The sequence below is a fragment of the Xyrauchen texanus genome, chromosome 19 (genome assembly GCF_025860055.1).
Source record: "Xyrauchen texanus isolate HMW12.3.18 chromosome 19, RBS_HiC_50CHRs, whole genome shotgun sequence".
Classification (NCBI taxonomy): Eukaryota; Metazoa; Chordata; class Actinopteri; order Cypriniformes; family Catostomidae; genus Xyrauchen; species Xyrauchen texanus.
The window spans coordinates 5,549,457-5,621,545 of NC_068294.1; the positions used below are offsets into that span (position 1 = coordinate 5,549,457).

Below are 72,089 nucleotides of genomic sequence, written 5' to 3' on the forward strand. Positions count from 1 at the left end.
TGGGTGGGTAGAGTCATGTGGGTTACCTTCCTCGTGGTCGCAATAAGGTGGTTGTCTCTCTTGGTGGAGAGCGTGGTGAGTTGTGCATGGATGCTGCTTTGAATAGTGTGAGTTTCCACATGCGCCAGGTCTCCGTGGCAATGCTCTCAGCAAGCCATGTGATATGATGCGCAGGCTTACTCTTTCTGAAGCGGAGGCAACTGAGATTCGTCCTTCCACCACCTGGATCGAGACGAGTTTCTGCACCACCATAAGGAATTAGAGTGCATTGGGAAATGGGCATGCCAAATTGGAGAGAAAAGTGGATAAAAGAAAAATCCACCCAATAACACCCAATTCCTATTTGAAGAATAAGTTTCAAATAACTTACAAAAAGGGTTTTGTGGTTGTTTTGGGGTTCTTACATCTCCTCCATTGCTTCACAAACAAACAGTCATTCAGTCACACACTCAGTTGTGAATATGTTTGTCTGTGTAGCCTGTTGTTATCATTCTATTGCATCTGTGTATCACAGAGTTGCTCTTTGAAATGCTGAACACATACTTCAAAGAGCAACAGTGCCTTTGCATTAAGGACTTTTTAGCAGTGCCATTAACCAGATAATCAGTCTAATATGAGTTCACAGTGCAGACGATGAGCCTTTGGAAATTTTGCCATTTAAATTTAAATAGAATTTTTAATATATTCCATTTCAGACATCTCACATTTTCTTGAACATATTCCCATAATGTCTTTCCCGTCTTTATTTACGGTGTACTCAGGTTTATAAATGTAATCGTTGTAGTTATGACATATGCTGTTCACCAATATGGAACTGAAGTACAGGAAACAGAAAACAGGCTGTTACATGCCAAACAAAGACCATAATTTCCCAAAGCAGAACTGGATTGCTCAGAGCTTGCTCTTAAATGGCTGAGATTTCATTTATGTGTTACAGACAAAAATGAGACATTTTTTGGCACACAGCAAGAATAAGAGTTATAAAATTAATGCGTATACCTCAACGTTGTTGAGAAATGTTTGCAATGTTCTGTTAATTTTGAAATGTGTTTAACATTTTACGTTAATATTCCATTTGTTAAGGGATTATAAAGGGGTTCATTAATGACTGATTTACTAAACCGTAATAAATTATTAACATATCATTATATCAACATTAATAAAAAGGTTGACTTTCATGCAATACCTTCCATGTAGTTAGCCATTATAACTTACATGTTATAACCTATAAAAGTGTACTTAAATGTAAAGTGGACACATGTGAAGCATTCATTAAGGAGTTTCCAACACTGTAAACCTATGTCCATAAAGGTTCAGTATGGTTTATTAGTCATCAGGCTTTATATGGCATATGCTGTGAATGATCATAAAGACCTGAACCGGATTTTTAGGACTTTATGTATCTAGGACTAGGTTAGGTAGGACACCACTCGGAGTAGCACTATTCATTTAACATCAATATGACAAGGAAAGTAATACATAAACATTGCATCAAATAATCACAAAGCAGACTTTAGTAAAATTACATAATCCCTCCATTTAATCTAACTATAATAGCCTATTTTTGCTGCTTTTCTTTGCCATGGGATGTTTTATACTGATATTCTTGTGAACAAGTTTCTTTCTATAACAAAAGACTTGTTTAAGGGTAATTAAAGTTGAAGTTTTGAGTCTTAAATCAAAAAGACTCAACCGCTAACAGATGTTGTATTTAACTGGGGAGTGTAAAATCTGTATATTTGTCAACAAAACCATCCTAGGTGGTTCCAGTGTAATAAGTCTTCCCATTGAACTAGAAAGGTTTCTCTTGCCACATTTCTTGTTGTGGTACACACAGATTTAAGAGTCAGTATTAGAGAAGAGACTTCTTTTGAAAAACAGTCAGTCCTGCTACAGTAGCTTTGCTCCAGTTTGTCAGTTTGCTGTAAAAGTGAGGATTTACCTCTTCTCATTTGAACTTTAGTTCTTTTGTTTTCAATGGTCTGCTGTCTCGTTACATTTCACAAAATAAAATTGACCAAAAGGGTTTTCTCTGGTTTAGAATGCCTCGGTAAGTTAATACTGTATTGTGTTCTAAGCTGGGCAGCATCAAATTATAAGGATATTTTGCAGCATGAAGGACTTCAAAGCTCTCTGCCATTTGCACGGAAAACAGTGACGTTCCTCATGTTACAGTAAACCTTTAGAGCTTAGATTGATTCCACTAAATCTATGCCGTAAAATTTCTGAATGAAGATCGGGTTAAATTCTAGGAACAATTCCGAACATCAGAAAGCTTTGATAATGAGATTCAACATTTGTGATATGTTTAGGAATTAGGCAATGGACAGCAATAAAGCAAAAAAGGAACCGTTTGTGGAAAGAAAACAACAAAAAAGAAACAGCAGGATGATTGCAATGTAAACTGATCACAATGTTAATTAAGCAACAGCAGGTCAAAAGTTCTGCTTCTGAAATCGGTCTGTGCTTCCTGAAATTTGAATCCCTACTACTCACTTGGCAAACCTGGAATTGTTGTTGAACGTATGGGCACGTGTCAGTTGCAGTTTCCAGGTGAAATATCCACAGTGTGGCACTAAAATTGGGTTGTATTTTTAATTGTAAATTGTGTAGTACAGTGAAGAGTAATACATATTTTATTAACACTTCAGAGTGCATGACTAGCATGTTGATTTCCTATGTGATAATGTTGGGTAACGTCAGTCTGCAGTGATGAGGAGTATCTTCACTACAAATAGTGAAGCTATTAGCTTAACTATATTTTTGTAGCCTTGCGCCCTGTCTGCCGGTGGGTCATCCCTGCCTTTTTTTCCGTATTTTATTTTAAATTACGTAAAATAAAGACAATGCTGGTTACAGTGGATCTACAATCAATGGAAACGAAACCTGCAAATGTGTCCTATCATTTGCCAGTGATGAAGAAGATCTTTATCAAGTTTACATCTTGTGACCAGCACTGCAGGTAAAGACACCACCAAAAGAGTATCAAAACATTTAGTAGCCTACACAAAAACACATAAAAAGTACCATGGCATTACCATGTTTTTTGGACATGTACCATTACCTGGGGGAACCATGTTAAGACAATGGTATATGAAGAAGTTAATCAAATGGGCTAGTAATGTACCATAGTAGTACCATGGTATTATTTGAATTATCTTGAAGCACCATTTAAATTCAGTTTTATAGTATATGAATACGATAATCATATATCAAATTACAATTGTAGTACAATGGTATTCTTTGAAGCACCATGTAAATACAGAATAGTACATAGATATGGTAATTGTATTTCAAAGTACCAAGGTATAACAATCTGATACCTTATTCATATTGCCCAGATGCATGCATGCACACACACACACACACGCACACACAATTTGGCCTCTGTTTAGAAGCATCTAGTACATACAGACATACAACAGCTAGACACAGAATTACAGGATAAGATGAATTGTATATGTATGTATATGTATGTTTTGAACACATGGGTTTATATAGGTAGCATGTATAAATATAAATTTACATGTTGCTTTTTACATACATTTCATATTGTTGCACATACATGTTGCACATACATTTCACTTTTTACGACTAAAAATTCTACGGCATTCCACATGGGCTAACCATCGTCTATATTTTCCCTTTTTTTTGTGATCAAATTTGTATTGAGTTACAGAATGTTAATATACAAAGATCAAAAGTAAAAAATAAAATAAAAGGCAAGCATTTTCTTAGCAGCAGTAAGTCCACAGAAAAACAACTGAGAGAGTGTAAGAGGAATCATCACTTAGAAGCAAAAGTATCGGACAGCATGGTACCTCAAACTCCAAAATGTCCTTCAACGTCGTGGAAACCTGTCTCCAAAACTCGTTGAATTCAGGGCAGTCCCAAAACATGTGCATGAATGTGCCTAACTTGAGCAAAAGTTATATGCAGGAGAAGTGGAAAGCTTCATTAAATGACGCTTCCTGAGAGTGAGATACATCCTATGAATCATCTTGAAATGGATCAATTGATGATTAGGGTTTTTAGAGACATGTTTGAGGTTAGCCCATATTGAGTCCCAACATATATCATTACTGTTATCTGAGTCAATACCATTAATGTCTCTGCTACAAATATCTACAACTGGTAACTTTTTGTAAGAAGCCTCCAGAAACAACAGGTACAGGGATGAAACCATACCCCTTGTATTTCCACATGAAGTAAGCAGCGTATGCAAAGACAGGGAATACTAGAGCCCCAAGGAACCCCATATGCATGCATGGCAGATCTCAGGCACAGATAAAAGAAAAATTAAGTGCTTGGTAAATTATATTCGGCATGTAGATCATTAAACATTCGTAAACCATTGTCCCCCCAAACATCAGCCAAAACATGAATCCCTCTATCACTCCAGTCTGAGAAAACAAAAGGCTTATTATCTGAAAGAAGACCATGATTACGGAATAATGGAGAATGAGAATGAGAATGCCATTTATAGTCATCATGGGAATACTTTAAAGCCGCCCGCCAGATAGAAAGGAGATATGCTATTATTGGGCCAAAACGCTGTTTTACACTCTTCAACGGAGTTTTACAATAAATCAAATCCTGTAATCTATCAGGTAAAACCAGATTAAATTAAACTGGCCTTTTGGAGCTATAGACATGGGGACTTGCCATTCCATATGAACTTGGAAACCAATCTTTGCAATTTAGACCAGAAATCTAAAGGTGGAGACAGAGGTATCATAGCAGAGAAAACATTTACGCTGTTATGAATTGGGAAGCAGGACAAGACAGGCAGAGGTGCGGATCCAAACGCGGTATTTATTAAGGCAACTAAAAATCACATAAAAACACAGGAACAAAAGAAAACATCCACAATGGGAAAACAGAGACTGAACCTTTGAAAGGACACGGGAACATCTACAAAGGGCACAGGAAACTCGAACGAGTGAGTAATCACGGGAAACACGGGCAGGAAACAAGGAGCTAACACATACAACGATCGACAAGGAGTGGAAAACACACAGGGTTTATATACACAGACACAGGAGGATCACAAACGACAAACAGGTGCAAACAATGACACAGTGATGGCAGTGAGAAGATCTGGGAATTGTGGGAAGTGTAGTTTTTCACAAGGACAGTGAGACTCAGGGCAGACAACAGGGAAAACGTGACATGGAACAGGATCGGTGACGGGTGAAACAGAAAACACGGAGCGGACAACAAGGAAACGTGAAATCAACGTGATAGTGAAACAGAGAACAGAGGGCAGACAACACAGGAACGTAACATACGCCATTTAAATCCATTTTGATGACAGAAATCCGAGATAGTAAAGATAAAGTTAGTGTTGACCAACGAGTTAAGTCCATCTCTACATGATTATATATACCCTGGAAATTGTTCAAAGCTATTGTGTGTAGAGATGGAAATATATCCACACCCAAATATCTAAAGCTGGTTACTATCGGTATAAAAGATGGCAAAACCGACTTAGAGGATGAATTATTTAAGTGCATTAATGAGGATTTGTTCCAATTAAACTTATACCCAGAGAATTGGCTAAAAGAAATAAATGTCATCTGCATATAATGAGATTCTATGAGAAGTGTTACTAAAAGTGATAGGACTAACCAAAGAACGTTGACACATTTTCTGTGCAAGAGACTCAAGAGAGTTGCGAGAGAGGGCATCCCTGACGAGTCCCACGTAATATAGAAAATTTTGAAGAGGTGATGCCCCCTGTCATGACCACAGCAGAGGGATTAGTGTATAATACCTTTACCATATTAATATAATATCTGCCTAAACCAAGGTGCTCCAATACTGACCAAAGGTAATGCCATTCAAGCCGGTCAAAGGCTTTCTCAGCATTTAAAGACAGAGTTGCACATGGTATGTTCATTCCACTGGTCATGTGTATGATAGGCAATAACCGGCGAACATTATCGGCCGCAAGACGAGATTTAATTAAACCAGTCTGATCGTTATGCACCAAGTGAGTCATGAATGCATCTAAACGGTAGTCCAAAACTTTGGCCAACAGTTTCACATCACTGTTTAACAGAGATAATGCTCTATAATTCCCACACTGGGTCAAGTCTTTATTAGGCTTATGTAAAAGAGTAATAATGGCCATATTAGCACTATTATTTAAAACACCCACCCGAATAGAATAATGAATCATATTCAACAGAGGCTGTCCCAGCTCATCCCAGAAAGAAAGGTATAGTTCAGGTGGAATTCCATCCCATCCCGGAGACTTACCCCTCTTCATACGTACAAGAGCATCCCTTAACTCATCTAATGAAATAGGAACATTTAAAGATGTACCCTCTGCTTCCAAGAGACATGTAAGAGTCAAATCTTCAAAAGATTTGTCGCATAAAGTTTTACTGAAAACTAAATCCGGCCTATATAAATTCTGATAAAAATCTTGAAACTCTCTATTTATAGCTTTAGAATCACATATCAAGCTATTAGGAGATTGAATTGCCATACTATTTGAATTCTTTTCAGCATTCCTTAATCTAAGAGATAAAAGGTGATTTGGTTTAGCACCATTGAAGTAATAAGTTCTTGTAACTTTGTGCATTAAAATCTCAGCTCTATGCCGTAATAATTATTTAAGTTCTGTACGCATCACCTTTATTTCTTTCTGAACATCTTCAGAGTGACAAATTTGCTGACAATTCTCCAGCCTGTTTAATTTTGTCTCGAGAGTGCCTATTTCCTTCAATCTAGACTTACTTAATTGGGATGCAAAAGAAATAGAAGACCGTATGCAACCCTTAATAGCATCCCAGAGAAAGCGGGGATCGTCCACCAAACCAGCATTTATCTCTATAAACTCTTTTTTGAGCATTGCACATAAATCTTTATTTTTTAACAGTGTGGTATTAAAACGCCAACGTGACGCTCTAGAAGGTTCAGACACAAGAGAGATTTTAGCTGAGACCACACTATGATCAGATAAAGGACAAGACTTTATATCAACACTGTGTAATTCTGAGTATGCAGCATGAGATATAAGTATATAATCCAACCTAGAATATATTTTATGTCTGGCAGAGTAGAATGTGTAATGTCTCTTTGTAGGATGAAAAATGCAATATACATCAATTAGACTAAGATCAGACATAAACTTACGTAATTCAGTAGATGGTAAAGATTGCGTTGGATAATTTTGCATGCAAAAACGATCAAAAGAAACATCAACTACCGCATTCATATCTGCACCGATGACAAGAAAACAATCTTGTATGCACAATAAAGTTGTAGTGAGAGTAGGAAGAAATTTGGATCAAAATGAGAAGGGGCATAAATTGAAATAAATGCTAAATTCTTACCCGCAATAACTGTTTTAATGTATGACACTCTGCCTTCCACACAACTATATCTTTCTAAAATGTTAAATGAAAGGTTACGTTTTAACACGACCAAAGTACCCCTTGATTTACTATATATTTAGGATGAGGTGGCTACTTAATAAAACTTGTTAGAAAACCTTTGAACATCAGACTCTTAAATGTGATTCTTGGATAAATGCCAAATCAACCTGTTGCCTATGTAAGTAATCCAGACAGGCGGTACGTTTAATGGGACCATTCAGCTCATTTGTATTCCAGCTAACTATATGAAGCATTTCTGTAGCCATGAATTAGCTATAGAATAGCATAAAAATATCAAGAAATCAAGTAACTGGGCATAAAACAATAAACAGAATGCACCAAAGAAATATACAGTCTACAATGGGAGAAATACCCAACCACCCTGGTCGCCATAACCCAAAAGAACACCCAATTACGCACAAAAAAGAAAAATCTCTAACAAGACATCCGCTAATAAAGAAAAAAAATAAAAATAAAAAATGAAATATAACAAAAGAAAAAAAAAAGCAATCGGGTGAACCATTCACCATCTTATGGAAAACGTGACCCAGAGAAGAACGGCAGACACAAAGTTACTGCTCCTCACTTATTATTAATATGTTAATGACCAGACCTATGAATGAACAAAATTAACAGAGAAGCTTACACTCAAATGTAAATTGTGACATTTCGTTTGCGCTAGACAATCAATATATAAGAATTAACAAATGAAGAAAAGGACAAAAACCTCTAGGACATAAAATTAATGTCAGTTTATCCTTCTTCTTTCTCCTGTGTGACCAAACCATTGAGAAAGTCTTCAACCTCCAAAAGAGACTTGAAAATGTGCTGAGTCGAACATTGCGTTAACTTCAGCTGTGCGAGGTACATTAAAAAGGTCTGAAAGCCCATTTTCTGAGATTTGTTAGTAGCCTCCAAAAAGGAACGCCACCGGTTAATAGTGAAAGCGCTATAGTACGCAAATCGGATATCTTTCCCATCCACCTTGTTGGAGATTTTCTGTAAGATCGGAGAATTAAATCACGAACCGTATAGCGTAGCATCTTCATAATGACCGTACTAGGCCTGCCAGAGTTGTTGGGAGGGTCGATGTGATGAACTCTCATTATCTCCGGTTTAGCATCGGTTTCCCAACGAAGGGAACCATACAGGTAAAGATCCAGAGATGTATGCCGTGAGATTTGTGGCTTCCACTCCTTCCGGGAGATTCATAATATGAACATTATCCCTACGGCTCCGGTCTTCCAAATCAGCTATCTTTTCCTGAAAGCTTGTCAATCTGGCGTCAGATTTGTCGTGATTTCTCTCCACTTTGCCGACCCGGCTGTTCAGACTGGAATATCAATCACGCAGTTCTCTCACCCCATTAGAGCAGCTGGAAAGCTCTGACTGACTCGTATCTAGTCTATCTTGCAAAGTTTTAAACTGTGCTTCAATAAACTCCTGCTGTTTCTCCATAGCAGAAGCAATCGTGGCGGCGAGAGAGTCAAGTCAAGTCAAGTCAATTTTATTTGTATAGTGCCTTTCACAACACACATTCCAAAGCAGCTTTACAGAAGATCAGGCATTAACAGATGATAAAACTGTAATGTCTATAATGTCGATGAATCATCATTGATAAAAATACAATTGTTAATCGTGTTTAAAAATAAGTAATTAAATAATAATTGTATTAAAAACCCCAGTGAGCAAGCTGAAGGCGACTGTGGCAAGGAACACAAAACTCCATAAGATGTTGATTAATGGAGAAAAATAACATTGGGAGAAACCAGACTCACTGTGGGGGCCAGTTCCCCTCTGACTAACATCATGAATATAATGTAAATATTACTTATGTATAGTTAAAGTCATGGTTTAAAATTATTAAACTAAGTGTTAAGGGTCAGTGTTTAAACATCGATTTTGTATGAACTGTAAGATTAATGACCAATGTCTTTGAAGTCCATCCTGGATTAATTGCAGAAGTTCACATAGATGCAATTGTCCTTGTTAATTGGCTGATGAAGGCTTTTGTTGGCAATTGATAGTATATGTATTCCATTTCAAGATCGTAGTCAATCAATAGACCGAGGTGATGAAGGCAGAGTTCAGGGATGTGAAACGCAGTTCAACCTGGCTGGTAATTTCGGCGCTGAGCTGAACCGCTGTAGTGGCCAGAACCATTTCCGGCTCCTCAGAAAAATCCTGAATGAACTCTAGTATTTGCCTCGCCTTTATACACGTATGTCCGGGGGCGGGGTATGCAAATACTGACTGCCAACTTCTCATTGTCCATCAGGGAACGGAGGTTATATTCGTAACCTAGATGTTCCCCGTCTGTAGCTCTCGGTGCAGTAGGGCTCGCAGTTTTGGAGCGGGTGTGTTTATTAGCAATAACTAACAATTATCATAGACAACCATCAATTATTAATTAATAGAACATTGATTAGAATCAATGTTACACGGGCACCAATTTATGTAGGCTCACAGGTTGGTTTGATCAGTTTTACTATCAGATATAAATTAATAATTAATGTTTATTAATTATTAATTAATAATTAAATTAAATAATAGAATTTAGTTCGTTAAATTCTATCCTCGGGGCACCACTCTTTGACAAGAGAAAAATGATAGTAAGTGACTGATCAAGTCTCATAAAATTCTACCCTGCAGATTGAGTATTTTGATCGAGAATCAAAATAATCAAAAGGGGAAGAAGTTAGTCAGATTGTTGCCATATGAACCCAACAGTAATCTGGTTACACTTGGCTTGTAACAAAAACAATTTAACAATACTGAATTAATGCAGGAGTTCTTGATGTGGCAGAGGCTGGCTTCAACACAATATTCAAACAAACAAACCAGGAATACTTATTATAATATAACAAGATTTATTATAATCAATCAGTAATGAACACTGCCAATACTAAATGAATATAACACAAAAACATAAGATGGAAATCCTAAATAAATGGTGGAGCTATATGCTAGTGTATGTGTGTGTGTCTTGAGTCGGTAACCAAGACACACAATGGCGGACTAAACTCCTCGTGAGGAACTAGTCAAAATGGAGGGCTAGGCCGGAAAGGGCGGAGCCAACGATTATGTGAAGGTATAGGGAAAGCAAGACGGCTGGATCAGATCCCACGTGCGGGTGGTAATGAGCAGACACACAAAGAAACTGAACGAAACAGGCGGGAGAATTTGAAAAACACCAGCTTTGATTCGCACATAAACCGCGGTGCTGCTCGCTCCGTGAATTTCCGTGTGTGGGTGTGAGAGAGGGAGAGAGAGAGAGAGAGAGAGCGAACAAACAGGGGTTCATGCAATTTAACAGCGGAGACACGCTGGTAACAGTGCGATTGAATCATTGATTCAGATCACTCAATAAATTAACATTTCCCCAAAAATGACGATCTCATAACTCCAAACAGCAATCAGCGATCGTAGTTAAATGTACAGTTGTAAACAAAACATTAAACGTTCAACGATCGTAGTTAACATACAAATGAAAACAAAAAATCAAACATTTAGCAATCAAATATATATGATTTAGGTTTATAAGAAAAGTCAGTTTCTAAACTAAATCTGCCCAGATATCAAGCCTTACTTGTGAAATCCTGTGTGATTTAAGCAGGGTTTTCTGTTGGATTCCTGTTGCATTGAGCGGTCAGGAGAAAACAATCTGGATTCCGTCCTTGGTCTCAAAGCTCGTCGGCGAAAAGACGCGTCTCTGCGTTGTTTTTCGGGTCCGGTGATCGCGAGAAACGCGAGAGGTAGTCAACGTTGAGGGAAAACGATTGAGAAGGGAAGCTGGTCGCCTTTTCCGTTTTCCATATAATTTTCTGTTGTTTCACAGTGAAATGAACTGGTTGTACACTACACGACTGGAACAAAGCTAATTTAATCTTACTCTACCGTAGCCAAATGGTGAGGTTTAGAAAAACGTGGTCTTTCTTTGTCGAGATGGATGGATTCCTTGGTGTAGATGTCTCTTTAGAGCACAGCGAAGCTGTAGGTGTAACAGTCAGACTGGATGCAGAGAGAGAGAGATCTCAAATGAGTGCGCTAGTTTTGTTAAGAAGATGACGTCATCTGTCATAGGCCGCTTTTGACCAATGACGTCTGAGATTGAGTCCATGGGCGGGACTTCCGTCTGGCTGCGATGCATTCTGGGAAATAGAGTTCAATGTCTCACCTTTGATCATAGAACAAAGGGCCATGCTGTCTCTGCTGCCATTTTCAGTGGGGCAAGGCCCTACAGTGCCCTCCTCAGCGACGTCAGCTCATCATGCACCTCCGGGAAAAATGGGACTGGGAGTGGGCGTGGCCGTAAGCGCCGCCCGGACCCCAGGAACCAGTAATCCAACCGCGATGACTGTGGGGAGGACGGGGGGTTCCAGTCCAAGCCCACTCTGGCGGCGGCTCAGGAAAGCATGTCGGACATCTGAGCGTCAGTCTCAGCTTGGGCCTGCTGGCCCGAAGGCGGCAGCCCAAGGGAGTCATCCGCGTCAGACGCCGCGCTCTCCGATGCAGCGGCGAGCTCATCCACTTCGGGCTGTAGAGGATAGGCGAGCTGGCTGTGAAGCAAGCCGCTGTTGCCTCGAGCAACATTTAATTTTGTTAAATAACTAGGGTTTTTGATATTCTTAAACGATAAGGTAATTTTTTATTAGAATAAATGATGAGACATTCAATGTCTCTTCACAAATTTGGACAGTTTTAAAATATTTCTTGTTGCATAGTACTCTCAAAGACATTATTGGTGAAGCAAAAACGTGTGTGAAAAACACTTTGGTTTAAAGTCACTTCATAGACTTCAATGCATTCTGCAGAGCTGATGCGAGTCACGAGAAAGAACCTTAATGCCTATAAATATCACTCACTTTTCACATTAATCATTGCTCTTCACAATCAGAAAAGAGACCGATTATGGTTTCAAAATGACGAATTTCTCCGAAAGGCGAGGAGTTTCGATCCCTGATATAAATTTTTTTTTTTCCATACACTTATTTATTTTGTGGAATTTTAAAATTTCTCACGGCACACCTGACAATCTTTCACGGCACACTAGTGTAACCACAGTGGTTGGGAAACACTGGTCTAAGTGATGTTAACAGAAATGTTAATGTCTGAATAGAAAGTTTGTTTTTTATGGTAATTGCAGGATTTGGACCATAAACAATCACATAATTGTCTAAATGACCAGCCCTTTTAAACAGCACATAATTCTTGCTTTAAGCTTTACAAACAGCTTGCTTTACATTCCTGTAGCTCAACTAGTAGAGCGTGGTGCTAAAAATGCCAAGGCTGTGGGTTTGATTCCCAGATGAACACTACACTGTATACTTTGAATCCAAAGTATGCTCTGGAAACAAGTGTGCCAACTGACAGAAGGAACAAATCACTATGAACATCTAATAACGACAAAGCAGAGTGAAAAGTAATTATAGTTGCATAATATGAAATTTTTGAAATATAGACTAAAAATCTGAGCTATAGATTCCAAGATATTTTTTTTACTGGGTCATTCTAAATTTCTGTTGCACTTCCATCATTTTCAAAAATGAAACTCATCAATCCTACAGTCTTATGTATATAAATTATGTATATTTTATTTTGTATCTACGTTGCAGTGAATTGCTACTACTAGAACATGCACAGACATACAGAGTTAAGCGTGTGGACATGCTGCTGCACAAATAGACATTACAAACAATCCCCCAACAAAGCAGAGAAGCTGCACAAAATAACACAAAACACAACCCAACTGTCATGGATCCACCGGGCTCTCTCTCCCTCACTGCCGCACTGTGATCACTCTCCCGAGTTTTAATTACCCTCACCTGCACGTCAACAGAACGGCAATCGTGGACTGCATATATATCCCGCTCATACTCTCAGTCAGTCTGTTCTCATCATTGTTCTCACAAAGACTATGCCCTAGCATACAACCCTAGCCCTTCTATACTTACCTGCTGAAATACTTGTCTTTTGTTTCCCGTGCCCGAGATTACTGCTTGTTTCATCCTCTGTCCATTCCTCTGTCTCTGAGATTTCTCTCCATGACAGCAACAAAGCAGATCTATTGCCAACACTTTTGTACTGCTGCTGCTCTGAAAAGCCATGTGCACAGAGTGTACGCTAGCTAGTTTTAAATCTATGCGTGCCTGGGCCTGTTTGAGTGAATGGCTTAAACAGCTAGTGATCAAACTCATAATGTGTACCTGGACCTTGAAAGGCCAGAGCTAATTTAAATAGTGACTTAGTGTCTAGCTATGGGTGGATTTATTTAATCTAATGACTTAAAATAGCGATATGTGCCACTGCCCAGGGGAGTAGATTAAGGGGATGAGGGGGAGGTAACCCCCCCAACAATCAAAACAAGCAAGTACAGTACACCCCCCCCCCCCCAATATGTACTGTATACCATGATCATTGGAAACATGCTGCAACCCCAATGTCCAGTCCAAATCTATGCCCTTGCCACTGCCTGATTTGACTATGACTTACCTTGTTAAAGACGTGCTTCTATGTGTCATGACCAAAAGCAGACATTACCATGCAAGTTGATAGAAGAAAATCCCCAGCAAATAGTAAATAGCATTTTCAGAGAACAAACTCTCACAGCGAGCTGCATTGAAACCTGCTTATCTGTAAAAATGAGCAATTTAAATGGTAGACAAAGAGAACCTATCATAGAGTTGCATGGGAGAAGTTATGCACTGAAGTTTAGAATTTAAGATTAGGGGTTTGTTTCAATCCCTAACCATAACCACTTATACATATAATGTGGATAGCATAGCTCAGATCATTTGATGTTGGATGAATGTTTGAATTCATATTGAAAGCTCTGACTTTTTAATGTAGAGTTTGTACCTTGGAAAATATGAGGACATTTGAAACATAGTTGAGATCTCTTCTGAAACTCTAGAGACGACACTTTTGCTCAGGAGAAATCCAGTGATCAAATAATCCACCTTATTAGTATCAATAGTTTATGAGATGATCTGGAGTCAATGTTTGTGTTTATTGTGTCACACAATAAAAACCGCACATGCATGTTTGATTTCTAATTAATCACTTTTGCCAACAAGCTGCAGCTTCCTGATTACTTACCAGCTTTATTTATCAAGAAAGATAACTGATCAATGAAAAACACCCTTACATTTTGTATTTGCATGCAGCATTAAGTTTCTGTCAAATTTATATGTAAATTAATATTTGCACATTTACAAGCAATTCATCATAATATTTTTTTTCTGTCAGGGCTATAATTTCAATGAGCGTTTCACAGAAGCGAAAGAGCATGGCGGACAAGTCAACTGAGACAACTGCTAAGTGCTGAGCAGGAGCGGAGGAGAAAAAAGCTTAAAAGATTGCATAAAAAAAGCTACATTTAAACAGTGAGAGTGGTACTCAGATTGTGGTTATGAATCTATCATAGAGATTCTATTATAGCATTGTGTTTAAGCTAGGGCTGAAACAATTAGTGAACGTTATCGGCAACATTGGCAATAAAAAAATTGACAATTTTTGTTGTTGAATAGTCGTTTGATCACATTAAACATGATGACGCATGAGAGCAGCACTGCAGCTCGCACCTGACTGAAGAGAGGAAGAATCACACAGTTCACAGTCCTGATGCACTTTAAACTTTCACTGCTTCAGGTGATGTAGATCGCAAAGTATGAGGGAATTATAATGCAATTATTATAACGCAAAAATACAAAATAAGTAAATACAGAAGCACTCTCGTTGTGGAATAAGTGGAGCTGGTGATGGCGCTAAATGCAGTTATATTTATTAAATAGCTTTATTAAAGTTCTAAAAATATGGAAGCAGATCATGTAAATATCTACACAATCCAAAACTCTGTCCTGATCTAAGGGCAAGAGATTGAAACTGCACATGGCTGATGCACACTCTGGGGTGGGGACGCTCGTCCCTCGAGTACGCACTTGCGCAGCTAGATTATAACATGATGGCTTGCGACTTATTGAATCATAATATATATGTCACTGTGCATTTCTTATTGTGAAGAAAATTGTCAATATGCAGCTTTATAAGAGTTGTTTTTTGTGAGTTAAAATGGATTGACGTGAAGAGAAAGGTGAGAGAGGAAGTCTTACCTCTTATCCCCATTATACACTGAAACAAAATATGTTTTTGATTTGTTTTTGTTTTGGCTTGTTTTCCAATATAAATATCTAAAACTTCTTTAAAACAATCTACCCCTTACAGAAAAAACACATGGACTTCACATGTGCAAAATCTCATGTGGTCACATGTGACCACATGCTCATGTGATTTTGCACATATGAAATTTAACATGTAAAACATGGTAAAAGCACATGTGAAAAATGTGTTTCACATGTGTTTTGAACATGGGAAATGTGTGCTTTTGGAACATTTACACATGTGAAACACATGAGCTTACATGTGAAACCCATGAAATCACATGTGAAACGTAAAATTTCCATATGAAACCTTTAATCACATGTGAAACCCATGAGATCACATGTGAACCCCATGAGATCACATGTGAACCGTAAAATTCCTATGTGAAACCTTTAATCACATGTGAAACCCATGAGATCACATGTGAAATGTAAAATTCCCATGTGAAACCTTTAATCACATGTGAAACCCATGAGATCACATGTGAACCGTAAAATTCCCATGTGAAACCTTTAATCACATGTGAAACCCATGAGATCACATGTGAAATGTAAAATTCCCATGTGAAACCTTTAATCACATGTGAAACCCATGAGATCACATGTGAAACGTAAAATTCCCATGTGAAACCCATGAGATCACATGTGAAACCCATGGAATAACATTTGAAACCCATCAACAATCTACCGGTATGTTAAATCTACACCCCATGTAAACCTGTAACTTCATGTGAATCCATGTAAAAATCATTAAGCAATATACCACAGAAAGGCCTATAGCCATGTTTCCCAACATTAAAACAAATAATTCAAATTGAGCTTTTATTTCATTTCAAAATATGCAATACAAATTGAATGTTCAAAACAAACAAAGCAAAACCAAATTAAAATTAAACATAAATACATAAAAAGCCTCTAAAACGCAGGTGTATACGTGTGTGTGTGTGTGTGGGGGGTGTGCGTTTGTGAAAGTGTGTTGTCTCAGTCCTCTGTGTCTCCTGCAGCAGGCATCCTGTTTTGGGATAGAAAAAGATCAAAGATTAGGGCAGTGCAAACCATAGACTGTAAAAAATATGGACTTAGTGTCCGTGACGTCACCCGTAGGTTTCTGAAGAGTGTTTTTGAAGCCTAAAGTGGGTGGGGCTTAAAGGAGAACGCATTTGAGGGAACAGCTCCGTGTTGCAAGCACCGATCCGGTTCGTTTTTCTTTCTTTCTATAGACAGTACTCACAAAGGTGTAACGATCAAGATTAACTTAAAAATTGCCCGGAGTTCTCCTTTAATAATTAATTATTATTAATAGGGCTGCACGATTTGGGGAAAATGTCATATTGCAATTATTGAGGTCAATATTGCGATTGCGATATAATTAACAAATAGGCCTATTTAAACAAATATTATATCCAACATTACAGTGATTCAGTCATTACAAGTGAAAGCTATCAATTTTTAAAAAAAAATGTATTAGGCTTTAAAAAATAACAGCTTTTAATTTAAGTGAACTTTAAACAATCTTCACATAAACCCATAATAAATGTCATATTTGCCTGTGCCCTTCCTGTCTTACAGGTATACAGAAATTGAATAAAGTTATCAAACGGTCTGCATAAATTATATATAGACTAGGCCCTAATCCTTATTAAAGCTACAAAGGTTCTTTAGTCAAGAGCAGTGAGTAATTGTCTCTATTCAATTTGTTCTTTGATTAACTTTACTGACAGAAAGCATTATTGTATGCTCCCTTTAAGAGCAGCCGCTGTTGACAGAGACGCGGCTCTTACACACGCCTCATTCTCTCACAACTCTTTACGTCCATCATAAGACTGCTCTTATGTTATGAAGATACTCGACAAAACGATATTTTGGAATAATTGTGTGTGTTATTGTTCGTTCAAGCGCGAAAGAGAACTGTATTCTGGCACGCGGTCTGTGCATGCGTACGATACTGCCGCACATCTTTCTGTGAGTCACAGTCAGGACATTCACAGGCAGCGGTCTCTTTTGACTTGAATGGTTTAAAGGCATTCGCAAGAATAAGAACGGGATTATGTAACACTAGCCAAAGGATGACAAAAAAAATAACAGATGCTGCGTTAATTGCGTTACCAGGCCTAATTTGTTTATTTCATATAAAATCGCGGCATTTTGCGTCATATGCATGGGCTTGACATTGCGATTACGATTGCGATATGATTAATCGCGCAGCACTAATTATTCATTTGTAATGTTATTATGTCATTAAACGTTTTACGTGAATATGCTATGGAAACAAAAAATGCTGGCGAACAGCAATGCCGTTTTCATCTTGCTTAAACAACTGTATAAGAGTGGTGCGTCTCTTTTATAAAAAGCACTATTGACAATTTGTGAATAGATCACAATATAGACTGAGGAATAAACTGAGTCCTCAGTCCTCGCGCATGTCGGATTCGCAAATGTGAACAGACCACACTTGGATGTTGGATCGTCTGAATATTACCTTTCTGCTCGTCTCCTCAGATCTTTTAACTTTTGTGCCATGCAGACCTTGATCTCAGTGCCTCCGATGCCTGGGTGCCTCTTTTTGACATGGTCTATAAGAAATGAGATTGATTACATTCAAATTTGACAACCAGTTTGACATGACGTGACATAACTGCCAAATTCAAACTGTGCTTTCACTCTATGGCTGGCGCTGATGGACGCGCTCAGCGCTTGTCATATATAAAAACTATTGATAAAAGATATTCAGACATGCGTACACTGTAAAAAATTTAACGTAAAATCAACAGTAACTTACTGGCAACAAATATCCAGCAAGCTTCAGTATTTTATTCCACGGTAAAATTACTGTAAATCTGACTACAGTAGTTCACAGCATACTGTATAATAACTTACAGTATATTTATACTGTAAAATTAATTACAGTTCTTGTTTTTGCACTGTATTTTAAAACACTGTAAAGTTACTATGCAGTATAATTGATTACGGTAGTTTTTATATTCACATATTATAGTTTTTATATTCACATATATACATATTATGACTAAATACAATCTGTTACACGCTTAAAAAGAATGAAATATAAAGACTTGTATGCACAAATATTTCACAGTTATATTACTAATTATAAGATGTCACATCAATTATGACAACACTCAGAAGTCCATTTAAAAACTTTTATTAAAATTTAATTCATTAAACTGTAAAAACATTCTCCAGTCCAGACTTCGAAGGGCCAATGCAGATCCCAGATTTTTGCTGCCTATAGAGAACAAAACAAAAATTTAGTTGCACTACAGCTTGGCAGACATCAATGTGATAAACAGCTTTCATTTAATTTACAGTATATGGAACCACAATACATTGAACCAGGAGATAAGCCAAAACTTAATACCTTTAAATGAGAATGAAACTATGTGAGTGTGAGTACATTTTTGGGTGTACTATCCCTTTAAACTAAATTCTAAGATCCTGATCTCCTCGATCCATGTTAAAAGCTAAAACCGCTCTAATTTGATGTATTTGAATGTGTTCTTCAATAGCTGAAAATTACTTACCTCTGTATTAACCATAAGAGCGATACTCATCAGCCGCTGCAATGTCGAACAACTACATACACGCTGAAAGAGATGAAAAACATATTCAACACTGCATAAACCTACGGAGATCTTCGTTTCACAATGAATCCTCTTTCTTAATGACCCTGATCTTTTTAACACATAATTGCATTAAAGATGACTGAATACATGTACAGTAGGTGTAAATGCGTGTATGCTATCAGGCCAATCGGTATCTGTGCTAGTAGGCCTATGCTAAATAATAAGTTACAGATATTAATGGTCATTTTAAAGTGGTTCAAAAGGATTTATCATAACATGATTTTGTAGGAATTGTAATTAGACACTAAAGAGAGTAGGCCTACCAATTAAAACTAATTTGAGATCGCTTGGGGTCCTGACAGAGACCCGATTTCGAGGAGAACCTGATTTGTCACAAATAAGAAATGAGAAGCACCCAAGGTGACAAAAACGGAGATTATAATGACCATTGTCGTGAATATCAAACGAATATCAAATATACAACTAAATTAACCTCAGTCCGTTGGCAGTGGCTGTTTCCAGACATTAATAAACTAATATACAGTAGTGTACTTGAAGTGAATGAAAACGAGTGAGCAAAATCGAACCCTGTGAACGTCTGGTCTGAAGGATGCCGAGACGCGGAATTCATTCGGCGCGACTTTCACCGACTGTGTAATTCACTTTAAGTGTACATCGGTTGTACTCACGTTATAAATGTATAATATGATTGAAAACACTGTGGTTGTCCCTTCAAGTCGTGGATAACATAGGTCGATTTCGAACATAGCCTTGTAGGGGTAACGTAACGTTAACGGGCGATATGAGGCCTTGATTGTGACAGGCCACACGCACGCACACGGTGTAAGTTAACGTTACACACAAATGTTCAGAAAAAATAACATTTCGATTTACTTTGTTCTAAACTTGAAATTATTAACTAACATTAACAGCAAACCTTGTGATAACTAGTATTTGGCTAACTGGCAAGAATGTTTGCGTTACAAAGCAAACGTTATCTTTATATCAAAATCACCACCGATTATTTAATGGTAAAACGAATATCTTCACATTTGGGGTGAAACGTTTAGAAATACACATCTTTAAAATATTGAATACAAATAGAATTTTACATCTCACCTGGCTGACGGTTTAGATGATTGGTTGCCAGGTATACCCATTGCGATTTCGCTCTTTGTGTAATTAAGTGTGCAATTAGAAAGCAAAATACTAATAATAAAAAAAATCATGGGAAATGATTTTATCTATTTTGCATTACCTATGTTATTGATCATTGGATGGGAATCACATCTCCCACCCAAAAAAGTGTAGGCTAAACCTATTAGATTAGTTGGGTCTGTGACAAAATCTGGCAACCATAAAGACACGCAATTAAAAAACACCCACATAAATGTTTAACTTTTTTTTTAACTATATACTAAATGCCTTCATATATGGGTTCCCTTATGAAACAATGTATTGTAAAATTCCTAAGCTGAAATTACCTCAATAAACCAAAAAAACGTCCTCTGTCGGGGCTTGTCTGAAACAATACTGTCATCAATTTAACAGTAATATAAGGATTACTGTTATTATTGTCCAACTCTGTTTTTTTTTTTCAAAGAATAGCATAAATTGACAGCAACTTTCCTGTAAATAGTTTCTACAGTAGACAAAGCTGGAAATACAGCAATAATACTGTAAAATCTATGAAATTGACAGCAACATACTGTAAACTGTTTCTACAGTAAACTTTCACTGAAAATACAGCAATATTACTGTGAAAACAACAGAAATCATTTACAGTGTACCAATTATTAGCTGCACTATTTCTAGGTCAAGGCTCTTTCTTTTTTCACCAACAACCCCTTTTTTTCCAGTGACGGAGCATGTTGCCATCTCTTCGAAAGAGAAGATGGAGTCCATAAGAGTTCTGGTTAACTTTTTGTAACCCTCACATCTTTGAGCATGATCCAAAGCAACTGGGTTCATTAAGTCAGTCACAGACTTGTTCTGCAAAGCAAAAGATAAAAGAAAAAATAGAATACATTCACAGAATTGTCAACATTGTGTTTGTTGTTTTCTAATGATAAAATCACAATTAACTTTCTGTTTACATCTTTCACTGGGCAGCAAAAATCTACCTTTAAACTTGAAAGAAAATGAAGATTTGCCATTTATCGTGATTATTATTGATATCAACTGATATGAAATTGTTTTGGCTTTTATGAGTGAGTCATTAAATCATTAATTCAAACCAATTAAATTCATACATTTCTTTTAAATAGATTAAAGAAATTGAAAATGAAATGGTCCTCAACTGAAATCACTTCTCCTGACTATGTAAATTATACCTTTATCTCTCCTGCTTGGTTAGAAGTGGGTACTGGATGGGTGTTAGACGTGGGTACTGGGTGGCTGGGGGTTGACTGAGCTGCCTGAATGGCATCTTTGACCGCTTGTGTGATTGTATCAACAAGTCCTACGTTCAAATCAAAGGAATGAACAGTCAACACACACATCAACCGAAGTTTTGACTTATTAGTTTTAATATTTATATTATTAAAATATTATAACCAGTACCTCCAGTTTTTCACTATTAATGTAAACACAGATATCAGATACCAGTAATGTCTAAAGAAAATGTAATAGGTGTAAAAAAAAAATATGGTCAAAAAATCAGATCTGTGCATTAAGACTTGCAGAGTAAACGCAGCCATAGTGTCCCTATAGTTAAAGTTGTAAATTACAACTAATACCGATTCGATACCAGCAGTTTTTTTTTTTAAATCAAGTAGAATTTCTATAACTATGTTGAACTGATAATCTGAACATTTAGTTGGGAACAAATAAGAGACAATAAGTGTAACACTAAATCTGGTAAAACGTTACACATTGCTCTTTGTATTGTTGTGAAATACATTAATGAAAAACAAGATAACAAAAATCAAAAGGATCAATCATTTTTTATATAGCCTACTATAAAATTTACATGTAATCGCACTTAAATCGAGATGGCTTATCGCGATTTCGAAATCGCAAAGACTGCGATTATCTTTTACGCGCAGCTCATCATTGATATACTGGCTCTGTAAAGCGGCTCCGTCTGAAAGCACCGTGAGTGCGGCACAGTACAGTGCGGCACAAAGCGTATGGGTGCACATTTCTTGAAATTACCACCACAAAATCAGTCATTTTGATTGCAAAACTCTCTAGGAGAAAAGGAAAAAAAATTGCAAAATGCATTACTGGTGGAATTGTAAAATGGAAATGCTTACCCTCTTGCATTTGAAAGTTTAATTTTCGCAAACGCCTTATCTCCTTTTCCTTGGTTTTTAGCCTCTCTTCAAGCTCCTTTACCTCATTTCTGAAGTCTCTCTAGAAAGAGGAAAAGTGTACAAGATAAAGAAAATAGAGAAAGCCACTTGAAGTGCTGAAGAACTTTCTAGAATCTTGTAATTGTGAAAAGATATCTCTGTTATCTGTTGCTCAGGAAGAGACAACTAATGAATTGTGTTTTGTTTTCTCTCACCATGTACTGTTTGTTTGTTTACATTTACCTTTGGCCGTTTTGGAGTCCAGACTGAAGCCTGCTCTGGAGTCATGGCGTTTGAGTCATCCTCTGTCTGAAAAACAAGTGTATGGAGTGTAAAGGGTCAGCAGTAATTATGAATAATAACACAGGTACCATCAAAAATAGTTTGAAGCTCAAGTGTGTAAAAACTTCTATGATAAACATATGACCAGTGGCATCTTGTGGAGGCAAGGGAGGCACAGCCTACCCAAGAGTTTGATGTAAAAATGGGAGAAGGTGATGCTCCTTAGCAATCAAGACATCGGCCTTGTGCCGTTCTCACGGCTCTCACCCCGTCCTGCTTGTCACACCAAGTTTTCATGGGACTCAAGACTTCAACTATGCTTCACTAAACGGTCCAGTGCGCTCACACAGACATTTAAGAAGGGATGGATTGCCTTCAAGTGATAGGTGAGTGAAATTATATTTGTATTGTGTTGTATGTGTATTTTTCCTCAATGTCTGTCTAGAAGAGACAAAATAAGCCATTTAAATCAGTTACGCAAATAATAATAATCATTGTCATTATCATTAACAGCAGGGGATGCCCAGACATTACAATTTAGTGTGCCTCCTCTATTTTAAAACCCATGAGCTGCCACTGCGATTTGAAAATGGAGCATGTCAGCTCAACATTACTGCATATGACATACAACAAATCATCAGTTAATTATATTTAACTGAATTAAAATAAAAGGTCATTGTACAGGTAGAGACTAGATGAACATGTGTTTGGACACCATCTGCACCTGATGTTGAGGAGTCTCATCCTCGTCATCGGAGTGAGTAATGTTAGGCCAATCTTCCTCAATATCTATAGTCTGACAAAACAGCAAGTGCATTACAAAGGGGAATAGAAGACAGAAGAGAATGTAATTAAGACTTAGAATAGAATAGAAAGTAATAGAAGTAGGCTATTACTTATAACATATCGTTATAACATAACGTTACCTTTGGTTTTGATGGAGTCGCCATTTTGTGCTTCTCTATCCACTGAGACTCGGCCTTTTTTAATTGCCCAAGGCTCTCTGTATTCAAACAAAGCAAAAGTGATTATAAGTGTTAAGCAGAATCTTGAACATATATTAAAAACCGTGAGAAAAAAAATGAATCAAAAGCACGTATTATTTCTTAAATAGCGAGGCTAATACAGTAACTTTAATCTTGTTCGCAACCTTGCTTAGCTCAATACGTCACGATCACTTAACGGATCTAACGATACAAAATCGATGTCTGAAGCCTGAAGGTTAAGTAGTGAGCTAACAGTGAGCATGGGCATCATCATCGACCATAAAAATTATAACGTTAAGGCTAAATATTAATTGATTCACTTACCGTTTACAGCGAGTATTTGGGCCGGAAAAGCTTTCCAGCCGCATTTAGGTGGTTTTACTCCAACCGCTCCGTGTTCCACCAGGCCAATCCTCTTTGGGTCATTCAACATTTTTTTGTCCTTTACATGCTTCTCCAAGCCCTCACTTACTCGGTTTTCTTTTACCCATTTTATGAGCACATACATGGCTGCAGATTTCTTGACTTCTATCTCTTATACTATTTCTACTAATGTTAAGTTACGTACGTAAGTTACTTATTTCTACTTCGATTTGCCTCAGCAACGGGCAGCAAAAAGAGCGCCAATCGTAGCCAATCAGATCCGTCGAAGAAAAAAAAAAACTTCACTCGCGTCATTTCTGTCGTTAGGCGCGGCCCCACATGCACACTGTGAAAGAAGAGTTGAAGTTAAAGGATTTTAAAATGGAGCCGTCTGAGAAAAAAATGAGATTTTACAGAAGATATTTGCGCGATGACAACGAACCCTTACCCCGGACGACAAAATACCGTATGGAAAAAATTGGTAATGTGATCTACTAAGCGACAGCGCAGACCGATCCTTTAATAAAATTTAAGATCATAAATATTAATTGGGATTACTAACATCATAATTATAATTTTACGATGTCTTACATTTGGGGATGAAAAAACAGGAATATATATATATTTATAGGCCTACTATTTTTTTGAGGGGAAATTGTCAGATAACGTTAGCGTGATCTTGCTATTAGTCTAACGTTATTTAACTTGTGCTATTACCCATCAGAATCAAGTGTTTCAGAGAGCTGAGTAATAAAAGTCGACCATATGTTGTATTTGCAAGTTTCAAATACCAGAACACCTAACGTTAATATTATTGACTTTATTTCAGATCCCAGTGATGATGGAGACAGGTAAATAAATAAATATATCTGTAACGTAAAGTCCTGTTTATCCTATTTTTGGATTCATTAGAGATATTTATGCAAATATGAATTACACTGAAATAAACAATGTCTTTGCAGCTGTGATTCTGATTCAATTGAAGATGACAGCATCATGAATCATCCAGAGGTAAGATCACATTTGCACATTTATGAGGGCTGTACTAACTGCAAAATTCATGTATTCATTGAACTCACTTACTGCATTGACATTTATTATTTTCTCCCCTCAGATGTCTCTTGATGACCATGCTGGCAAAGACAGTTCCTCTTGTTTGGACTCTGACTTTCGAATTTGAAATGTTTTTTTCATAAGCATCTAGCATTTTGCATCTTGCAAATAGTTAAGTGGTCTTATGTGATGTTTAGGATGATCTCTCAGAGGCACGAGTTGTGCTTATGAAGCTTAATATAAAGTTGTCTTTATAAAACGTTTTTTGGTTTGTTTTTTCAGCAACCCAGTAAGCATGCTGTAGATGACAGTGATGAGGAAGAGTGGAGACTGAATGATGAACCTGAAGTAGGTTAACTCACTCTTTTTTTCATATCTAGCTCTTATAATAATTGAGATTAAGCTTAACTTTAAATGATTGGTGCATATTGTCTCTCCTCTTTTACAGCAATCCATTGATGACCATGCAAATAGAGACAGTGATGGCGCAGGTGCTGCAAGTTTAGACTCTGACTTTGAGGTGCGTTCAAAGTTTTTACTTCTGAGAAATAGTGATATTTCTCACCATCCATTTAGACCATGTTGTTAACCATGAGTAAAAAGCGCAGACGACATCACTTAGTTTACTATTGGTCGTGAGTTAACCAATACATCATAACCTGTCAGTGGGACCTAGTAGGGGACCTAGTAACATTGCCGGGATCAGTCCCAGCTTTTGCTGGCATCTACTGACAGAACGCGATATTGCCTGTGCTAAAACGCAACTAATTAGCGATGCTCATTGTCAGAAAGAAAAAGAGAGATCGATGTCCCTATCGCTGTGTTTGACAGGCGTTTGTGTGGGCTATGCCACCCAATGGAATCAGCAGGGGAGAGTATGTGCTGCCGTGAGGTGAACATGTTTTGGAGTTTAGTGGAGCAGCTCGACCCGCGACCGGCAAATCTGACGTGCCTCACGTAGCATATCCTGTTTTTTGACGCATGCTGCCTGAACCCGTTTGTTTTGCGAATAGCTTACTCTCATTTCCAGCAGGATCACGGTTCTCGTGAAGCCAGCACACATGAGTATGTTTACAATTGAGTTATTTCATTCATCACTTCTGAATCTAAAAAAACTCCCCAAAATATAACTGCTAGCCAACTTTTCGTTGACTAACGTTAACTCTAGGCTTGGAGTCCCTCTTATGACGTCACGCCCAGCCTAGTGGAAAGGAGGGGGAGTGCTTAAAACCACTGTAAAAGTACATTTTGGTATAAAAACATACAAAACAATGGTGGGCGGTTCTTATCTTTATGTTTAATAAGCACATTGCATTATCTTCGTGAAAAATTTTACCTGCAATTTACACTTTAAACTGTCAGGTGGTTGGTTTTGACATTGGCTGTCATGAGGCCATTATAACTGTGTCATGAATGTTTTTCTTGACCTCAACTACAGTGGTACAAATTTAATTTGTCATTAAAATGTTATAATGGCTTCATGACAGACAATGTCAAAACCAACCACATGACAGTTGAAATGAAACATGTAACATGAAATGTTATGTTATGTTAACCCATAAAGCTAATTTAATTGTTGTTTTTATTTATATTGTTGTCCATTTTTTGAACTTCCACGCCTCTTATATAGTAATTATATATTACTACGTAGTATGTACCAATTTACTAATGCTCAGACACACTCAGTCTCTCTCGCGCACTGTCGCTCGTGCACAAACACTCGGTCTCTCTCACGCGATCTCGGACACGTGCTTTTCGCGTGGAGTTCGCTTCGCTTTTGTCCAGTCCGGCGTCTCGTAGATCTGCTCCGCTCTGCGCTCAACTCAACTTTTTTAAATTTATACTCAAACATCTCTGCAAATTATTGACTGGCGTAATAATCGCACGACACAACGAATCGATAATGAAATTCGTTGCCAACTCTTTTAATAATCGAATTTTATCGATTCGTTGTTGTAGCCCTACTTTTAGTAGGGGTGGAACGGTACACAGAAGTCACGGTTCGGTTCATACCTCGGTTCAGACATCACGGTTCGCTACGATTTCGGTGCAATGGAGGGAAAAGAAAAACAAAAATGCAGAAGGCATTGTATTTTTTAAATAAGTTTTATTAAAAAAGGCATAGAACCAGTTTATTTGTAGTGCACTGACAATAGTTTTATATAATTAGTTTATTATTAAATTAATAAAAAGACAAAAAGACCTTGCGATATGTTTGGTAATTGTACCTGAATTAATTTAAAATTATTATGCTATATTTCAGATCAATATATTTGTTTTCCTTAATTTTAATTAACATTATGAATTAACAATGTAACATTATTTTCATCTGAATTATAAATAATTGATTTCTGTATAAAATAATACTACCATTAAAAACACATTCGATTTTCTTTTTTAATCAATGTAGAATGTGTAAGATTAGTGCTTCGAGGACAAGAAATGAAAACCAATGCAATATGATGAATGTCCAAAAGATGGGACCCACAGACTGTTTTGAAATGGAGTTGGATAAATGTTTTGCTTTTAAAACAGTGTGTGTGTGTGTGTGTGTGTGTGTGTGTGTGTGTGTGTGTGTGTGTGTGTGTGTGTGTGTGTGGCGTATTTATCACTTTGTGGGGACCAAATGTCCCCGTAAGGATAGTAAAACCCGAAATTTTTGACCTTGTGGGGACATTTTGTCGGTCCCCATGAGGAAAACAGCTTATAAATCATACTAAATTATGTTTTTTGAAAATGTAAAAATGCAGAAAGTTTTCTGTGAGGGTTAGGTTTAGGGGTAGGGTTAGGTTTAGGGGATAGAATATAAAGTTTGTACAGTATAAAAACTATTATGCCTATGGAAAGTCCCCATAAAACATGGAAACACAACATGTGTGTGTGTGTGTGTGTGTGTGTGTGTGTGTGTGTGTGTGTGATTTTGGTTGGGTGACAGTTGTAGGTTACAGTTTGACAAGAGTTTACAGTGTGACAACAGCACAATGTTGTTTTATTGCGAGTGTACACAAATATAAGTAAACACTTTGCAGGTTTAATGATCTGTATGAACAAAATGACGGAGTATGTTTTTTATGTTTCCACTGTTCAATCGCGCCCGCGCCTCTCCCTCTCTCTCTCCCTCTCTCACACACACACGCACACAAGCACAAGCATTGCAATCTTGACATCGCAGCCTGTTCATTATGCGGTCACACCAAACGCGAATAGAGCGTCAAATTCGCGTCTAGTTCGACGCTAGTCCAAAGCTGAATAGGACGCGCGTATAAAGCCAACGTTTGAAGTGAGCAGCGTTCAGAGCTGAACCGATGGTACAGATTATGTGTCCCTAAAGAACCCGCATATCTAACAGTAGTTCCGCATTACATTAATTAATTTGCACGCGAGTTTTATTTATTTTTATACCGTGTATTCTCCGTGTAAATTCGTGCACCGAACCGTGGCGCCCGTACCGTTTCGGTTCAATACTGAATACATGCACCGTTCCACCCCTAACTTTTAGTAAAGAGGAAGAGATCATAAGTTGATCTCCATGCTGCCTCTAGAACTGAGGCAATACAGCAATCAGTCACGCCACATTAAAGAGTGTCAAAACGGTATTGTTTGAATTTCATGAAACAAATGACCAAATTTGAATCCTAAAACTTTGTTTCATACCAAAAGTAATAAAGCAAAACGCTTATTGAGATTATTGTACAAATACACTACACTACAAATGTTTTCATGCATCAAATGAAGACAGCATAGACTGAAATGGGTTCAGAAGAGCATTTCATATAGCCCTAGAAAGAGGGTGGGAGTGGGTTCTTGCTGTCAAAATGCCAAATGGTTCGAACACATGTCCTACATTTAAACCACAAATACTTTAACTTATTGGGATCCTGTTTTTTGTTCTAGGTTAATGATGAAATGATGAGGTCCCCACTGTACAAAGGTGCTTTGGTTACTCTTGGACAAACCATTCTACTTCTGATGGCCTTTGCTGGAACTGTGGGATTGACGCAAGATGGTTTGCAAACACTTCTCCAAATGTTGATTCTCATTCTACCAAAAGATTGCCACTTGCCAGCCACCAAATACCTGTTAAAAAAACTTTTCAAAACAGGGAATTATGATTTTCATGTCTATTGCCCCAACTGCTGTTGTACTTTGGAAAATAGTGAATGCAAGATGTGCAATCAGTTCTTTGAAAAAACCAAACTAATGAAAAATGGTAACTTCTTTTTTACATTGCCGCTTATCGGCCAACTGAAACATGTCCTAGAGACTTTGAATCTTGGAGAGTCATTGAACTACAAAAAGACCAGGCCAAGGAACGCAGACACAATTTCAGATGTTATGGATGGGAAATTGTATGAACAAATGTTGAAAAACTCAAATTTAAACAAAGATTACTCTTTTAGCTTTACTTTTAATTCTGATGGTGTGCCTATCTTCAAATCCTCCTCTTTTTCTATCTGGCCCTTGTTGTGTTACATAAATGAGCTCCCACCTAATATAAGGAAAAATAACATGTTTTTAACAGGACTATGGTTTGGTGTGAAAAAACCAACCATCTCCACATTTTTAGACCATTTATTAGTGAAATGAAAACTCTTGGTTCAGCAGGTTTTGAGTGGTGTTTAAAGGGAAAGATTATAAAATCTTATGTATATGCTATAATTTGTTCATGTGATAGTGTAGCTCGGGCTATGATACAAAATATCAAGCAATTTAATGGGAAATTTGGCTGCAACTGGTGTCTACATCCAGGGGAAAGAGTTGAGAAAGGTAAAGGACATGTTCAAGTATATCCTTATATGGAGGAAGTGACCGAACGCTCTCACAAAGATACAGTTGTATGTGGAAGAAATGTAGTGGTTGGTGAAACCTTTGGTGTGAAAGGACCCACGCCTTTGATGTCGCTGCCTTTTTTTGACATTGTCTCTGGATTTATTGTTGACTCAATGCATTGCATTGATTTAGGCGTGATGAGGCAGCTGTCTACCCTGTGGTTCGACAGTTCTCACCATAGAGAGCCCTGGTATATAGGAACAAGAATCAATGAGATAGACAGGAAGATGGAACATTTTCAACCTCCATCTAACATCACAAGAATGCCTAGATCTATCATAACCAGAGCCTACTGGAAAGCCTCAGAATGGCGTGCTTTTCTCTTGTTTTATGCTCCCATTGTTTTGAAATCTGTTCTTCCAGGTAGATTTTTTGAGCACTTCCTCCTTTTGTGCCTAACAGTTTTCGTCTTGCAAACAACATCCATTACACAGCTGGAGCTCTTTTATGCATCTCAACACCTGAATGAGTTTGTGCGGAATTTTGAGACCTTGTATGGTAGATCACATATGACATACAATGTTCACATTCTTCTTCATCTTAGTGACAGTGTCAGAAACTGGGGACCCTTATGGTGTTATAGTGCATACAGTTTTGAAGGGTGCAATGGATTTCTGCTGAAACTATACAATGGTACTCAATCTGTACCCTTACAGATAGTTAAATTGTTTCTTTTACTAAAACAAGTAGAATGCATTGGCAAAATTGTGATGATAAATGCTCATCCTAGAGTGAAGCAGCTGTTTGACACAGTGCTCGATGGCTATAATACAACTAAACATGCAAGAAGAGTGAACGGCACTGTGCTTTTTGGACATGGCTGCTTTAGGGCTCTTAATCTATATGAAAGGGATGCTATTGAGCAACATCTTGGATACCCTGTCAGAGATCAAGCTATGTTTTACCACAAATCTGTAGTGAACTCTCAAATATTTCTGAGCATTAATTACAGAAGAAAACTTAAAAGGGATAACACTCTGGTCAGGATATCTGATGGCAGTGTTTGCCAGATAGTCTCTTTTGCCAATGTTGTGAGTCACACTGGCTGTGAACATGCATTATGTATAGTGAGAAGTGTGTGTCAAAACCAAAATTGTTTCTTCAAGGTTACTATGGTGAATCTAGGTGCCAGATTAAGCATGTAATGTCAATACCATCGGAATTTGGTGATTTGATTGCTCTGGACATATGCCAACTTTCAGAAAAATGCATAGTGTATAGAAAAGAAAGTGGTTGTGTGTTTTTTGCTTGATGCCAAACACTTTTGAGCGAGATTAACATCTGAGACTAACATCAGTGTATATTTAACAAAATGTGTTTTTGAGAAGAAAATGATCCATTTGGCCAATTGTGTTTTGTAGGTGTGAGTCTGTGTTGAGTTTAGAAAAAGTATCTGAAGTATGGGTAAGCTTGTTAGCGATTGAAAAAACTGTATTTATTCATTTTTAAATATATATATATATATATAAAAATATTTTTTATTTTATATATATATATTTTATATGAACTTAACATTTATTTATATATATATATTTCTATTTTTCTTTTTATATGAACATCAAATTCATTTTCATCTAACTCAATATTAGTGCCATTGAATGACTGTTTTTGATGTCGATGTTGCAATCCTGTAATTGTGAATAGTTCTTCAAAACATATTGCATAACTAAGAATCTGCAGCTGGTCAGTATTTTTACTTTGGTATAGCTCATTCTGTCAAAATAAAGATTTTAAAAAGCCTACTACATTTGTGTTGTATGTATTGCCTTTTAATTTATCTACATTGCCTTTTTATTGACATTAATCAATTTTGCGAACAATTTGTGCTTGTCAGTACTTACCACTTAGTATTGTATCACTTTTGTATCCGGCACTGCAGACTGCAAAGCATAAGTTGATGAGTTTGGGGATTTGCCCATTAACATAGATCTTTTGAATCTCGTTCAAAATTAAAATGTTATGAGTCAGTAAAATGATCTGAACTTTCCATTACAATGAAGCAAAAAATTTACAGTATTTGTAATGTGGTAAGTAACATAATTCACATGTTAAAACCTATTACAACGTGCAAATATATTTCACATGAGCTCCACGTTATTACCTATAGTAACATGTTTTCCACATGTGCCACGTGCTCCATTATGTTCACATGTGATGAAACATTGCTCACATGTGGTGACATGTTGTTCATATGTGGTCACATGTCGTGACATGTTGTTCACATGTGGTGAAACATGGCTCACATGTGGTCACATGTTGTTCACATGTGGTCACATGTGGGCACATGTGGAAAACATGTGATAACGTGAAATTCATGTGTTTTTTCTGTAAGGGACATTTTCTATAGCAACTATAATGCAGAAGAAAAAATTGTTATCTGAGAATGTTGAATATAATATTAAAAATACATATATTTTAATATATATAAAAATCCTTAAAACAATATACATTTACTTGAGAAGCAGCATATAAGATATTTAGACTTGCTTTTAGAGAATAGATCTTGCAAATAAGTATATTAAGTCTTTACTGCACTCGCAGAAGTATAACAAAGTGAAAAAATACACGTATATACAAAATAGACATACAGTATATTTAAGATATATTCTCTTAAAGCAAGTCTAAATATATTATATGTTGCTTCTCAAGTAAATGTAACTTGTTTTAAGGATTTTAGACTATTTTAAATGGAAAACAAGCCAAAAACACTTGATAACAATAGGATATGTTAGTGAATTAAACTCAATAAAAAGTTTTTTTTTCCCTATCATTTAATGAATGTCATTTAGAGGTATTTTTAAAAGATGTTCTTTTTCCTCTTTATTGTTAGTAAACACATTTAATACAACTTTTAAGTCGGGGCACACGCTGAATAATCGGTTAAGAGCTAAAGATTAATCGTTGCAATAATTGCAAAATAGTCAAATAATTGTCCTAATAATCGTTAGATGAATTGATTATCAAAATAATCGTTAGTTGCAGCCCTAGTTTAAGAATGATATTTTATTAAGGGTCAAAGCACCGATTGTGCTGGAATCCTATTTTATTGGCATTTAATTCCTTGCTTATTCTGCACTAAAATTGTCTCGGCAGCAAAACCTAAAAAAACTAGGTTTTAAGTGTAAGTGGTGCTCTAATAAATATTAAAAAATGTATATACATTTTTTCTCCCGTATTCTCCCCAATTTGGCAGGCCCAATTCCCAATGCGCTTTAAGTCCTCATGGTAGCGTAGTGACTCCGGGTGGTGGAGGATGAATCTCAGTTGCTTCTGCGTCTGAGACAGTCAATCAGCGCATCTTTTCACATGACTTGTTCGGCACATTACCACAGAGACCTAGTGTGTTTGGAGGTGTCACGCTATTCTCCACGGCATCATGCACAACTCGCCACTCTTCCCACTGAGAGCGAAGCACTGTGCTATGCACCAAAATAGTTAATAATAAGTTTTGCCTTCTTTTAATTACACATCATCACTACGAAGCAGTTTCACGATTTTACAGTAGTAACAGTTACTCTGGTATTTTATAAATATTTTATAGTTTCATATTAAATAATCTATTAGACCTCATTTTTATTACAATGGTGGCAGTTGTAGTTAAAGTTCAAAATGTGTTTCGGGTGAAACAAATTCATAAAACTATAATTAGGGCCCAAGCCTTGAAAAGGCAAGGCCCTATTGTTTTCGTTAGGATTATTATTATTATTAGGGCCCAAGCACAAAGTGCGTAGGACCCTATTGTTTTCGTTAGGATTATTAGGGCCCAAGCACAAAGTGCGTAGGACCCTATTGTTTTCGTTAGGATTATTATTATTATTATTATTATTATTATTATTAGGGCCCAAGCACAAAGTGCGTAGGACCCTATTGTTTTCGTTAGGATTATTATTATTATTATTAGGGCCCAAGCCTTGAAAAGGCAAGGCCCTATTGTTTTCGTTAGGATTATTATTATTATTATTAGGGCCCAAGCCTTGAAAAGGCAAGGCCCTATTGTTTTCGTTAGGATTATTATTATTATTATTTTTTTTTTTTTTACGACTATTGGGGCACTTTTGGGGCTCTTAACGTGCTCAAAAACTCTTGAAACTTTGCACACGGGTCAGAAACCGCGGCCATTAGGGCCGGGCTGAAGCTGGTACCCGGGTGTGGCAGGGGGGCTCGACAGCGCCCCCTGGAACAGGGTCCGAAAACTTGGTCCATAAATCAAACACGCTTGCATGTAATAATATGAAACTTGGTACACATATAGATCTCATCATTTCATATATCCTTCATACTTTTACTTTTTACCTCAGGCCAACTGGAAATCGTCTATTTAGGGTTTTTTGGAAAACGCATACAATGGAATGTGAAATACTCCTGCTAGAGAATTCCACCAATTGCCATGAAACTCAGTCAGCATGAAGTCAAGACATTGAGGATGAAAAATTGGTCAGCGGATTTTTGATATCTCGAACGGTTTGGCCATGGCGAGGAAACGAAATGATGGCACGAAAAGAGAAACAGGAAGTGTGTTATAACTTCTGCATACATTAATTGATCTCCATGAAACCGCAGCAGCGTGATCGCTGTAAGAGGCCGATCGCATGGATGTGACTATTGTGAGTCAAAGTTATAGCGCCACCAACTGGCAGAAGGAAGTGTGTCACTTTCAAAATGCTTTGAAATGACCCTCTTATTTTTACCCGATTTACTTAAAACTTTAGGTGTATAATGTAAACACACGGCAGATGTAGACATGTGAAAGGATTATTGATATCTTCGATACTGTCGCCGCGGCAACGCTTCAAACTCGAATATTCTTTTTTGATGCTTTTGAGACTCTTAGCATACTTGAAATTGCATGAAACTCGACAGACACATCACATTTATTAGCCAGTAGACATGTGCAACGTTTCAGAAACGGGCGTGGTGCAGGGGCTCAGTAGCGCCACCTTTTGACAAAAGTGGGGGGGTTGCTTTACACTTTGACCCACAGTCACAAATCTCAAAAATTATATTGTTCTCATCGAGCCGGACAACTTTCTAATTTACAGTCATTAGCTCAGACCAACAGAAAGTCAGATATTTTGGTTTGAATGTGGATGTTTTGGAGAATTTTCTCTGCCTCTCTCACTGACCCTACGTGTCTCTGTGTCTGTGGGGAGGGTGCTGATTTTGCTGATGAGTGAAAATGCTTTTATTTTTGTTTTTCAAGGTTTTGGGGCCCTTAACGTGCTCGAAAACTCTTGAAACTTTGCACACGGGTCGGAACCCGCGGCCAACAGGGCCGGGCCGAAGATGGTACCCGGGCGTGGCAGGGGGGCTCGACAGCGCCCCCTGGAATGGGATTCGAACACTTGTCCGTATATCAAACATGCTTGCATGTAATAATATGAAACTCGGTACACTTGTAGATCTCATCGGGCCGAACAACTTTCGTGCTCTAAGTTTTATGCCAGCCCAACAGGATGTTATGGGTTGTTTGGAAACACGTGCTCTGGAATTATATATATTCCTCCTAGAGAATGAATCCAATCGCCACCAAACTCGGTCGGCATGAAGTCAAGACATTGAGGATGCTACATTCCGGACGGATTTTTGATATCTCGAACGGTTTGGCCGTGGCGTGGAAATTGATTTAGGACTAAAAATGGACACATGAAGTGTGTTATAACTTAGTTAGTTCTATCTACAGTTACAAAATTCGGCGTGTATATTGTTCTCGTCAAGCCGAACAACTTTCTAATTTACAGTCATAAGCTCCGACCAACAGAAAGTCAGATATTGTGGTTTGAATGTGGATTTCTTGGAATTCCTGACAAATAGAGTGACCCCTCCCATTCTGTGTTTTTTCTCTCTGTGTCTCTCTCTCTGACAGACAGAATGGCCTGCCATTTTTTTTGTGTGTGCGTGTGTGTGGGGAGGGGAGGGGGAGGGAATTTCTCTGTTGGAACTTTGAAGCTCCAAAAATCACATAAATGCAACATAACAGTAACCCATAACACTCCAGTGGTTTAATCTATACTTTCAGAAGGGATATTATAGGTGTGGGTGTGAAAAAGATAAATAGTATATATTGTATGTAGTATATATAGTATTTTTATATTTTTTACTATAAATTGTCCACCCTGCTCAGGAGGGGTGATATGCTTAAGTAAATCACCCAAAAAAAAAAAAAACAACTGAAACAGAACTCTTAAGAGAGAAGAGCTTGTGAAAGTGAAAGTAGAGATTTATAGTAAAAAATGACTTAATTATTGATCTGTTTCACACCACTTCTCATTTACTTACATTGAAAGGACCAACAGAGCTGAGATATTTGTAACCCAGATGATCCAGGCTACCAGTAGAAGAGTTGAGAGATGTGTAAAAAGATGGGAAAATTAAGAAAAAGCGAATAAGAGAGAACAACGAGTGCTTTAGAAGCGAAAGTGTTTCATCCACTTATGGATCGTGCTGCATTGACTGACACTCCAATGAGCCAATGGTAGCAGCGCACTGAGACTGCGCGGGCCACACTGCTGTTGTCAAAAAAACATTGGGAGAGAGCGAGCGAGTCTGACGAAGCAGATACTCCTCATTAAAAAGTAGATATTGAGGAAAAGAAACTTGAATGCAATCAAAATATTACATTTGAGTGAAAGTGATAACTTTGAAGAGCTGGCCTGAAGTCGAGAATAAAAACCGATGTAGATACACGGAGCCAAAAAGCACCGCAAATTATCTTCTTGCAAAATAAGATGTGAAATTCTTGCCTTGGTGAGTTGTTTTTTTGTTTATTGACTTGACATTTTACAAGAAACTGTTGCAGACGCAGCGGCAAATCAGTAGTGTGACATTAGAGTTCATATAGGCCGCTTGTGCATAGTGTGTGAGCTAGTGTTAATTTGCACGTTGGGCTAAAGCTAATCACATGTGAAGATGCAAAGCGAGTCGATGAAAAGTGACAATGTTGTGTGTAAGTGTCAAGATATTGAGTTAATGCGTTGTTTGAAGTGTATACATGATATTTGTTGATGAAAGTGTTTGAATGGAAGATTAATTATTGTTCTGCCTTGTGTTTTTGCAAGGCTGTTTTTTTTTGTTGTATGTTTGTTTCTTCCGAGAAATTGTGATCAACATCCTGGATACGTGCAACGCATATGAGCGTATGTAAAAGGCGAGCCACCCACGGAGACCATTTGATTGAACTTTGATCTTGAACTCATCGAAACTGGTATGAGAAACCTTTTCGTTTTCGGACAAATTGGACCCGAGACTTTGTTTTTGCATATTTTTCCTCGAGCTTTGAGCGGAGAGACATCGATTCTGAACTGAGCGATTCTAAAGAGTCAAAAACTCTTTTGATCCGAGTCATTTGACTCTGAACTGACACTAACTGAATCAATTCAGTGGATTTTGAACATTTGATTCATTTGGCTGAAAAGACTGTTACATTTTAAATTGAAAGAGTGATTTGAGTTATTAAGTTGCAATATGTTGTTTTAAGAACATTGTTTATTGTTTCTAAAAATGTTATTGGGTCATAACCAAACTGAGTCTGAGTTTTCCAAGTTTCATTTTATTATTTCATTTTCATACAAAGTATATGACAACTGTTGTCAATTGAGTTGATTTGTTTGAGTTAATGAGTCCAACTTCCTGGAATTTCAAAAAAGAGATTTGATTGTAAGCATTATCATACATTGTATGTTGTCAAATTACAGTATTGAGATTTACATGCTCCAGACAAATTGCAATTAGGAATTTCTTCAACGAATACAAGATTCCAACCAGTAAAAAAAAGCTCTTGGTTTTCACCTACCTGCTGTGTTGTTTCCCTCTCTCCAGTAGCCGCTCCTTATCTTCTGATCAGTTGGCCCATATCGAATTATATTGAACCTTATACAAGTGTGACACACAAGACCTGGCACGTGTGCCTCGTTACATATTCTTGCATACTTTGTGGTTGATATGTGCCCTCGATGCGCACTTTTGCAGAGCCCACACTGATGCAAGCTCTACAGCACACATCTTCTCGACAGTCAAAGCGAGGTTATGTTATTGCCCATCGTGCACAGCGACCCTAAAGGCACGGGGGTGGCGGTGCCACCGGCTTGGGCCCGCCATCGCTGCTTGCAGCTATATTTATTATTATTATTATAATTTTTTTTACGACTATTGGGGCACTTTTGGGGCTCTTAACGTGCTCAAAAACTCTTGAAACTTTGCACACGGGTCAGAACCCGCGGCCATCAGGGCCGGGCTGAAGCTGGTACCCGGGCGTGGCAGGGGGGCTCGACAGCGCCCCCTGGAACAGGGTCCGAAAACTTGGTCTATAACTCAAACACGCTTGCATGTAATAATATGAAACTTCGGTGCACGTATAGATCTCATCGTTTCATATATCCTTCATACTTTTACTTTTTACCCCAGACCAACAGGAAACCGTCTATTTAGGGTTGTTTGAAAAGCGCACGCAATGGAATTTGGAATACTCCTCCCAGAGAATTCCACCAATCGCCACCAAACTCGGTCAGCATGATGTCAAGACATTGAGCATGAAAAATTGCCGGCAGATTTTTGATATCTCTAACGGTTTGGCCGTGGCGAGAAACGAAATGATGGCGCGAAAAGAGAAACAGGAAGTGTGTTATAACTTCTGCATACATTAATTGATCTCCATGAAACCGCAGCAGCGTGATCGCTGGAAGAAGCCGATCGCATGGATGTGACTATTGTCAGTCAAAGTTATAGCGCCACCAACTGGCAGAAGGAAGTGTGTCACTTTCAAAATGCTTTGAAATCACCCACTTATTTTTACCCGATTTACTTAAAACTTTAGGTGTATAATGTAAACACACGGCAGATGTAGACATGTGAAAGGATTATTGATATCTTCGATACTGTCGCCGCGGCAACGCTTCAAACTCGAATATTCTTTTTGATGCTTTTGAGACTCTTAGCATACTTGAAATTGCATGAAACTCGACAGACACATCACATTTATTAGCCAGTACACATGTGCAAAGTTTCAGAAACGGGCGTGGTGCAGGGGCTCAGTAGCGCCACCTTTTGACAAAAGTGGGGGTTGCTTTACACTTTGACCCACAGTCACAAAACTCAGGAATTATATTGTTCTCATCGAGCCGGACAACTTTCTAATTTACAGTCATTAGCTCAGACCAACAGAAAGTCAGATATTGTGGTTTGAATGTGGATGTTTTGGAGAATTTTCTCTCCCTCTCTCACTGACCCTACGTCTCTCTGTGTCTGGGGGAGGGTGCTGATTTTGCTGAGGAGTGAAAATGCTTTTATTTTTGTTTTTCAAGGTTTTGGGGCCCTTAACGTGCTCGAAAACTCTTGAAACTTTGCACACGGGTCGGAACCCGCGGCCATCAGGGTCGGACCGAAGATGGTACCGGGCGTGGCAGGGGGCTCGACAGCGCCCCTGGAATGGGATTCGAACACTTGTCCATATATCAAACATGCTTGCATGTAATGATATGAAACTTCGGTACACTTGTAGGTCTCGTCGGGCCGAACAACTTTCGTGCTCTAAGTTTTACGCCAGCCCAACAGGAAGTCGGCTATTATGGGTTGTTTGGAAACACGTGCTCTGGAATTATATATATTCCGCCTAGAGAATGAATCCAATCGCCACCAAACTCGGTCGGCATGAAGTCAAGACATTGAGGATGCTACATTCGGACGGATTTTTGATATCTCGAACGGTTTGGCCGTGGCGAGGAAATTGATTTATGACTAAAAAGGACACATGAAGTGTGTTATAACTTAGTTAGTTCTATCTACAGTTACAAAACTCGGCGTGTATATTGTTCTCGTCGAGCCGAACAACTTTCTAATTTACAGTCATTAGCTCCGACCAACAGAAAGTCAGATATTGTGGTTTGAATGTGGATTTCTTAAAATTTTTCTCTTTCTGAGTGACCCCTCCTCCTCCCTTTCTGTGTTTTTTCTCTCAGTGTCTCTCTGTCTGACAGACAGAATGGGCCTGCCAAATTTTTTTTGTGTGTGTGTGTGTGTGTGTGGGGAGGGAGGGGGGTTCTCTGTTGGGTTTAGATTTGCTTTTGATTGTTTGATTGTTTTTCAAGGTTTCTGGGACTTTTGGGGCCCTTAACATGCTCGAAAACTCTTGAAACTTTGCACACAGGTCAGAACCCGCGGCCATCAGGGCCGGGCTGAATCTGGTACCCGGGCGTGGCAGGGGGCTCGACAGCGACACCTGGAATGGGATTCAAACACTTGTCCATATATCAAACATGCTTGCATGTAATAATATGAAACTTCGGAACACTTCTAGATCTCGTCGGGCCGAACAACTTTCTAATTTACAGTCATTAGCTCAGACCAACAGAAAGTCAGATATTTTGGTTTGAATGTGGAACACATTTCAAATTAACTTTGAAGCTCAAAAAGCACATCAAAAGTAACATAAAAGAAGGAGTGTGTTATAACTTCTGCATACATTAACTGATCTCGATGAAACTTCAGCAGTGTGTTTGCGGGAAGAGGCTGGTCGCATGGATGTGACTACTGTGAGTCAAAGTTATAGCGCCACCAACTGGCAGAAGGAAGTGTGTCACTTTCAAAATGCTTTGAAATCACCCTCTTATGTCTCAAGTGAACAAACAGACCAACAGAAAATCAGATATTTTGGTTTGAATGTGGAACACATTTCAAATTAACTTTGAAGCTCAAAAAGCACATCAAAAGTAACATAAAAGAAGGAGTGTGTTATAACTTCTGCATACATTAACTGATCTCGATGAAACTTCAGCAGTGTGTTTGCGGGAAGAGGCGGTCGCATGGATGTGACTACTGTGAGTCAAAGTTATAGCGCCACCAACTGGCAGAAGGAAGTGTGTCACTTTCAAAATGCTTTGAAATCACCCTCTTATGTCTCAAGTGAACAAACAGACCAACAGAAAATCAGATATTTTGGTTTGAATGTGGAACACATTGCAAATGAACTTTGAAGCTCCAAAAAGCACATAAAGGCAGCATAAAAGCAAGGAAGTGTGTTATAACTTCTGCATACATTAACTGATCTCGATGAAACTTCAGCAGTGTGTCACATGGATGTGACTATTGTGAGACAAAGTTATAGCGCCACCAACTGGCAGAAGGGAGTGTGTCACTTTCAAAATGCTTTTAAATCACCCTCTTATGTCTCAAGTGAACAAACAGACCAACAGAAAGTCAGATATTTTGGTTTGAATGTGGAACACATTGCAAATGAACTTTGAAGCTCCAAAAAGCACATAAAGGCAGCATAAAAGCAAGGAAGTGTGTTATAACTTCTGCATACATTAACTGATCTCGATGAAACTTCAGCAGTGCGTAAATTATAATTACATTAATAAACCTGAACAGAGACCTCCGGATAAATACTGGCCTTCTGGATTAACACGTTTAAGTGCTGCAAAAGATATTGACCTATGACATCAAAAATTATTCTACATTTGAATTACCTCATAGATGTGACTATTGTGGTTCACGGTCCTAGGCACTGTCCCTGTCTCAAATGGCACACTTCATATGAATTTTCAGTCTTGTGTACTTATTTCGTGTGTCCATTAACTCCATGAGACCGTAGGGTGTCTCATTTTTCATTTTAGGTATCGGAAGGGTGCTCACGCATACTTTGTGGTTGATATGTGCCCTCCATGCGAACTTTTGCAGAGCCCACGCTGATGCGAGCTCTACAGCACACGTCTTCTCGACGGTCAAAGCGAGGTTACGTTATTGCCCATCGTGCACAGCGACCCTAAAGGCACGGGGTGGCGGTGCCACCGGCTTAGGCCCGCCATCGCTGCTTCGCAGCTATATTTATTATTATTATTATTATTATTTTTTACGACTATTGGGGCACTTTTGGGGCTCTTAACGTGCTCAAAAACTCTTGAAACTTTGCACACGGGTCAGAACCCGCGGCCATTAGGGCCGGGCTGAAGCTGGTACCCGGGTGTGGCAGGGGGGCTCGACAGCGCCCCCTGGAACAGGGTCCGAAAACTTGGTCCATAAATCAAACACGCTTGCATGTAATAATATGAAACTTGGTACACATATAGATCTCATCGTTTCATATATCCTTCATACTTTTACTTTTTACCTCAGCCCAACAGGAAATCGTCTATTTAGGGTTTTTTGGAAAACGCATGCAATGGAATGTGAAATACTCCTGCTAGAGAATTCCACCAATCGCCACGAAACTCGGTCAGCATGAAGTCAAGACATTGAGGATGAAAAATTGACAGCGGATTTTTGATATCTCGAACGGTTTGGCCATGGCGAGGAAACGAAATGATGGCGCGAAAAGAGAAACAGGAAGTGTGTTATAACTTCTGCATACATTAATTGATCTCGATGAAACTTCAGCAGTGTGTTTGCTGTAAGAGGCCGATCGCATGGATGTGACTATTGTGAGTCAAAGTTATAGCGCCACCAACTGGCAGAAGGAAGTGTGTCACTTTCAAAATGCTTTGAAATCACCCTCTTATTTTTACCCGATTTACTTAAAACTTTAGGTGTATAATGTAAACACACGGCAGATGTAGACATGTGAAAGGATTATTGATATCTTAGATACTGTTGCCGTGGCAATGCTTCAAACTTGAATATTCTTTTTGATGCTTTTGAGACTCTTAGCATACTTGAAATTGCATGAAACTCGACAGACACATCACATTTATTAGCCAGTAGACATGTGCAAAGTTTCAGAAACGGGCGTGGTGCAGGGGCTCAGTAGCGCCACCTTTTGACAAAAGTGAGGGGTTGCTTTACACTTTGACCCACAGTCACAAAACTCAGTAATTATATTGTTCTCATCGAGCCGGACAACTTTCTAATTTACAGTCATTAGCTCAGACCAACAGAAAGTCAGATATTTTGGTTTGAATGTGGATGTTTTGGAGAATTTTCTCTGCCTCTCTCACTGACCCTACGTCTCTCTGTGTCTGTGGGGAGGGTGCTGATTTTGCTGATGAGTGAAAATGCTTTTATTTTTGTTTTTCAAGGTTTTGGGGCCCTTAACGTGCTCGAAAACTCTTGAAACTTTGCACACGGTCGGAACCCGCGGCCATCAGGGTCGGGCCGAAGATGGTACCGGGCGTGGCAGGGGGCTCGACAGCGCCCCTGGAATGGGATTCGAACACTTGTCCATATATCAAACATGCTTGCATGTAATGATATGAAACTCGGTACACTTGTAGATCTCATCGGGCCGAACAACTTTCGTGCTCTAAGTTTTACGCCAGCCCAACAGGAAGTCGGCTATTATGGGTTGTTTGGAAACACATGCTCTGGAATTATATATATTCCTCCTAGAGAATGAATCCAATCGCCACCAAACTCGGTCGGCATGAAGTCAAGACATTGAGGATGCTACATTCGGACGGATTTTTGATATCTCGAACGGTTTGGCCGTGGCGAGAAATTGATTTAGGACTAAAAATGGACACATGAAGTGTGTTATAACTTAGTTAGTTCTATCTACAGTTACAAAACTCGGCGTGTATATTGTTCTCGTCAAGCTGAACAACTTTCTAATTTACAGTCATTAGCTCCGACCAACAGAAAGTCAGATATTGTGGTTTGAATGTGGATTTCTCTGAATTTTTCTCTCTCTGAGTGACAGACCTCCCGATTCTGTGTGTTTCTCTCTGTGTCTCTCTGACAGACAGAATGGCCCTGCCAAATTTTTTGTGTGTGTGTGGGGGGAGGGAGGGGGGTTCTCTGTTGGGTGAGATTTGCTATTGATTGATTGATTGTTTTTCAAGGTTTCTGGGACTTTTGGGGCCCTTAACGTGCTCGAAAACTCTTGAAACTTTGCACACTGGTCAGAACCCGCGGCCATCAGGGCCGGGCTGAATCTGGTACCGGGCGTGGCAGGGGGCTCGACAGCGCACACCTGGAATGGGATCTGAACACTTGTCCATATATCAAACATGCTTGCATGTAATAATATGAAACTCGGAACACTTCTAGATCTCATCGGGCCGAACAACTTTCGTGCTCTAAGTTTTATGCCAGCCCAACAGGAAGTCGGCTATTATGGGTTGTTTGGAAACACATGCTCTGGAATTATATATATTCCTCCTAGAGAATTAATCCAATCGCCACCAAACTCGGTCAGCATGAAGTCAAGACATTGAGGATGCTACGTTGCCGACGGATTTTTGATATCTCTAACGTTTTGGCCGTGGCGAGGAAATTAATTTATGACTAAAAAAGGACACATGAAGTGTGTTATAACTTAGTTAGTTCTATCTACAGTTACAAAACTCGACGTGTATATAGTTCTCGTCAAGCCGAACAACTTTCTAATTTACAGTCATTAGCTCCGACCAACAGACAGTCAGATATTTTTGTTTGAATGTGGAACACATTGCAAATTAATCTTTGAAGCTCCAGAAAGCACATAAAGGCAGCATAAAAGCAATCCATACGACTCCATTGGTATAATTCATAATTCCCGCAGTGTACTTGCTTGTTATATTAGCTACTACAAAATATATAAATACATTTACTATCTTAACTTTAATGATGTACTTAACATAATGATAAATAATCTTAAAATATTATATCGTATGCTATGTATTGTGAATACACCCATGTTAAACATAAAAATGTACTTCCATTGCATATCATAGGAACACATAAGCGTAAATTATAATTACATTAATAAACCTGTACAAAGACCTCCAGATAAATACTGGCCTTCTGGATTAACATATTTAAGTGCTGCAAAAGATATTGACCTATGACATCCTATGACATTAAAAATTATTCTACATTTGAATTACCTCATAGATGTGACTATTGTGGTTCACGGTCATATACCCTGTCTCAAATGGCACACTTCATATGAATTTTCAGTCTTGTGTACTTATTTCATGTGTCCATTAACTCCATGAGACCGTAGGGTGTCTCATTTTTCATTTTAGGTATCAGAAGGATGCTCACGCATACTTTGTGGTTGATATGTGCCCTCGATGCGAACTTTTGCAGAGCCCACTCTGATGCGAGCTCTACAGCACACATCTTGTCGACATTCAAAGCGAGGTTATGTTATTGCCCATCGTGCACAGCAACCCTAAAGGCACGGGGGTGGCGGCGCCACCGGCTTGGGCCCGCCATCGCTGCTTGCAGCTATATTTTATTATTGTTATTATTATTCATATTATTTGAAAGACTAGCAACATTGACCAAATGACCTGTGCTTAATATGTCATTGCACTATAAATATAAGGGCCAGTTCATACAGGGATTTAAAGGGATAGTTCACCCAAAAATGACAATTCTCTCATCATTTACTCACCCTCATGCCATCCCAGATGTGTATGACTTTCTTTCTTCAGCAGAACACAAATGAATATTAGTAGAAGAATATATCAGCTCTGTAGGTCCATACAATGCAAGTGAATGGTGACCAGACCTTTGCTGCTCACAAAAGAAACATAAAATGAATCCATATGAGGAAGGTACATGTGGTGCCTGTTTAATTTCACTTTCACATCTGAAAGTGAAAGTTGAGATTTAGGGTAAAAATTAAGGGGAGAAAATTTCCCCAGGTGGAGGAGATTCACGAGTGAGGGGAGAAGGGCGCGTGAGATTGGATGCAGACTTGGAACAGCGGCAGTAGAATGCGGTCACTATACCGGACTATAGTGGTGAAGGGGGAGCTGAGCCATAAGGCAAAGCTCTCTGCTTACCAGTCTGTCTACATCCCTACCCTCACCTATGCTCATGAGCTCTGGGTAATGACCGAAAGAATAACATCACGGATACAAGCGGCTCAAATGAGTTTTCTCTGCAGGGTGGCGGGACTGACAGGGTGAGGAGTTCGGCCAGCCGAAAGGAACTCAGAGTAGATACGCTAATCCTCCACATTAAGAGGAGCCAGTTGAGGTGCTTCAGGCATTTGGTAAGGATGCGCCCTGCGCCTCCCTTTGGAGGTGTTCCAGGCACGGCCAACTGGGACGAGACCCAGAGGTTAGCTCAGGACCCGCTGGAGAGATTATATCTCCCAGTTGGCCTGTGAGCACATGGGGATCCCCTGGGCTGAGCTGAAGGAAGTTGGAAGTTGCAGAGGACAGGGATGTCTGGGCCTCTCTGATCTCCCTATTGCCACTGTGACCCTAATGGACTAAGAGATAAAGAAAATGGATTTGCATCCCTTTATTCAAAGACTATTCAAAATCGACATTCCTCTTTCAAATCTAGAGTTTGGCAACATTTTGGTTCATCGTTTTCATGTCCAGATTGTCATGTCGAAATAGGTCTCAAAGATCCAGTAGCCTCAAAAAAAAAAATCAGCAGCACAATTTAAAATTTATTTTGCATTTGGTGATTTGGTAACAGTTCTCTGAAGTCCTTTGAAGAAGAATGAGAAACAGAAAGTAAAATATTTTTATATATCACAGTTATTAATTGCTATACACCAAAAATAAAAAATAAATGATAATTATATTGTATCACGATCCAGATATCGATATAATATCATATCGCCAGATACCTTGTGACTTCCACCCCTAATCTTAATACCAGCTGTCAACGAGGTCAATAACTCATTTGTACAAAAGGTCAGATTTACGTGATTCCATTCCAATGTTTATGCAAACAATGAAGTCATTCAATTCATCATGCAGAGATATCATGGATCATCACATTTTGTCCATCGGGTTTTTTGTTTTGTTTTGCACCCAGTTTGAGTGCAATGCTGTCATTAAAGCAAAACCAGGACATCCCAAATAATAAATTAATGTAAAAAAAAATTATTCACTCAAATTGTTATGCTGATAATATCATTTGTGAAGAAACTTTTTATTAAATTATAAAAATATAAAAAATAGAAGCAGTTTCATTTGTGGTTTTAGACTTTTGAATGCCAGATACTTTTTTTTTAATCATAAGAGTGTCCTGATTATATATTAGGCCAAGAATAGTACCAGTCACCAGCTCTGGTATAATGAAAGGTCAGGAAGGAAGGCATGTGGAAATGTTCCTGTCCTGTGGCTGTTTTACTTTCACCTTTTATGGTTTAAAGAGTCAGACTTTTCCACAGGACCTGCTGTTAAAAAAAGCCATGCCTTATTGACTGTAACTTATTATAAATTACTCACAGCAGATTGGGTCAGATAACAGAAAGGTCTGGAGGAAACCTTAAGACTGCACACAGTGATTATGCTCTTTGAATTATGATTTTCCATAAACAAGATTTTTATTTTGGTACTTTGTTGATAATATGAGAAATTATTGCTGATATTAAATTGTAAATTAAAGCAATAGGACTGAGAGTCTATGTTACACTGATTTTACCACAGGTAAGGAGCGTTCTTAGGCACAAAAGTATTGAGTTATATTGATTATATAAACTGGTAATATACCCCAATACTTGCACACTAACTTACTACTATATAGAGGCCAGAAAATGTATGTGAACCCTTTGAAATTACCTGTATTTATATATAAATTTGTCTTAAAATCTGGCTTGATCTTAATGTAAGTTACAATAATGAACATACACAATCTGTTTTAAGAAATAACACACAAATGAATGTATTGTTCTTGTACATATGTAATACATCATTCAAACGTTCATGGTGAAGGTTGGAAAAAGTATGTAGGAATTAAAGTTTTCCATCACTACAACGGATTTCCGTCAATAGAGGGTATGCACTGATGTCACTTTCCAACACGCCCCATCAGTCGGATTGAGTGGCAAAACATCCTGCATCATGGCAACCTTTATTAGGGGAAACTGCAAAAACGGGAGTAAAACAAACTATTATCTTCTTAAATTAAAGGCAGTTAGACTCGACAGTGATCCTTACAACTTACCAAAGAATCAGTGGTCCATGAACATTGACATGTGGCCAGGAATCTGGTTTCCTGACATTTATATGTACCTGATTTCGACACTGCGGAAATACACAAAGGAAAGTCTGAAGGCATACAAAAGCCTTGACGCTCGGTTGTACTTCTAGGTGGGATTTGATGGTGAAATTAAAGTGACGAGGACACCAATGGATAATCTGGTTGCATTTGGACAGGTATGTACAAATATTTGTATTGTATTACAACTGACTATTGTTGTAACCTCCGTTCCCTGATGGAAGGAATGAGACCCTCCCCCGGACATACAGGTATAAAGGAAGGGAATCATGCCTCTGTTCATTCAGGTTTTGCACTGAGGGGAACAGAGGTTACAACAGAACACAGATGTTCCCCATCTGTCGCTTACTTCGATGTTGTGTTGAGTGAAGCAACACTAGGGTTCCCTATTCAGTCATGCTAATGCGTTGAACCGTGCATGAGCGCTGCTGATGCAGGTGCGGGCAGGCAGTTGTGTGCCAAAGCAACAGGCTGCGTCAGACTGCACATACCCTTCCCCAACGCCCCATAAAATCGTCATAAACTTGGGATGGCTGTAATGGTTGAGCAGTCTCCCGTCCACCAGAGGGAGCCCTCACCTGAATTCTGAACAATGTCACTTCCTGTTTCCTGCCATGTCACTTTCTGTTTGTCATATATATAAGCAGTGCTTTCAAACACCCATATTGCGAAGTATTGCCAGTTCATCTGCCTTACCAAGCATTTTCCATTGCCCATTGTTTATGTCTCATGTTATGACCTTTTTGCCTGTTTATCTGGATTAAGTCTTTTGATCATTGTTTTGCTTTGTCGCCTGTTTGGACTGCCTGCCTGTTATTTTGACTTCATCTCTCTGCTCAGTTCTTTGGATTGTTTGTCTGTTTATTGTCGTTGACAATAAAGAACCTCTGCAACATGGATTCTAACCAGCCTCCAGTAATGGGTTCGTTACAATGGGAGCATCTCTGCAGGTCTTCAGATCAGGAAGAACACCAATTTGCAAACAAGTGCATCTTTAGGGCGTAAAGTTGCCTGGTAGAGGGAGCTCTGGCTTGGTTGATTGTGTCTACAACAGCAGGTGGTAGGCCACTTCGATCTTTCGCATCCCATCCAGGGGCCAGGCGTGGAGGTTCCAGAGGTCTGGGCACAGATGCTAGAGGGTGCCCTGTCCCTGAGAAAGAAGGTCCTTCCTCAGGAAAATTCGTCAGGGAGGGGCTGTCACAATATCCATGAAAATCTGTGTGGGCCAGTAGGGGGCCACCAGAGTGACTTGTTCCTCGTCCTCCCTGACCTTGCACAGCACCCGTGCAAGTAGGCTCACTGGGGGAAATGCGTATTTGTGCAGCCCCCGGGGCCAGCTGTGTGCCTGCGAATTGAGTCGCTGCTGGCTCCAAAAGAGGAGATGGCAGGCGAGTTGTGACATATAACGAGCGCGCACCCCGCCTTGGCGATATGCTATCATAGCGGTCCTGTCTGAGTGAATCAATATGTGCTTGCTTCGTATTAGCAGGAGAAACCTCCGCAGGGCAATGATTACAGCCAGCAACTCTAGGCAGTTGATGTGCCAGACCCAACCCTCTTTGGAGGTGTCTGTGGTGACCAGAACATGTCGGGACACCTGCTGTAGGGGGACTTCTGTCCGCAGAAAACAGAGGTCTGTCCAGGGGTTGAAAGTCTGGCGGCAGGAGGGGGTGATGAACACACGATACAAGCTGCAGCGCCATGCCCATCTCAGGACTCTAGGACAGCCTAGTGCTGAAGCGGTCTCATATGCATCAACCCCAGTGGCGCGACCACCGTGGAGGATGCCATATGCCCGAGGAGCCTCTGGAATTGTTTTAGAAGAACCGCTGTGCCTGGCTTAAATAAGGTGAAGCATTTCAGCATGACTGCGCACGCTCGTTTGTGAGGTGCGCTGTCTTTTAGACTGAGTTTAACTCCATGCTGAGACAATAGATGCTCTGAACTGGGGAAAGCTTGCTCTTCCCAGTTGACCTGAAGCCCTAGATGGCTGAGGTGCCAGAGAGCAAGTAGTTGAGTATGATGAAATAAGGGCTGTAGAAACCCTTCTTCATCTGGGCTGGAGGGACAGGCTCTATCGCGTCTTTGAATAAGAGGGTCACGATCTTCGCTGTGCACCGAGGTAAAGCCGCCCGAAAGGAGGTGGGGGCCTGGCGAACTGAATCGCATAGCCGAGTCGGATAGTCCTGGCCAGCCAGTGCGATGGGTTGGGAAGTGACAGCTACGTGTCCAAGCTCCGTACGAGGGGCACTTGGGGGACGAACGTTTTCAACGTACCTGGCGAGGCTTTTCAGCAGGGCAGAGCAGGTAGTGTGGTGTCGGGAGGCAAAAGCGCATCCCAAGGCTTTGGTGCTGAGAGAAGACTCGAAGCACTTACCTTGCTCCACATACCCGGCAGGGGGTGGGTTAGTGACTGAGGAGGAGGTCCCATGTAGGCTCTCTAGACTCATCAGAACCGGCCCACCGGGGGGCAGCAGTCGTGGGTCCAGGGGTGAGAGGTCTGCGTCCAGGGTGCCGGGACTGCTGAAGTTTGGCCCAAGAAACAAGGAAATTGCACTTTTATTGAGAATATGGGTACCGCAGCCTGAAGGGGGGGTGGCAAAGGAAATAACTTTTAATAAGGATTCTCCTCCCAGCCCTCCACCGGGGGACGGAGTGGTCTGCTTACCAGCTCCGGAGGAAACGTCTCGTTCCCTGGGTCATCCATTTCAGGAACACTTGGGAGCCATCTGGGTCCTTGAGGACATTCGGGAGACGGGGGGCATGCACTTTCTGTGGGGCGCACTACGCTGGGGCTGAGAGCTGGGCCCAGGTTGAGGCGAAGCTGCCTGACATTTATAAGCTGCAGGGGGACGCCCTCGGCAAGCAGACAGAGCATGGCCCATGCTGGAATGGCAGCAGGGCATAATGTGGGAAATGGCCTCTGTCTGTTTCTTCATCGCCGGGAACTGCTGGGAGAAGTCGTCAATGGTATCGCCGAATAGACCAAGCTGTGAGACGGGGCCGTTGAGAAAGAAAGCTTTGTCTACTTCCCGCATCTCGACCAGGTTCAGCCATAGATGTCGTTCCTGGACCACGAGGGTGGCCATCACCTGCCCTAGAATCCACGCTATGACCACCGTGGCCCAGAGGGCGAGGGCAGTCGCAGAGCGCAGTTCCTGCAACACATCGGGTCAGGACTACCCAAGTGCAGATCTTTGAGTGCCTTGTACTGGTGAACATGTTACAGGTTTTTTTTTCAACAGCACAAAACGGCACACTGGTTTGGAGCGATTTAGACAACATGGGGTGGAGAATGACGTCACCACTACCCAATTCTTTTTTTGCTATATCTAAGGAAGGGAAATAGTTACAACGTTTATTTTAACAGCACAAACCGAGCACAAACGACCAGCGGTTTGGATCGATTTGAGCGCGATGGGGTGGAGATTGACGTCACACAGCCCAAAAAAGAACGCTTAATATCTCAATGTAATGATGGGAAGTAGGAGAAGGTAGACAGGGTTGTGGATCCAAATGCGGGTTTATTAACAAACTGAATAAAGTAAACAAACACATGAACAAATGAACAGTCCTCGATGGGAAAATACAACTAAAGCACGGATGAACATAAAGACGCTACACGGGTTGGGGAAACATCCACGAAGGGGAGAACGAACACGAATTAACATCCAGGGAATAAGAAGACCAAGAGTGAACATCAGGGAACAAAGGAACGGGAAAACAAGCGGGTTAAAATAGACCGGACTCGGTGATAACAAAATCACGAACAGGTGCGGACAATTACGCTGTGACAGCGGTGATGAGGAGTGAGGACGAAGGGAAGTGTAGTTCTAACAGAGACGGTGAAACACATGGGACACGACTGGTGAGAGTGAAATGAAAACGCGGGGCGGACCACAATGAAAGGTAACATAAACGTGACAGTGAAAACAGAGAACACAGGGATCGTAACGGAAAACGCAGGGCAGACCACAATGAAAGGTGACATAAACGTGACAGTGAAAACAGAGAACACAGGGATCGTAACACTCAAACACCAAACTAGCACAAATGTTAATTTTTGCGGCATAAATCAGCACAAACACAGCACAAATGAATGAAATCACTTTGGTGATTATTTAATTATATGGGGTGCCAACTTCACGGAGGTTGACAAGCATCTTGTATCTTTGAATCAGCTTTGAAATTATGCAAACTGGCAATAGAAAAGCTGTTCTAAAACATCATCTACCCTTAAACGCTATTGGTCTCAAGTATTTAAATAAAGTGTCGGTTAAAGGAATATGATCTGAAAAAAGTAATCCATGTCTATGTGAACCCCTAGGTTAATGATGAAACAAAAGCTAATTAAAAGTCAGGAGTTGGCAAATCTAGCATACAATTAATGAAACGAGATTGGAGGTGTGGGTTAGAGCTATTTTGACTTAAACATTTTGCGTTTGCTTTTCACAAGGAGCATCTGCTGACGTGGACCATGCCTCTCAAAAAAAAGAGATCTCATAAGACCAATGATCAAGAGTTGTTGCTTTGCATTAAGCTGAAAAGGGTTACAAAGTTATCTCAGAGAGCTTCAATATTCACCTATAAACTGTTAGAAAAATTGTCTGTAAATGGAGACAATTACTATGGCTACTTTCGCTAGAAGTGGCCGTCCAGCCATAATAACATAAAGGCAAGTACAGAATGCTCAGTGAGGTAAAAAGAACCGTAGTGTGACAGATAAAGGCTTGAAGGAATCACTGGAACTGGTTACATCTCTTTTCATAAGTCTACAACAAGGGCTATACAGGCATAGTGTCAATGCTACTTTGCTGGGGCAAAAATACATATCTGAAGATAGCTGAAGCTGAGTAAAGATTTGGGTGATGCAGCAGGACAATGACCCTAAACATCAAAGTAAATCCACAACAGAATAGCTTTAAAGAAAGAAAATCCAACTTTTAGAGTGGCCCAGTCAGAGTCCAGACCTTAACCCCATAGAGATACTGACCTCAAGAGAGCCGTTCACACCAGACATCATAAGAATATGGCTGAGCTGAAGCAGTTCTGTAAGGAAGAATGTTCCAAAATTCCTTCAGAAAGTTGTGCAGGTCTAATCCACAGCTACCAGAAACACTTAGTTGAGGTTCTTGTTGCCAAAGAAGGATTGGCCATTTATAAATCCAAGGGTTCACTTACATTTTCCACATCACATTGTAATGTTTAATTGTATGTGTTAAATAAATACATAAAAGATTAGCATTGTTATCAGGTTAGTTATTATTTCTTTCTCTAGTGTTTGTGATCTCTCTACCTGTGTGTGTGTGTTTCCTCTCTTCCTATGTGTGTGTGTGTGTGTGTGTGTGTGTGTGTGTGTGTGTGTGTGTGTGTGTGAATGTGGAGGGTGGGTGCTGCTCTACTGTTCTCTGTCTTGTGTGTGTGTGTGTGTGTGTGTGTGTGTGTGTGCGTGTGTGTGTGCGTTTCTCCTCTCTTCCTATGTCTTATGTGTGTGTTCTCTCTATCTGTGTGTATATTATGCATGTGTATGGGTGCTTAGTTGCTCTCAGTCTTCTGTGTGTGTGTTTTATCCCTTCTATCTGTCGTCTGTGTTCTCTCTCTCTGTGTGTGTGTGTGTGTGTGTGTGTGTGTGTGTATGTTTCAACATGGTTTTAAATTTCAACTTGCACTTTAACATTTTGTTTTTGCTATTGTTGGTTTGCTATTGTCTTTTGGCCTATTGCCTTAAGTTCTAAGATGATTCAGTCTTTTTGATAACCTTGATGGTTTTAATATCAGACTTGCACTTAAACACTTTGTTGTTTAAAATGTTGCTGCATGTAATATATTTGATGGTAATGACTACTCTGTAGTTCTGAGGAGAGTCTGTTTACAGTAACAAGATGTCATTAAAATTTGTATTTAAAATATATTTCCTTTACGTTGATTAATTTAATTAGGTGATTCTACATATAAATATTGATGATTACAAGCTTGGGGGAAAATGCGATTAATCACAGTAAATTTTGCGATTAATAAGTTAACAGCCCTAATATAAACACAAACACAAAGTGTATTGTTATTGTAATAAGTGTATTTATTGAGCTATTTGGCAAGTTTTGCATGAAAGTCATCCATGTTTGTTGTTATAACGATGTATCAATGATGAATAATATATTTGTTATTGACTTATTAGTCATTAATGAACCCATTTATAAACCCTTAACAAAGTGAACACTAATGTAAAGTGTTACCGGATGTAGCCTTTGTTTTTCTCTTTAAGAATTTCTGTCCAAGCTAGTCACACTCAATAATTTTTGAAAAGAAATAAGAGATGGTGAAGAGTGAGAGTGTGAGAGTTTTCGACTCCCAGCTGAGATATTTTTAGCAGTTTATCATAATGAGTTATAAATGGGTCTCCCTCACTCAACGGGAGTGCAGTGGACCGCTTAAGATGATGTGAGCACGTCCTAATGACATTAATGAGAGAGAGAAAGTGTGGGTGTGTGAGAGAGAGAGAGACTGACACACACACACACACACACACCAAACTCTTTTCTTTCTTTACACCGAAGTGGTTCTTAACTGGTGGGTCTGGACCCTGATAGGGTTAATGACAGGGTTTGCATGACATGCCCTAATCCTCGAAAACCAAGAACAAAACTACAGAAGGTAAAAGAAACCATACTACAAACACAGGTTCACTTATAACATGGTTTGTGCCGACCACAATCTGTTTTGTGTTTTGTTAATTATTGGCTTAATAAATCTAATAAATTAATTGATAATAATAATTTTCAATGTTTGTTTTTAGAGACATTGATGTCACTTGATGTCCAATTTAAAATCTGAGTCTTGAAGCAAAATCAGTTGGAATCCAATGCTTACACAACACACATCTTGAGCACAGCTAAATGCTTAATTATCTGTCCTCTCTCCTCTTCTTGCCCTTTATGCATCGTTGACCTCTAACCTATGTTCCATGGAAATGCTTAGCATCATCCGAGTCTCTAGGCCAAACTATGTAGTACCACTACCAGTTCAAAAATGTATCTTTCTTTTTGTGTCTAATTTCTCTCCTCATGATGATTGTAATGGACCAGGTATATTAAAACTCCAGACTATATTTGATATTTGACCACTGGAAATAGTTTGCCATCCAAGCATCTTTGGCATACTATATTCAGTTATTTCCCAAAATGTTCAAAAAAATGTATAGGCTCACTTGGGGTGGGTATTTATTTTATTTATTTTATTGGTTAGAGGACATACACATAAACTATAATGAAAACACAAGAACCAAATAATTTGTTACATGTGAATCAAAAATGTCATGTGACTTTGCCTAGAGTCATATGATTGAAAAATTAGCTCATAATTTGACTAATTATAACGTGACTATTTTGTTGAACACACATGATGAAAACAATGCTTTATTCCCCAATTTTGTGGTATCCCAATTTATTGCATAAATTAAATACTCAATGTGGATGGAAACCTGACTAATGTTTGTAACGCTTTAAAGGAATATTCTGTGTTCAATACAAGTTAAGCTCAATCGACAGCATTTGTGCCATAATATTGATCACAAAAAAATTTATTTTGACTTGCCCCTCCATTTATATATATATATATAAGCAAGAGTTCCAGTGAGGCACTTACAATGAAAGGAAATGTAGCCAATCTGTACATGTTAAAATACTCACTGTTTCAAAAGTATAGCCACAGAACATAAACAATATGCATGTTAACATGATTTTAGTGTGATACAATTGCTTACTAACCTTTTCTGTGTAAAGTTTTAGCCAATTTTACTACTTCATTGCCATGCCAATGTAATGTCAACAAACCCTAAACATGACTGTAAAAATAATTATTTAAACAACTTTACAGCACAAATAATACAAGCAAATAATACAAGTGCTTTTATAAAATTATAAGCTTCACATTTCTGCCTTTAAACCCTCCAAAATTGTCTCCATTCACATCCACTGTAACCTTGATTTTTGCTTCTTCTTTTTTTTTTAAGAAATTATTTTTTATATATATTATCAACATTATGCCATAATTGAAGAACATCAATTGCGCTTAACTGGTATTGAACCCAGAATATTCCATTAAGTGATGTTTTTATGTCCTTAGTAAACCTATGATTTTATATGAACAAGATGAAATGGTTAAAGCTTCATCTTTTCAAACACCATCTATCTATCATGCCACCATTAAAATGAAGGAAAGTATTAGACAACCGTTTCTATAAATAATTTTGTCCTCTCACTGTTTACATTTTCCCAGGAAGGCACACCAAGTCTCGTATCCATGGAAACTAACAAGAGCCAATCAGGAGTCATTTAAAGTACATCATGTGAGAGCCTGTTTAGAGATGTATTGAAGTTGGCAGTCAAGCTGTCTGCTGACTGCGTTTTAATAAAAGAAAAATACAAACCATTGAGACGGAAAAGCTCCTTAGAGCACGAGAGAGAGAGAGAAAGAAAGAGAGAGAGAGAGAGAGTTCTGGCTTTTAAAGGTTGAAAAGGAAAAAGATTGTTGTTCTTTCATGTTGTGGATCCAATTCACAGCTCAGAGAAAGTGATTGAGTTGTGAACAATTGGGTGGATGTTTGCTTTGCTGAGTGGAGTATTTATTCTAGCACTCGCCACTTCCCTGCAAAAATAACACTTTACTGTACATTTGACATAATGAAGTTTGAAAAAACATATCCAGGGATCTTATACTGACAGTGGCGGACTGTACATTTTAAGTCTAGGCCTTCAGTGCGATTCATGCCATAAGAAAACACAGTTTCACAATTAATAAGACACCCTATGCCTATGGACATCATACACTATGTTGTGTTCTGTGCTATCATTCCTAGGTTGCAATACCATTCCAAGCCTATAGGGGACACTGTGTCATGTTAATGGGAATTCTACCTGTCAACTACATATAGCGTTGGGTGGTGGCTGTGTGCAATGTGATGCAGTTAATAAAACATGTAGATAGTGTTTAACCAGCAGTCCAGTACTTTACTTTTACTACGTTAAACATTACATATTACGTCGCAGACAACTTATAATACTAATTTACATTTTATAAACCTGTCCATGAACAAAAGCCAAAACCAAGGAGGTCTAATACTAAGAAAAAGCTATCTAATAATAATGTAAATTTCAGTTTCGTTAGGATAAATGGTTACTAAATCAGGCCAGCCTAATTTACACTTAGAAAAATGCTGCTGTTGCTAAAACAATGCAAAAAGCACTTATCAATTTGCTTGAAGTGAAAATCAGCCCTCCTTTCCTGTTTATATCTCAGGTTTTTAAATCCATAAGGATCTCTTTCTCAATGGCGATAGCGGCAGTGATGAAGGCTTACTCGTCAGCTATAGATCTCGTGCTCTTCGCTTTCATATAATGTAAATCACATAAAGCGTGATTGCTTCACTCAAGGTCAGCTAGAAGGCCTCGACTGGGACATATCCTAAAAACCACACCTACCAAGAACAAATAAAGCATTCTGATTGGCTGATGAATCTGACACTCTGACATTAGATGCCTATTCACTTGAACTGTTGAGTGATTCTGTGGAAATTCTGAAGGCATAATGGGATGGAGCACAAATTCAAGCTCTGCTTTGGCTAACAAGGAACCAATTGAAATTAAATAGACAAAACCATGAATGAGAATGAAAGGATGAACAAATATTATTTATTAGGCATGTTAGGCCAGCAGAGAAGGCTTTGCTGGCCCTGAGAATTCGCCACTGTATAGAGAAGAATCATACAGTTCAACAGTTGGTTCAAAAATGATACATGTCCTACACACTAGTGAGCTTCCCTGCTGACTGTAGTCTTTATAGGTAGCTACAGTGCATTCAGAAAGTATTCAGACCCCTTCATTTTTATCACATTTTGTTATGTTGCAGCCATATACTAAAATGCATTAAATTATTTGTTTTTGTTTTCACATCAAACTACACTCCATACACCATAATGACAAAGCAAAAAAAAAAAGATTTTTGATAACCTTGCAAATATATTGAAAAGAAAAAAACTTAAATATCACATTGACATAAATATTCAGACCCTTAACTCAGTACTTAGTTGAAGTACCTTTGGCAGTGATAACAGTCTTTTTGGGAATGATGCAACAAGCTTTGCACACCTGGATTCGGGAATTTTCTTCCATTTTCTCTGCAGATCCTTTCAAGCTCTGTCAAGTTGAATGGTGGACAGCCATTTTCAGGTCTCTCTAAAGATTTTCAATTGGGTTCAAGTCCGGGCTCTGGCTGAGCCACTCAAGGACATTCACAGAGTTGTCCCTAAGCCACACTTGTGTTGTCTTGGCTATGTGCTTAGAGTCATTGTCCTGTTGGAAGGTGTACCTTTGGCCCTGTCTGAGGTCCTGAGTGCTCTAGACCAGGTTTTCATTAAAGATATCTCTGTATTTTGCTGCATTCAGCTTTCTTCAACCCTGACCCGTGCCCCAGTACCTGCCTCTGAAAAACATCCCCACAACATGATGCTTCACTGTTGTGATGGTATTGCACAGGTGATAAGTGGTGTCTGGTTTCCTCCATACATGATGCTTGGAATATCAAGGTCAAACATTTCAATCTTTGTTTCATCAGACCAGAGAATCTTGTTTCTCACTGTCTGAGAGTCCTTTAGGTTCTTTTCATGTGTTTTGCACTGAAGAGAGGTTTCCGTCTAGCCACTATGCCATAAAGCTCAGATTGGTGGAGTGTTGCAGTGATGTTTGTCCTTCTGCGAATTTCTCCCATCGCCACACATGATCTCTGGATGGGATGCACCTGAGCAAAATTTGAAGTGTCATAGCAAAGGGTCTGAATATTTATGTCAATGTGATTTTTAAGTTATTTCTTTCTAATACATTTGCAAGGCTATCAAAAATCTGGTTTTTGCTTTGTCATTATGGAATATGGAGTGTAGATAAGCATAAGGCTGCAACATAACAAAATGTGAGAAAAAAATGAAGGGGTCTGAATACTTTCTGAACGCACTCCTAAGGCAGCATCCTACAGGAAATGTAACTTAATATTGCAGGCCTAGGTGGAAACTGTATGCACAAAACTCCCTCAGATTTTATTAAAATCATTAATAAGATTTCTAAAGACATGAACCAAACCAAACATCTCTGAGGTAAATCACAATATAACATACTTTGATTTGAAGCAACCTTGTTTTTGAAAATTGGACAAAAAGGCAAAGGTACAAGACTAATTACTTTACGTCTTCATGAGTGAATGAAGTATAATCCCATGATGCATTGCAAATAACATAATCAAATAAAAAAACTACAGTAAAATGTAAAACAATTGATGTAAAGTTGTTGGTTATAAGTGTAGAATCAATATTTCAAGAGCGTTGCAGTATATTCAAATACAAGTAGTTTGAGAGTGTACGGAGACCAACTTGACTGCAGCATTCACATTGTGCCATGGGAGTGAGCAGTCACCACAGAGCTCTTTTGGTGCACTTTGTTTGCTGCAATTCTCTGTTTGGTGGATCTTTCACTTCAGGATCATGGGTAATGTAGTTCTACACCAGGAACTCCTCTATTCAATATGATTTTTAAAAAGTTGAAATAACGTGGACAGATGGCTTCAAGCATATACTATCAATTGACAACTCACGTTACATCTGTGTTTAAGGTTTATATGTTATCATTTTAGATCAATTCCTCTATGGTGAAAATTAATGGGATTTTCACTTCCAGAACCAGACTGTTGCACTATACATATTTTAACAGAGTTTGGCTTTAGCATGTTGCTATGATAACAATACTAATATACAAAACTCAAATATAGAGTACAACATTTTTAATAATAAAAATCTGCAATCTTGGATTTATTTTTTCACTAAGCTTGTTGCAATACTTTCTGGAATTGCCTTGAAGGATTATTGCGATGCTGCTTAGAAACTGGTCAAATATAAGTACCTTAGATGGTTGCATAATTATGTGGCCTACCTTCTGGAACAGTTTTCTGGTCAGTGGTGTGTGCCTATGATGACACACCCATGCTATTTTTATCAGGCATGAACAGTATTTCTTATCAACAGGCCTTGAAACTACCTGTCCACCTCAATCAGCATGATCGCCTTTCAGCATTCAACCTGATATACCTCAGATATTAGAGCATTAGATCTCTCTCTCTCTCATCTTTCACTACCTCTCTTTGTGTTAGTGAGAACGCCAGATTCCATTCTCTCTACAGGGTACCATGACCTGCGTGTATGAACATGGGCCTTGATCCTGGTTTCTCCCTCTGAATGGATTTTCATGTTTTGCTCCATCAAAGGTTTCCCAGTTCTACAAGTTCAACAATTACTCTCCCTCATGTCATTCCAACCCTGTATTACTTTAAACAGAAAAGGAGATGTTTTGAAGAATGTCATGCATGCTATATTTTCCAAACAACAAAAATGAATGGGGACAGGGGCTGTCGAGGTCCAAAAATGACAAAATATTTGCATGCATTAAAATATTGCGTATCGAGACACGAGAACCCAATGTCATTTGATGTCATTCACATCAGTCCTGGCATGACACATCTTGATGCACTTTTTTTTTTACAAACACTTTTTTGTACACAAACAAGAGAGAGGTACGACAGAATTTAAGGGAAGATTAGCAGCTATTACCGATTTAATGTAACAAAAGCTTTTACGTAACAAACAAAAAATTAAAGCTATTATATGGCTTCAGCATTGAACTAGAAATATTACTTTTATGATGCTTTCATGTAATTTATTTAATATTTTAACATTATAAATGTTTAAAAAATTGTGATTGTCCCACAGTTGTGCCTTCATTTCAGCACACCAAAACAATTTTTTTTCTCTCTCAAAAGTTAATGTACTTGTTAACCAAGGCAACAATAATGTTAATGAACAGCATGGTTGAGATGAAATATGTGATGTTTGAGAAAAACAAAGAATTTTTAGTAGTTGTCATTTCCTGTCAAGCTGTAATTTTGCCAAATGATGAAAAAAAAAATTAAAGGGGGGTGGTAATATTAGTTCCACTTTCACTTGTTCCCAGTTAAGACCATCCAAAGAGGCATAGAAAGTGAATTTCAGCCAATGCAGATCAGTGGCCCTAAAATCCCTATTTAGAATACATAAAGTGTTAGCTATGAAATTGGCCTTATCAAAACAATGGAGTCAGCCACTTGATTGCAAAAATGTTAATAATGTAATTTCAGATGGGGAGGTTGTCAGCTTTTGAATAAGGCTCATCTAGAAGACTGGGGAATTTGGACTCGTTTGTGGTTTAAAGGGGCAAATATTTGGCGTTTTTGGAGGGCTCTCTGGAAGGGGCAGTGTAGAGAGAGGTGTAGTTGTTAATGTGTGTGATTATTATATATATATATATATATATATATATATATATATATATATATATATATATATATATATATATATATATATGTACAACAGCTACTTCCGGTCTTCAAATCTGATTGGACGAGAGACGTTCCATGAGCACTGATGGTCTGACACCATCATCACTCGGACGCTTGACTGTGTGTGTATTACTCTGCTTGTGTTTGCGCCGTTCCAAATGATCCTGGCAAAATATATTTTTTGTGTGTAATATGAGCCAGTTGGTGACATGAAGTGAATTTGCAATAGTCAGTGTTTACATAAAACTGCGCTCTGTGATCGCTTGTATTAATACTACACTACTAAAGCTAGGAAATAGCTTTAAACGGCTTCAAACAAACAACTTCAGCATTAAGGCTCATCACAGCTGAGAGACACAACAGACTGATTGATTACAGAACTCAAGGCGCTTACCTCTTACCGGAGTTTCGACATTGGATACATACTGTTTAAATGGTGTAGGACATTGCGGTTTCTATAGTGAATGACTCTAGCACACTGGCTACCACAAAATAGAGAGGAATACCCCCCCTCGGATGGCTATTTTACCACTGAGAAAGCTGATCTTCAGAAAGCTGACAGCATCTCTGTTTGGGAGTGGCAACAGGTGATCGCACACACTCCGTCTCTCTCTCTCTCTCTCTTTCTCCCTCTCTCTCTCTCACACACACACACACACACACACCCCCGTCCATCCTTGCTTATCCAATTTCTAACGAATGCTTGGACGCATCATTTGTTTTGAACAGCAACAGATCTGTAGCATAAAAAAGTAGTTCTATGCACAAATGAGTTTTTATGACCGTACTCAGTTTTTCCTATTTTTTTAAATTTAATTTGTGTGTGTGTGTGTGTGTGTGTGTGTCTACAATCGTGTGTGTGTGTGTGTCTACAATCATGTGTGTGTCTACAATGATGTGTTACCACAGGGATGTTGTTGAGGGTCAGAGTGGGGTTGAGGATAGGGAGGTGGAGGTGGAGGGGTAATAGTGGGGGTTAAATATTGATTCTGTGTATATGTGTTGAGCTTTTCTTTGTTTAATGTATGAATCAATAAAAAATTTGAATCACAAAAAAAATACAAAAATTCCAACGGCAATTTTAGTATTTCACACTGTAAGATCCACTTTGTTGAATAAATATTTTTTTCAAATTATGTTTAAGAGAGCCAGCTTATATTCATTCAGAATATTTTAATTTTCTATAATAACCAAAACCTCTTGAAGAACAATAGACATAAATGAACCATATTTTATTGTATCTGTGTATTTATTGGCAACACGTTAAACGTCATTTTATCTGTCTGTGGAGGCGGAGGCGTGGCCAATCGCTGTGCTGTGGAGAGTGAAGCAGGGGAGATGAGTGGTGAATGATTTCCCCCTGTGCTTAACACCTGTCTTGTGTTTCAGTGAGGAGTGATTGGGGCTTTTAAGGAGAGTAGGCAGTTTTAGTTGAGAGCCCAGCTGAGAAGCTGCTTGTGTGTTGGCCGCTGTTGTGTTTTCAGCCTTTTGAATGTTTGAACTGAAGCTTCACCGTTGCACTTTAAGCGAACGTGTTTATTTTGTTAAAAGAAAAGTTACATTCCTGAGTTGGAATCGCCGTATCCCGCTTCCTTATTCCTTGAACCTCATAACACTGTCCTTTTTTGTTCTCCTTTTATTAGAACATTAAAGGGGTCATGAAATGGAGAATCAAGTTTTCCTTGATATTTCGACATATAAGAGGTAACTGTGCTATAAAAACATAATGGAAATATCAGAACTCAAAACTTCCTCCCCAGTCTAAAAAGAGCATTTATAGTTGCCACCCTGCTGAAATGTCTCGTTTTGAAATATGTCTGTTCTTGACATCACAAAACATTGCTCGTTTGTATTTACATATCCCACAACATGCGTCATCGCTCCCTTGGCCCCGCCCACTGGTGCGCAGGTCAAGAGAGCAGGCCTTGTGTAGCTAACTATTCCAAACATAAAACCCATCTGGAATATTTTCTATAATTTTTTAATATTCATGTACTAGACAGACATCTTTGACCGCTTGATACATTTCTCGTGCCATTTTTATAAAAGACATGGTGTTAAGTTACATCTTAGAAAGAGAGAAGATATTCTCTTTCATTCAGCTGCTGCCTGCGTTGCTTTGGGCACAAACACGTCATGGGCACATTATTTTGCCCATCAGCACTATGTTTAATTGTTGGTGTATGTAAAAATAGGACATCTTTGACTGTTTTGGTGTGTTTCTGGCAATGTGCACCTCAGTGCGCTTTTAATTTGTGTGTATAACTTTACTGTTCTTTGGACTATGATGTGTTGGTTTTTTAGGCTCATGTGAGTGTCGATTATTTGTGAAACGTCATAATACTATTCAAGCTTTGCAAAGAATCTGTTATTAAAGATGGGGCATTTAAAACACTTCAAAAACGTAAGTAAAATATTTCATTCATGAATATTTGCAACGTCTTGACTCTTTGATTGTTTATGGCGCTGAGTGTTAACAGTTGTACTTGAGATGAACAGTTTAATTTATTCAGATGCAATGTGTTGGATGTGTGTTATGTGTAAACCATGCAGTTTTGTGTTATAATGTTCTTTCAATTGAGTTTGAAGAATTTGAGGGGCTGCATGATGTTAGCCAATCATAACAGTGGGCTTTTATGTTGAAGTTTTAAGGAGGTACTTAGGCCAAAATCGAGTGTTTTAGACAGAGAGCCAAAGACATGATCATAAATTAATAAATTGTGACTGTTTTGGTGCAAAAAATAACTTTCATAGCATTATCATTGGACCTAAGGGAAGATAACAAAATTAGAACTTCAATAGATTAAAGTTATATCAAACACAGCAAAACAATATTACAATTAATATCACATTTATCTCGGTAGATATCGAGTGGAGGGAATTAACTCTTGATAATGTTTCTCTGTCCACCATTAGCTCATGATTCGAGTCTTTTGAATCTGTTCAAAAGATTAGTTTAGATTTGTTCATTTTGTCGTAATTTTTTGTAAATCACACTTTTAAATCAGTGGGTAGCAACAAATTAATGTATTTTATGTTTTTCATTATGTCATTCACGACCAAACTAGCGTAATTACACTTTAATAAAATGTGTGTGTCTAGGGTTTATGCATTATGTATAACTATAATTTTGATAACTATACCTGCTGTGCATGCCATTGAAGCTATACAAAGACAACAGAATTATCCTACAAATAAGTTTCAATTACATCCTGATGTCATTGCAATGTCATCATCAGTCACTTTCTCTCCTTGTTAAACAAGACTACCGAACTAAATGAACAACTCTCCACTCTTTCAGTCGGTCAACAGATTCTGATCATCGCTTGTTCATGAAACATCTCGATGAAACTCAAATAACCAATTGGTTCAGAGAAGGGGCATATTTGTTCAATGTGTCAAAGCAATGATATTCTCCCTCACAGCCCGTACTTGAATGCTATTGTTAGTATTGTCATGCTATAGTTAGTCTTTTGATCGTTGGTATTTTCAATAGTGTTTGTTTGTTTTATTTCTTGAATGGAATTTTTACCTGATCAACTGTTCCTCCTCTCCAACTTCTGACTAGTATTCCCTGCGGTCTAACCCTATCGACTTGAGGATGTTCACATTAATACCTTCATGTCTACTCATCAACTACAGTACAATGGGTATCTAAAATAGAATCGGGCATATGTCAAATTAAGGCACATTGCAGTGCAATTCGACTCAAAGGACACTTTCAGTGTTAACAACCTTGTTCATTATAATAGGGGCTATTTAGTTAATACAAGTGACAAAGTAAGGTTGTGTTTTCACTAACTTCTTACGTTGATAGTTGTGGGACTAAATTTGAATGAAGTAGCTTTATAGTTATTTAATATTTAAAGGACATTTGTTATATTTTAATTTAAGCTGAAGGGATGCAAATAGCGACCAATAGGTGGAGATATAACAACAAGGAGAGACAGTCAGAGAGCGATGGAGAGATACAGACAGTGGTCTTATTAAAATTACCAAAATATAAATAAGTGTCAGTTATGGACTGCAATATTCAAACTAAATTTGTCTGAAGATCACTCTCAAGAGACAACGATTCTGTACTTAAACTAGCTGTCTTTTAGTGTGTTGACAAAATGGAGAAAGTATTTTTCTAAAGACACTTCTCAGAGACCAGCAAAGCTGCCCAAGTGTCCAGCAAGTGAGACCTCCACTCAAGTATTCTGACCTTCTTTCAGTACTCACCAACAGATACGTGATATCTTTCAGAAAAACAAATACAGACCACCAGCATTTGCTCAATAGAAATCCTCTCTTTGTAATTGGACGCTGTTGAAAGACTCTTTTACATGTTACCTGGTCCCAGCATGCCCTCTGTTCACCTGGTGACACTGACAGAATGAGGGAATTTTCTAGAAGCCGGAGCACAGCGGTGAACTCCGCTACGTGGCCAGGCTTTGTTGGTTCTTCTAAGCTCACTCTTTCTCTAAGGCTTTATCTCTTTCTTTCCGAGCATCCAGGCAGCAGCGACAGGGAATCAATCCTTTAGAGATCCCCAGCAGGTAGAGCTCTCCCTGCCTGTCTCTCTCTCTGACTCCCCGTTGATCTGCATTCATCAGGAACATCAAAGGGCAGCTCATGATGCTGCTGTGTCCCCGGTTTGCAAACCCCTCCTGGCTGATTCTGCCTCCCATCAGGAAACAATCTCCTCTCTGCAGCATAGACTCATCTAATCAATGCCGGAGTTTATGGCTCTCTGGGTTCCTACGGCTCCTGCGAGGAGCTAAAGGCTGGCAAGAGAGAATCAGTCTTAGGAGGAGAGAGTACGAGCTCACATGGTGAATCAAGGGAGTTCACTGCATCTGTTTCCCTGTGTTTAGGAAAGAAAAATCCAACTTTGTCTCATAGTATCTCGTTACTATTAGGCTTGGGATCAATGCCTTTTTCACATATCAATAATCGGAAGATTTTTTCAGATATAAATAGGGCTACCCGTTGCACAATTGTCTTTGTGTTTTCAAACATATTTCTTAACACAACTTCGCTAAAGTGTGAGCGACAGGTTAAATTAAAAGGGGGTGGCCAACCGGACGTGTCTAGCAGAAGACAGGGCTCCTTCTAAAATTCGAAATAATCAGGAAAACTTTATTTGTTATGCTCCTTAGTGCTGGAGATTTTTGTGCAGTCTCACCGTTTCTCGAGGATGCACAAAAATCTGCAGCACTAAGGAGCATAACAAATAAGGTTTTCTATTAAATTCGACCCAAATAATAATCAAAGGACAAAGATGATTTACTCTAGCAATCACTGGATGATATTGTGTATATACATCTTTCATGTAGCCTACTCAATGTATTTTTAGCTACAAGTATGTCTTTTTGTGGTTTGACAGCTTGAATGATACCTGATTAAAGATACATACAGAGAAATTGCATAATAACTCATCAACGTCACTTTCATTCCTGAAAAAGTACAAAAACCTTCGTAATTTTTGTGTATGAGTCCTGTTCGAGAGCTCATGTTGTGATACTTGTGTCTTGCGACCTGCTTAAACAAATGTTATATCACCACCTTGTGGTCTCCCAATACTATTATGCCAGACATTTAACAAAAGCCCAACTGAGTGAATTGGAAAGCAAAGAAATTAGGCTTCTAATATAAATGTCAGCAAATGTTAATATATCGATGCCTCAAATATATATTGATAAAATGACGTACCGATTAATAGCCAATATATTGATATTTTATGACATGCCTAGTTACTATAGCTACATTATAGCAAAATCATTTTTAATTGGCTCATTGTACATATCACGGCAGTTTCCTGGTGAAGAAGCATCGACAACGACTTTATTCAATTTCACACAAATCACAAATACACTGGCAGCTCAGTTCATAAACACTTTTACTATAGCAAATAGTGATCTCACATTTGATTTTATGACACTATTGGTTAGGTTTTGGTTAAAGGTTTAGGGTAGGGAGGTAGGTTTTGATTTAAAACTCAATAGAGCATGTTTGGGAGGAAATGTATCTTGCTATTATTTGGTGCTATAGCACCAAACTGTGTACAGCTTAGAACTTATCCCATACCTTGAATAAACGACATAATGTAATTTATAAACATTTTGCCACAGTCACACAATTTTCATGAGATCAGGATGTAGATTTCAATAGGAGCTTAAACAATTCTCATTAAATTTACCCAAGGCCAAATGATCTGCGCTAGTTGAAATTAACTTAAAACATCACTAATCAAGTCTCATGAGTTACTAATTTGAAACCTCTTAACAATTACATTTTCTTCTGGAAGGCCTCTTACACATAGTAAAGATTAAGAAAAATGTCAAATCAAATATCCGTAATATCTCAATTGTTTCTTCTTGGCAGCAATGAGATTAAATACTGTAGAGCGTGAAGACTTTGGCCTAAGACTCCTAAGAAAAAAGACCCCAGCAATCTTACATGTACCTCCTCTAGAGTTTCAGAATTGATCTCAACAATAAAAATCTGCATTCAAAAGTCTAGAGATTTTAATATGAATATTTTCATTAAATTTCTCCTAAACCTAATTATCTGTATAATACAACAATTGTCTTATTTGTCTCCATTTTTATTCCTATTCCTGATAGTTTAATGAAACATAACTGATATGCCATAATGTCCCCTGAGAAATGAAAGTGCAACCTGTGAGAAACAAACTGTTCCAGTTGGAGGCTATAGAGGAGAACAGGTGTGTTGTTTGACAGAGGGGTGCTGGAGAGGGTGAAGTTAGTCAGGGATGAGGCAAACTCATGCTGTGGTGATCTGACAGTGTTTCTGAGGGGAGGAGCTCACCGCTCTGTGATTCAGAGATGAGTTGGGACAGAATAAAGCGTCAGAGACAGATTATCTCTAGCTCTAAGACAAATGAGTAGAAACATCTGAACACAATCTGCAGAAGCAAACAAATGGAATAAAGGGATTAGAGCAGTCAAGCAATCATTTCCCCTCTCTCTCTCTCTCTCTCTCTCTCTCTCTCTCTCTCTCTCTCTCTCTCATTCTGTCTCTCTCAAGCCTCTTGTTTGTGATGATTTATTCACAGTATTTTGAAATACACACATTAATAACACAAAGACATTAATAAAACAAAAATTAATACTAAAAATATTGTTCATGAGGCAACTGTGCAGAGCTTTTTTTCTGGTGCTTGCAATAGAAAAGTTGGCACCTTGACGCTAGGGTTGTTTTTAGTAGAGGTCGGTATTGGATTTAGCAGATACCAATAACTAAACTGGTGTAAACGGTTGAAAACTGATTCATTGGCTGAAACCCCCAGCGCTGGCCACAGAGGAATATTTAAACTATCGCAAATGTCAGAATTGATTTTTGAAGCTAACCAATACAATATGAACTATTGTCGCAGATTAATTGGTAAAACCAATATATGGGTAAAACTGATATATCTATTAACAAAAATATTTTTCGACCTCTAGTTTTTAATGCATTGTTAGAGTATACGGTTGTTATTGTTTTTTGGGTGGTTGCTTAAGCCCAGTCATACTTTCCATGTGGCATTCCACTGTTGAGCATTCAGACTTTCAAAGTATACTTTGCCATTTAAACTGCAAGCACATACAGACATGTTTGACACATTTTGTACAACTACTTTGAGATAAATCTTTTAGCAGTCAACGGCATGCTCATGCGCCAACAACACACCAAGTCATGCATTTAAATTTTACATTTATGTATTTGGCAGGCGCTTTTATCCAAAGCAACTTACAGTGCACTTATTATAGGGACAATACCCCCGGAGCAGCTTGGAGTTAAGTGCCTTGCTCAAGGACACAACGGTGGTGGCTGTGGGGGTCAAACCAGCAACCTTCTGCTCACAAGTTCTGTGCTTTAGCCCACTGTGCCGCCACCACTATTCATACTGGGCTGATTAAGAAAATTTGCATCATGGGCACTATGCATACAGAAAACACAAGTATAATTTGGCCTTAAGCAGTGCAAATTTTTACACAGTTTTTTGTTTTAGTCATAGTTTTTTCTTTTGGTGACAATGTCCTTTCAATTTTGTATACATTTTGCCATTTCATATTCATTCATTTTTGTAAACTAAAATGGTATATGATTTGAGTCATTAAAAATAACTAATTTTAGTTAATAATAATGTCCATAATGATAAAAATGCTTGTAAAACAGACCAAACTTTAAATAAATATGCTAACATATTTACATTTATGCATTTGGCAGACACTATTTAGTTATGAATTTAAACATGCACCAAACATTTAAAAGAGACATACAAAATACAACTGTCATTGTAAAAACACTCCTTAAATAATAATAAATGTATATACTGAAGTACATTATTATATACTTTTTAGGAGTTACTGTATTCTGAATTATTCCTGCTTTAGAGACTGTTATTAATCTTCTGTGTTTTAGCCAGTTTATGATATTATATTTTATATAGCGTGTTTTTAATTGAAAAGTGTATTAATAAAGCAAGTTACAATTTGGTCTGTTCTCACCCAAAACCAACCGGATCACTTCAGAAGACATTAATTAATCTACTGGAGTCATATTGATTGATTTTTACGTTGACATTATCTCCTTTTTGTTGCTTTGAAGGCCTGGTCACCATTCACTTGCATTGTATGAACCTACAGAGATAAGATATTCTTATAAAAACTTCACTTGTGTTCTGCAGAAGAAAGAAAGTCAAAAACATCTTAGATGGCGAGAGGGTGAATAAATTATGAAGAACTTCATTTATGGGTGACCTGTTCATTTAAAGCTGGTTTAAAGTGGTAAAGCTGGTATCACAGCCAGGCCAAGCAGAAAAGTGCCCAAAACCATTCTAAAAACAGCAAGACAGGGGTGCATTTCCTGTACAAAGATGAAACTCACTGTGAAACCACCATTATATGATCCATCATTATAGAAATTAAATAGCTAATCACAACTGTTTCCCGAAGCCAGTGTAACAATGTCGTACAATCTTCATTCTGTTGGGGCTGAATTCAGGAGCAGGTTTTGTTATTAGCAATAATTATTAATTATCAAAGATAACGTCTTGGTTACTGATGTAGGAGGTACTACCTAGGAGGATTCAATCACTTCGTGCCCTTGAGGAACCTTGTGATCAGGTCATGCTGCCGTGAGGGTCTCCCTTCTAGTTTATCGTGATACGCTGTTATAGCAGACACGTACACCTTCAGGGTGAAGGGAGATAGCCGTCTCTACATCCCCTCCTGTAGAAAGGACAACACAGAACCGACCGCGCATCTCTGTGGATTTTTGTCCATTCGGACCAACACATGCTTGCCTTGAATCAACAACCAAAGCCTCTGCAGGGCCAGCGATACTGCCAGCAACTCTAAGTAGTTGATGTGCCATACCGCAAAAAGAGATGCTCTGCGCATGGGAGAGCCTGCTCTTTTCCAATTTGACCTGAAGGCCCATTCGGTCGAGGTGCTGCAGCACGAGGTCCCTGTACACACACAATAATTCTCATGAGTGAGCTAGGATCAGCCAGTCATCGAGATAATTGAGGATGTGAATGCCCTTCTCCCTCAGCGGGGCCTGGGCATCTAAAAGCACCTTGGCCTGGTGGACCTGCAGGATAGCCATGGCATTGTAAGTCGAGGTTTTCTAATGACAAAAAACGTACACGTCTTGGAAAGGAGCCTTGGTCGGTTCCTGCAGGTGGCTGTGCCCTGCGGGTATAAATGCGCCGACACAGCACGTTCTACCTGGGGAAGCTTGACATATCCCTTAGCCGCTCCGCCGTTGAGGGTAGTTAGGGTGGACGAGCCTGTGAAGCGTGTACAGGTAGAGAAAGGTGCATTCCTGATTTGTGAGCTACTCGCGTACTTCTGGGAAGAAGGGCACCGTGGCGGGGCATGGCCGTGAGTCACGCTCCGAGTCTAGAAACCAATCATCCAGCCGCGAACACTCAGGGCATAGCAGAGGGTTCCACTCATGCCCGATGTTCACAGCCACCCAGGCAAGCACGGTGGCCAACTCGGCATCTGCTTCATCCTGAGCTCTACCGCCCGAGAACGGGAGCTCATAAGATTTGTCCGCTTCCAAAAGCAGAGGCCCAGCCTCCAATACTGCGACAGGGATTTATTATTAAAATCAATAGAAAATTGGAAGGATTAATAAGCTAATGTTGATTCTAATCAATCAACAATTATCAAAGATAACTATCAATTATCAAAATCAATAGAATATTAATAAGAATTAATATTGCCGCGGCACCATCCTGGAATCATGGACTAATAACCAGATGCTATACTGTCACAATACAGGATAGTTCTCTTTGGAAAGTTGACAACTGGACAACATCGACATTCAAAAAGGGCACAATGAAGGCTTGAATCCCAGCACTTGGCACAGGTGCATGGAGAACAATACCAAAACACTTCTCTTTAAAGTATAACAAAGTTTATTGATGCAGTAATATCAATTAATAATCAATACAATGCAGTCGATAAACATCTGACATTCAACAACAAACTAATCAGTAACATGATTAGATATGGTAACAGATAAGCCTAAAATACATGAAAGGAGTGTAGAAATGTGTGTGTGTGTGTGTGTGTGTGTGTGTGTGTGTGTGTGTGTGTGTGTGTGTGTGTGTGTGTGTGTGTGTGAGTGAGTGTGTGTGAGCGTGTATTTATCACTTTGTGGGGACCAAATGTCCCCATAAGGATAGTAAAACCTGAAATTTTTGACCTTGTGGGGACATTTTGTCGGTCCCCATGAGGAAAACAGCTTATAAATCATACTAAATTATGTTTTTTGAAAATGTAAAAATGCAGAAAGTTTTCTGTGAGGGTTAGGTTTAGGGGTAGGGTTAGGTTTAGGGGATAGAATATAAAGT

At 38.7% G+C, this 72,089-nt stretch overlaps 1 protein-coding gene across 1 annotated transcript; it reads right to left on the reverse strand.

The window, feature by feature from the left end:
• Window positions 1–16,457: 16,457 nt before the first annotated feature.
• Window positions 16,458–24,250, reverse strand: LOC127660172 (uncharacterized). The gene is made up of 9 exons (XM_052150281.1): window positions 24,017–24,250; window positions 23,633–23,709; window positions 23,431–23,502; window positions 22,668–22,733; window positions 22,386–22,485; window positions 21,462–21,589; window positions 20,919–21,120; window positions 18,027–18,120; window positions 16,458–16,559 (listed from the first exon to the last, which is right to left on the reverse strand). Exons 1-9 carry the CDS (start codon window positions 24,198–24,200, stop codon window positions 16,529–16,531), a joined length of 954 nt encoding a protein of 317 aa, XP_052006241.1. The 5' UTR covers window positions 24,201–24,250; the 3' UTR covers window positions 16,458–16,528.
• Between the last annotated feature and the right edge of the window lie 47,839 nt (window positions 24,251–72,089).

What these genes read in the sequence shown, in the direction of transcription:
- LOC127660172 (XM_052150281.1), bottom strand. Translation starts at nt 24,200, where the DNA reads ATGTATGTGCTCATAAAATGGGTAAAAGAAAACCGAGTAAGTGAGGGC. An exon ending in ATGAGACTCCTCAACATCAG is followed by an intron (nt 22,734 to 23,430) that starts GTGCAGATGGTG and finishes CTTGTTTTTCAG; the next exon opens with ACAGAGGATGACTCAAACGC. An exon ending in CTGAGGAGACGAGCAGAAAG is followed by an intron (nt 16,560 to 18,026) that starts GTAATATTCAGA and finishes ATCCCAAAACAG; the next exon opens with GATGCCTGCTGCAGGAGACA.